At 34.5% G+C, this 59167-nt stretch overlaps 1 protein-coding gene and 1 long non-coding RNA gene across 3 annotated transcripts; both read right to left on the reverse strand.

Annotated features, from left to right (window-relative positions):
• Window positions 1-644: 644 nt before the first annotated feature.
• Window positions 645-52961, reverse strand: LOC128238673 (death-associated inhibitor of apoptosis 1-like). Of its 2 annotated transcripts, none has more exons than XM_052954811.1 (6): window positions 52890-52961; window positions 42150-43434; window positions 34224-34384; window positions 9783-9882; window positions 9261-9401; window positions 645-2758 (listed from the first exon to the last, which is right to left on the reverse strand). In XM_052954811.1, the coding sequence occupies exons 2-6, from the start codon at window positions 43162-43164 to the stop codon at window positions 2550-2552; spliced, it is 1626 nt and encodes a 541-aa protein (XP_052810771.1). In that variant the 5' UTR covers window positions 43165-43434; window positions 52890-52961; the 3' UTR covers window positions 645-2549. The 2 variants fall into 2 exon arrangements, with proteins under 2 accessions (XP_052810771.1, XP_052810770.1); XM_052954810.1 differs by having other exon boundaries at window positions 52796-52954.
• Window positions 52962-53970: 1009 nt separating this feature from the next.
• LOC128238682 (uncharacterized) lies at window positions 53971-55714 on the reverse strand. The gene is made up of 3 exons (XR_008261754.1): window positions 54475-55714; window positions 54175-54367; window positions 53971-54077 (listed from the first exon to the last, which is right to left on the reverse strand). It is a non-coding gene; the product is annotated as an uncharacterized LOC128238682 (long non-coding RNA).
• Between the last annotated feature and the right edge of the window lie 3453 nt (window positions 55715-59167).

The raw sequence follows: 59167 nt of genomic DNA on the forward strand, positions 1-59167 counted from the left end.
AATATATTTGATTGTGAGATGGACGGATATTAAATGTGAAAACAAAAACGTTGTAAAATTTATTTTTCAAAATTAGTAGATAACAATATCACAGTTTCAGGAATGTCTGTATTGCCTTATTCTGTATTTTTTGGCAAAAAAAGGAAAAAAAAAAAACACACCATAAAATCCCGAATGACTGAGAGTTCAAGGTATATACAGTGGAACCTCACTAAACCGGATCTCCACAAAACCGGAATCCTCGGGATACCGGACTTTTTCCAGAGTCCCGATTTTCCCCTTCTATTTTCATTGTAAAATAATCCCCACAATACCGGAACCTCGGAATTCCGGATACCGGACAAAAAATCGAGAAAATTTGTTAGTTGCCAACGTAATTTTACCTCGCAAAACCGGACATATATTTGTTCAAACATGTTAAAATGATTTTGTGTATTAGGAATTCGCGAATCGCGTGACACTTTGTCACTTTGTTTTGACAGCCGGTGCGTCGTTAAATATTGCACCTTTGATGTTGTGATAACTCGATAATCGATAATGATGATTGCGCTGTGGATTGACTGCCGCGCGATAATCAAACGTTAATCAAACTTGTGAAAAGAAAATTGATTGAAACATTAATTTGTTTGTTGCAGAAAATAAAGAACTAGAAACGGTTATTAAGTTATCATTTTGGAGGGTTGTTTTATCTAAAGACATCTATGAGTGAATCAAATTAGAGCGGTGCGTTAATTAAACTATTAAACATACTTAACAAGCATTAAATTACGCGAGTTGTTTTATTTTTTTTAGACTCGGAAAAAAGATGATAATAAAAACTCAGAATTATGTTTATCACTTTTGCATGTGCTTTAATCATGTTTCACCCTCCGTCTAAAACTGTATAAACTGTATATGAAATGAACATTGATATATAAATGAATATACATGTATACTCTATGCATTATTTCAAGTTACTTGAACAATCGTTGATGTAAAATAAATGTTATCTTTATGTGTTTTTATTTTATTCCAATTTCCAACTTCCCTTTAAAGGTTAACTCAGATAATATTTTGAGTAAACTTACTCCGTACATCAAATCCTCACTAAACCGGAATCCTCACTAAACCGGAAATTTTGCCCAGTCCGGACCTTGTCCGGTTTAGTGAGTTTTCACTGTATCTCTTTAAAATGTTTAAAATGACGAGAACAGAACATTTTTTTATTAACCAGACAGTCAAAGTCACCATTGCACAAAATATGAACAAATGCAAAAAATCCTACATTTTTATAAATACTTAATACATTTTATAAATATAAATTAAATATTCATAATGAATGCATTTTCAATGGAAACTACAATCATATTATGCAATCATTACAAAATATAGATTCGGTTTAGGACATACACACACATAGTATATACATTTAAAACTATTACCTTGCCTTAAGCCACATAGATTGTTTCCTCCCATTACCTTGTAAAAAAAATACACAATATTTTTAAGTCAATCTCATTAAATTATTTCAATCATAACGATGGTATAATAATCAAATCATCATATAAATGGTACATAATATTTATCGGTTTGGATCTTCTTTCACAAATAAAGTATGTCTTATAGATGCAATAGGCAATCTGACTTAAAACAATGTTTACAATATTATACTCTTTTTGGTAAATTTTGTAACCTATTACTATATATCCTTAATTTCTTTCTGTATTCCACATCTTTTAAAAATCTCATGTATAGCATTCCAGAAAGTTGTCAAAAATGGACATTTAATAAAGAAGTGTTTGTAGTCTTCTATTTCATTACAATAAATACATTAAGGGCAATCCTTCAATTTCCATGTAAATAAATTTAAAGTCGTTGCTACAAGATTACGCAATAACTTTATTTTAAATTGTTTGACTTTATTATCCACAATGGACTTATGAACAATATAGTACCAAGAGTTCCAGCAAATATGCTCGTGTAACCGTCGATCCCAATAACCATAAATGTAAGGCTTTTCATAAAATTGCTTCATATAGATTTGATATATTTGCTTATTCGTCATATCTTTAAAAGGTTTATTTTGGATAGTTTCAAACTTTCAATTATATCAATTATTTGTACTGTAACATTTGTTGTTAATTTATTGATCATAATATCATAATATTTAAGCATCTATTGTATTTATGTTACTTTCATAAAGTGAAAATAGGTACTATTTTAATTGTCATGAAGCTTAAAAGTCTTAGGTTTCATGCCCTTTCAATTTCTAACAGCTAAATAAACATCTTTAACAGTTAAGCAAAAATGTTAAGTTAAATGGGGGTCCCGTGTGACAGTGCTATACACTGGTGCACGTTAATTTACTTAAAGAACCAGGGTAGCTCTAACCTTACATTCTGTCTGTGCACTATGCTCCAAAAAAACCTAAAATGACTAACAATCTTAACAAAGCACTCGCCGAATGGGCAAGGCCCGAAAGCGAGTATAAATAAGCACACACCCCACCCCATTGGTCCTGAAATGATGGTACACTTAGGAAGGGTTCACTTGTGAAATAGTTCACTTCGTCATGCATCCAATATGCGGACCGCGCCGTTCAGGGGTTTCCAACAATGGAAACAACTCTTCTCCCACAAAGATGCGCAGCCCCAGCACGAAACCCGGTGACCACAGGGCAAGAAGACAGTGTCACATAGCTTGTTCTTACAAATCTTGCAGATCATATACTCTTTTAGTCTCTGATTCTCCCTAAGCACGAATTCCCTGTCCGAAGTTGCTGTAAAAAAAAACCTTATATAAATCTTATAATACATTTTAACGAAGGGCATAGCTAAATAATTGGTTAATTCTAGGTTTGCGATGTCTGAAGAAAATACTCATGCAGTGAACAATTTTTTGAAGAGCTTAATGTTTTTTGAAGAGGAAGATAAGGTAGTGTGATAGCCTTTGTCAATGATTTTTTGGTGCAACTTACTGCCTTTTAAAGGCTGTTTCCCTTACAAACAAAATGTCCATTTTTTTAAAAAATCACTGTTTGTGTCAGTCGTCATTGTTGGAATCGCAATGTTGTCTACCACAAATATATTTTGTATACAAGAGAATTTGAATATGATCCTTATGTATGCAAAACCGAAGAGTGTCTTGCAAACAAAAGTTGTGCTGTTGTTGCATGCAGGCACAAACTAAAAGAAGTTAAAGTGAATAAGCAGATACAAGATTATCAAATTCATCCCTTGAAGAGCATGTCACTTCTTTGTTACATGTATGCAAGTGAAAGTGACTTTGTTGTTGCATGCATGTCCGAAGTGTTGTTCATAGTACAGGCAACAATATTTCGATGCACAATTAAGGTTTTGATAAATCAGCATTGCCATACTAGACTTAATGTCAACTTTTATTTTCACATATAACATCACTAATCAAAACCCCTTCAAAATATCCAACTGAACAAAATGTGGTATATAATAATTATGTTTCCATAGACAATACAACGTGTTCTATGGCTTACGTCTTTCAAGTTATGCCCCTCAGAAATGAAAACCTAGAATTCCAGTCATCAGATGTGTTGCCTGTCAGGAGTGCACATACTTTTCCACTTAAGCTCATCATGACCTTGAACCTTGCCATAATAACATTAACATTAATCTAATAACCTTGACCGATCTGCATAATAAGTTTGAAGAATACACCAGTAATTAAAAAAGTAAGCGATTGGAAACGAAAGAGTGATGCCAAAGACAATGAGGATGGAAATCACCATTGTCAACCATGCTTTGCAGGAGACACAAAAACAAGGTGTCACAGGAAGTGAGAAAAAGCCCCCAAAAGGCCTTGTCTTAAAATGTGCTATATTTCCAAAGAGCGAAATATGTACATGAAAATAATAAAGCAGTGCAAGATGAAGTGGATGTCAACTTGTCTCTGGGTCTAAGCGTTCTTCAATTATTGATCGAAAAATGGATTTTAGCTCGATGTCACTACAACTTAAACTTCAGTTATTGATGAGAAATGGATTTTCAGCTCAAGGCCACCACAAGCTTTTACCCACTGACCTACAAATCAATAGGGTCCCTATGCTGGTCTTTGTAAACCTGCCTACTTGTTTGCAGTTTATAAGCCTTAGTCTTTCTCAGTTATCGGTTGGAAACAGGTTTTCAGTTTAAGGTCACCACAACTTTGACCTTTGACCTACTAACTTCAAAACCAATAAGGCGCATCTGCTAATCATTATCAACTTGCATACCAAGTTTGAGGTGCTTGGGCTATATCATTCTTCAGTTATTGACCAGAAACAGATTTTCAGCTTTCACCATGACCTTGACCCCTGACCTCATCTGCTGGTAATTACTGATCTGCCTACCAAGTTTGAGGACTTAGGGCGTCAGTGTTTTCAGTTATTGACTGGAAATGGATCTTCAGCTTGTATCCACAACCTTGACCTTTGGTCCACAAGCCACAATATCAATAGAATTCCTCTGCTGATCATAACCAACCTACCTTTCAAGTTTAAGGTGTCTAAGCGTTATTCAGTCATTGATAAGAAATAGTGGCGACAGATGGACTGACGGTTGATTACTATATGCCCTCCTTTAGGTGCATAAAAACAGACCATCGATAGCATTCACTACTCGCTCTCGTTTTATACACAGATTTAGCACGACTAGCTGGGGTAATTTTTTCTAATGCAGAAAATCTTTAAAAACACACACAGTTTAATGTCGTATGAATTTGGTTTTAAAAGTTGTCATGACCTCACTTGTTCAATTTCCAACAAATTTGTTTTTCTTTAATAAAAAAAAACATTTTGCCATTCACAAGTTTTAGTTGTTGTAGTGTATGAGGTATTCGAAAGATTTCACCTTTATCACAATTAAATGACAGCGTGCTCGACTATGCCGCTTTGACTTAGAATACAATAACAATGTAATAATACCAAGTTTGGTCTTTTTATGTCAAACCTAACTAAAATTATTCGATACATAAGGTGACTTTGATGCTGCCCACCCACCAGCCCACCCAAACAATGCGATCGTAGCAAAAGAAATTATATGGAACAACAGCAAAATAAAACTTCCTAATAATAAAACATTTTTTTACAAAGAATGGCATAACAGGGGTCTAAAATATGTCGAACATTTGTATGACTACAGAAACAAAACTTTTTATGACTTTAACGACTTATCGAGACTATACGATCTTGGTACACATGATTTTTTGAAATACTATGCTTTAATCAGCAGTATTCCTGATGACTGGAAAACCCGGTTGAAAAATGAAGGCATATCATATAACACACCAACTTACTTTGTAGATAAAATGGAGGAAAATGCAAAAATTAGTAAAATAGTCTAAAAGAATCTTATTATACAACTTAAACCTGAAAATAGAACTCGAGAAGAAAACTGGGAATCTCAATTTGATCTTAACTCTATACAATGGAAAAATGTGTACACCACAGGCGCTCAAACTAACAATAGATACGAAACTTCGGGAATTCCAATATAAATACATAATGAATATCCTTCCAAACAATGATAAGCTTTACACGTACAATATTGTTGCATCAAGGTTATGTGATTTTTGTGTTATGAACATCGACTCAAACATCCATATGTTTTGGGAATGTCATATTTCGCAGACGTTTTGGGGTGAATTTAGAACTTTCATAACAAATTCTTTCAATGAAGTGAGCTTTAGAGAACTATCATATAAAACCATTAGCTTTTGTGATTTAATGCCAAACAAAGAAAAATTTGGTTATCAAATAAATTTTATGATACTTCTAGGAAAATATTTCATTTTTAAATCAAAATGTGAAGGAAAAATACCAACATGTGCCATATTTGTCCAATATCTCAATAAACGACTAAAAATAGAGAAAACAATAGCAACAATGAAGAATAAAATCAACACCTATAAGGGCTATAATAGACGATGGCAACAATTAGAACAGAACAGAACAGAACAGACAGTTTATTCGACTTATACATGTGTACATCGTCGTAATACATATAGTTATACTTATTATCTTTGTAAAACAGCTCCAGTATATAGTAGTATTGTAAAGCGCATTTGAATGAAATATCCACCAAAGAACTGTACTTTATAAGATCCATTTTTTTAAAGCAAGTAGGTTTTTTAAAGTTAGTAGGTGTTTTTTTTTTTTATTTTTTAAATTTAACATTTATATTAGGAACACTATTCCGAAACATCAAATACACACCACCTCTCCCATTTTTTATTTTTTTTGTCTACCTTTTTTATTTGAAAACAAGTCCCAAACGCTAATAGGAGTTTTCAAACAAAGAGTTAGATCAATATTTATTTGTTCACATTGATATTATTTAGTATAACGGTTTGTATTAAATGGTATACATATATAATTATGTCATTTATAAATGTTTGTATGAATGAACATTTGGGCAATAAAAAAACAGAAACCAGAACAATGACGCAAGTCATTCAAATAACTTGATTTCCCATTATGAAAATGTGGTTAAGAATATACAAATATGCCTTTCAAAGGAAATTTAAAAAAAAAATAATAAAAAATAAATTCAATGGCCATCTTTGTATTTAGGCTTAAAACGGAGTTATGTTTCTTGTTGTAAGATGGTCGTAAATAATTTTGAATTTTATTAAGTGCATTAAATGAACGGTATAGAAGTTTTTTTTATTAAAATCCCAACTTGCCCTTAACTTTTACTTGCCTAAAACTTTAATCTAAGTCAATCAGGGGCCATAACTTGTATAAAGGATATGGAGTTATTTAACCTCATTGGGTGATGGTCCTGAACAATTGTGTGAAGTATTAAGTCAATTGAATAAGGGTATAGAAGTTATTAAACAATACCCCAACCTGCCCTAAACCTAAGTTCCATAGTCAATCACAGGCCATAGTTTGTATAAAAGATAATATGGAGTTATCTAACTTCATTATGTGATGGCTCTGAACATCTGTGTGAAGTATAAAGTCAATTGAATGAATGGTATTGGAGTTTTAAGAGAAAATCCCAACTTGCCCTAAAACTTTAACCTGCCCTAAAACTTTAACCTAAGTCAATCAGGGGCCATAACTTGTATTTAGGATAATATGGAGTTATGTAACCTCATTGTGTGATGTTCCTGAACAACTGTGTGAAGTATTAAGTCAATTGAACAAAGGATATAGAAGTTATTAATAAATATTCCAACTTGCCCTAAACCTTTAACCTAAGTTCCATAGTCAATCAGGGGCCATAATCTGTGTAAAGAATAATATGGAGTTGTCTAACCTCATCATGTGATGGCCCTGAGCAACTGTGTGAAGTATTAAGTCAGTTGAATGTAGGGTATTGGACTTATAAGTGAAAATCCCAACTTGCCCTAAAACTTTAACTGGACGCCGACGCCGACGCTGGGGCGAGTAGTATAGCCCACCTATTCCTGAATAGTCGAGCTATGATCCTGAAATTCAGGTTCAAGTTCGAATGAAAATATATCAATAGCTTGAACTATTAAGATAATAGACTATATGATGAACCATTTTAACACAACAATTATATGAACTAATGCCATCACAGGAGTGATAAGGGCTCAAATGATAGCATATTTGAAAGGGGTGCAATTTGAAGGCATGCTATTAAACAAGCAATTAAATCTGACCATATTTAACCATGAATTACATAACTTGTCACAAAATAGTTATTAAAATTCTAAGCAAGGATACAAAGTTTATATCTTGAATGGTTTTCATGTTCTTTACGATACCATAAAACATGACATAATTTCAAAGTAGACAAAGGACCATATATGTGACAATATTGAGGCATAAACTAAATAACGTATCACAAAAGAACATATTATTACTGTGATCAAGTAAAGAAGTTTGATCTTAAAATGTAACATAGCAAAAGAGTGTATTGTTACTATGAGGAAGTTTAGAAAGTATGAATTTGATATCTTGAACAGCTGATAAGTTATGAACGAATAAACATAAAAAATGTGGATAGACGGATGGACTGACAGGGTAATTATTAAAGGGCACCCACATTTTTTTTGTTGGGGCCCTAATAATTAAGGAAAAAGTTCATTCTGTATGAACGCAGGAGGGCAAGCTTGCATATGCATTACATATGAAAACGCCAGACAAATGCAATCAATTGTCTAATACACATTTTCAAAAATTATTCATCCTTTTTAACAGATTATTACCTAGTGATGAAACCATAATCGAGTACAATCGATAAATTGTCGCTGACAATGCTTTGTCGGCGACAATCGATAGTGGTTGACCAAAATCGATGTCGCTTATGCTACTTCCGGTAACTACGTATTTTTTTGTTTTGTGATAAATGTCGAGAAAATGTCAATTTTTCTTTCTGATAAATTCTTCTTGAGTTTATTCTAAAAATAGAGGTCACTATCTTACACAAATGCGCTGAATGTAAACACTTTTGCTTGAAAATTCTCCCATTATTACAAATTATTTTAATTGTTTATTTATTTCATAAAACCTTCTTCAATAACCTATGGTGTACTGAGTCCAATCTTACCTGCAAATACCGGGGATCCAAGCTCGATGCATTCTGTTTTTGAAACCTTACTTGGTATCGTTTGTAATTTACTAATTTACTTCTTTGTGAAAGTTTTATGAAACTAATGGTATTCTTATAAAATGTTCAATATAACAGGTTATTGAATGTTATGCTGGTTCCCAAATATTTAATGTGCTTTTACATGGATAAGTGCTAAGAAGACTTACTTGATTTTTTTTTTATTCATTAAGTTATTAACGACAGTAATAAGGTTACTTACTGTTGCCAAAAGCATGACTATAGCATTACATGTACTGATTCCAGGTTTACCATTTAAATGATCATGATGATACTATGTATAAAGAATGTTTTCCTTACTGATGTTATGAACTTTCGATTATTGTCCGATAGTAAATCGAAATGCTTGGTCCGATTCGATTATCGATAGCAAATGAAGTCAGATTTTCAAACACTATTATTACCTATACTTAAAGAAAGTTTTTCGCTAATATACAAATGATGTTTTGCAGAGGGAAGGCGAAAAGGTTCTAAGTGACATTTATAGGATCTTTTGTGTTTATCTCACATTTTGCTAATCCAATCAGAGTGCAATACCGATTTAATGATATGACATGATAACACATGTTCGAAGATAATAGATATAAAGAGCATAATATTGTTATGCATACTGCACTTCTTGCCTACTCAAAACAAAAATGATCTTATCACCAGAGCTTGTCAAGTATGTGCTTGGTACTGTACCTTCTGCATCTTGAGAAGTGGGCTCCACCTGACTTGCAGTGGCATCACTGTGGCCATTGAATTCATTCATCACATCTGGATCATCTGCCATCTCCATCAAAATGGATGCAAGATCTCCAGCTTTGAAAGGAGTATCCAGACCTAAAATGAAAAAGACAAATAAGTCACTTTGTATTTCTAGCAATTGAACAGTCCCCTACCAGTTTTGTTTCCATAGCAATATGTCTTGTCCAACAAAGACATGCATGATCTCATTATGATTGTTCTCTATCCACACAAAAAGTTTCATATTCCTTGCTTGCTTACTTGAATTACCGGTAAATCAAGGACAACATTAGTGAAATGTGCATGTATAATCTGAAACAGTAGTAAATAGTATGGTGTGTGTGTATGTACATGTAAGTGTTTGTGTGTGCATGGGCATGTGCATGCATCCATGCCTGCATGTGGAAGTATGTAACAGCATCCAAGTTTAGTACCTAATTATTTATTGACGCAATTTTGTAATATAAAATAACATACCATTTCTGTTCTTGAAGATGTTGAGGGCAATTTTGGCTTCACTTTCAGAGTAACCAAACTCTGCTAGAGCTTGGACAGTAACAGCCCATGGATGTTCTATCTGGAAAAATGGCATTTTCTTGTAAAATTGGCAATTTGTAAGATTAATACTGCTTTTATTAAATTTTAACTAGAGCTATTACAGATGAATACTCCTAGAAGCCACCTTGACACAGGAAATGGTAAATATAATGCCATGAGAATATATACTGTGAAATTGTTTATGTCAATTTAAAGGGCTATAACTATTGTCAGGCCAGGGAAATGTCACACATTTAGCAGATGCACCATTTCCCAGTTGCTGATAAACATTCCTTTTAAGTGTGTGAAGGTGCAATGTAACATTTGAAGCTAAATGTAGTACAATAGTTTGAAACGTATATCCACCTTGGGGTAAACTATCATGGCATTGTATTACATATTCTTAGAAAAGTAAACTTATCAAATGTTTGAAGCATTTATCAAGCTTCAGTTCCTTCAAAAACCAAACAAAGCAAAGCATACAACGTTTTCCTTTGTAAAATGTTCAAAAGTAGGTTGCCAGTATTTGTTTTACAAGGACATCTCAATCAAAATGACCATCCTCCCTACACGCACCAATCTTTCAAAATCCCTATTTGTAACAGAATAAATGCTTCCATATGACAATGTTTAATGTTAATGTTGTAAACTGGAATTATGCAACTAGAAATTGTCACTTGTTGGGAGCATGAATGCATATATTTTCAATACCTTCTGATAGCATTGGCTGAAATAGCAAAATATCACTGATTGCATTTATTCTTTGCATATTTTGAGAAAGACATGGAGATTTAAAAAAAATAATATTTGAAAAATAGTTAATATTGCTATCTGGCTGTTGATTGACATTATAAGAGTTAAAATTCCAATAAAGATTGTGACCAAGTTTGGTATAGACTTGATAACAAAGTTATTAATTCAAGAGTTAGAGAGCATTATTGAAAGTGGATCACGATGACACCGATGGACACCATGATATCTATATGTCTGCCATGCATTTGTTATATAAAACATTGGTTGAAATGTCATCGTCATCCATGGACAATACGGAAATTTGTTTGCACATCTGTTAAATGCTGTTGTCAATTCGATTTTAAGTTTAAGTATCGAAATTAAGTATGGTTAATGGCCATTGTCAAGATCATACAGGGATGATATTAATGTGCACTTACAATTTTTTTACAAGGTCAATATTCATTAATGAAGAAATGAAGGTAAAAAAGCCAAAGTCAAGGTTATCAAAGGAAAGACAGTTGCAAAAAAATACAATGGTCAAAGAAATACCATTTATAACATCATTTCATGACAAAAGTGATCATCCAAATAACATGAATAGCATGTACTTAAATTATGACAATTCTAGGAGAAATAATAAGTTTACAAGGCAGAGGTCAATAAAGAATGTGTAATTTGAAAATTCCAAGGGCAAAGACTAATGTATTGTATGACATTTCCAAGGGCAATAAGTTTCCAAGCCAAAGGTCGATGACTTATGTATTGTGTGACAATTCCAAGGGCAATAATAAGTCTCCAATGCCATGGTCAATGATTTATGTATTGTTTGACATTTCCAAGGGCAATAATAGGTCTCCAATGTCATGGTCAATGACTTATGTATTGTGTGACATTTCCAAAGGCAATAAATTTCCAAGTCCAAGGTCAATGACTAATGTATTGTATGACATATCCAAGGGCAATAAGTTTCCAAGGCCAAGGTCAATGACTAATGTATTGTATGACATTTCCAAGGGCAATAAGTCTCCAAGACCATGGTCAATGACTCATGTATTGTGTGACAATTCCAAGGGAAATTAGTTTCCAAGGCCATGGTCAATGACTTATGTATTGTGTGACAATTCCAAGGGCAATAAGTCTCCAAGGCCAAGGTCAATGACTAATGTATTGTATGACATTTCCAAAGGCAATAATTTTCCAAGGCCAAGGTCAATGACATATGTATTGTGTGACAATTCCAAGGGCAATAAAATGTCTCCAAGGCCAAGGTCAATAACTTATGTATTGTGTGACATTTCCAAGGGCAATAAGTTTCCAAGGCCAAGGTCAATGACATATGTATTGTATGACAATTCCAAGGGCAATAATAAGTCTCCAAGTCCATGGTCAATGACTTATGTATTGTGTGACATTTCCAAGGGCAATAAGTTTCCAAGGTCAAGGTCAATGACTAAGGTATTGTATGACTTTTCCAAGGGCAACAAGTCTCCAAGGCCATGGTCAATGACTCATGTATTGTATTACATTTCCAAGGGTAATACTAATTTTCCAAGACCATGGTCAATAACTAATGTATTGTGTGACAAATGCAAGGGCAATAATTAGTTAGCAAGGTCAAGGTCAATAAATAATGTAATGTGTGACAATTCCAAGGGCAATGATTTATTGGCAAGGTCAAGGGCAGTGAGAAGTGTCTTGCACTTCTACTCATACTGCCTAATATAAATTACAGTCATTCCTTGGAAATTTGTTGAGTAGTTTGCATCCAACACCCAAAAATGCACAGTAAACAGGTAATAGACAGAATTTCTAAGGAAATTAGTTTTTAGTTGACCTAGTCAAAGTTAATGAAAACAATTTGCGCACTAGGTTTTCGGGTTTCTTTACTGCATGGTCATTCAGCGCTTGGACAGCCGACAATGACGAAAGAAAATTTCATCACCTCTCAATGTAATTCGCTAGAGCAGCAATTGGTCAATATTGCTCAACAATTACAAAATCACAATGATGATGTAAATTCATTGCGAGAGAAAGTGCGTGGATATAGTGTTTTGGTTGAAAAAGAAGTTACACAAGAGCTCTCACAGAGAAGCGCGCTCGACTATTCCGCCGCTTTTCAGTGTAAGGATTGAAAAGTTTTGGCGAAACATGCATGGATCACTGTTAGATGAGATTCAATGCAATACATGATGTGCTGAGATATTAACATTAATGTGGTTACATGCAAAATTTTAACCAGAATTTTTAAGTGTAATAATAAAGGCCCATTATTTGCAAAATACAGTTATCTAACTTGGTTATTCAATTAGGTTGGGTGGTTGAATACCATTGTATAAAGTCTCAATGCAATACATCAAGTAATTGCTGAGATAATATCCTATGTGTGCTAACATGCAAGACCTTAACCAGAATTTCTAGGTCGCATAATAAAGGGGCAAAAATTATATAATATGAAAGATAGAGTTATCTAACTTGATTAAATAAGAAGATTAAATGGTTGGGAGCCTGTGTGTAAAGTTTCAATGTAATACATGATGTATTTGCTGAGGTATTGACTTAAATGTGGTTACATGCAAAACCTTAACCAGAATTTCTATGTCAAATAAAAAAGGGTCATTATTTGATTTTAATGCAAACTAGAGTTATCTTACATTGTTATTTAAGTAGATTGGATGGTCGAGTACCATTTTATAAGTCTCAATGCAATACATCCAGTAGTTGCTGAGATATTGACTTAAATGTGGTTACATGCAAAACCTTAACCAGAATTTCTAAGTCGAATAATAAAGGGCAATTATTTTGCATTAAATGCAAACTAGAGTTATCTAACTTGATTATTTTAGTAGGTTGGATGGTTGAGCACCATTGTATCGAGTCTCAATGCAATACCTCAAGTAGTTGCTGAGATATTAATCAATGTGTGCTTGCACGCAAAACCTTAACCAGAATTTCTAAGTCGAATAATAAAGGGCAATTATTTGCATTAAATGCAAACTAGAGTTATCTAACTTTATTAATTAAGTAGGTTGGATGGCTGAGTACCATTGTATCAAGTCTCAATGCAATACATCAAGCGGTTGCTGAGATATTAACCTATGTGTGGTTGCACGCAAAACCCTAATCAGCATTTCTAAGTCAAATAATAAAGGCCTATTATTTGCATTAAATGCAAATAAGAGTTATCTAACTTGATTAATTAAGTAGGTTGGATGGTTGAGTACCATTGTATCAAGTCTCAATGCAATACCTCACGTAGTTGCTGAGATATTAACCTATGTGTGCTTGCACGCAAAACCTTAACCAGAATTTTTAAGTCAAATAATAAAGACTTATTTTTGGCATTAAATGCAAACTAGAGTTATCTAACTTGGTTAATTAAGTAGGTTGGATGGTTGAGTACCATTGTATGAAGTTTCAATGCAATACCTCAAGTAGTTGCTGAGATATTAACCTATGTGTGCTTGCACGCAAAACCTTAACCAAGGGGTGACGCCGACGCTTGGGTGAGTAGTATAGCTCTCCTTATTCTTCGAATAGTTGAGCAAAAAACTGAAGTCTGACTTAGAGTTCGAATGGAAGAAAAAGGGATATAAAGTTAAGTACAATTTTAACTGTGAAGTGCAGGATATTTTTAAACAAATTGACTGGGCTGTGAAAAACAACAAACAAGCGTATTGCAGTGAGCTTGTTTCTGAAGCATTTGACAAGATTTCTCAACGTCAGAAGTTGATAAGAATTGCAGATTCTTCAGAGTGCGGCTGGGAGACAGTGAACTGTTATACTGCTAATCCGCTAGCCAATGATTCCGAGGATGAATCCAAGTTGTGAAAGGCAGAATATCAGGCACACAAACTATGCAAATCAAAAGCCGTCAAAGGTTTGCAGTCGACACGTAAGGTCCCTAAAGCTACTGCTACTTCCGGTTCTCTGCCTGCTTCTTTTCGATACCAAGGTGCAATACCGCTCCATTTCCGGCATTTCAACCCAGGGGCACCACGTTTTTTCGAGGCCAACCTCACCAACCAATGCCGCTCATATTTCTTGTGCGGGTCCTTTGACCATTTCCGGCGATCGTGACCCTTTACTTCCAGAGCAGCCACAATCGACAAGACAGTAATTCAACTGGTCAGGAAATGAACAAAATCCATCCCTTAACACAGAAAATGAGTACCTTTTCTGTAATTCTGATAACTCTGAATCATCAAGAATTGTCATTTTTAACCGATGATTATTATGAGTACGATCCTGGACAGAAATATATCATAGTAAGGGGTCCTTTAAGTCCTTTAAGACAGAATTTAGATTTTTGGAAACGCATACATGCAAACGATTTTGTCATAGATATTATTGCCAACGGATTTAAAATCCCGTTTTTATTCTATGCCTCAATCATGTTGTCTCCGCAACAATAAATCAGCCTTAAAAAATCAAGATTTTGTAAGTGAAGCAATTAAAGAATAGATAGAAATTTAGTTAATGTTAGCGAAGATATACCTTTTATGGTAAACCCTTTAAAGGTTTCTTTTCGTTCTAAAGGCATTTTTTTTTGTTTAATTCTTGATCTTCGAGCAGTTAACACACACTTATGGGAACAGTATTTTAAATACGATGATATCAAAGTAGCTCTCGGTTTTTGGCTGTAGGCCGCTAGGCCTGCATACTTTTATTAACCGTATCTCTGAAATCGCATCGGCAGATCGACATTACATTTTTAACGTTTGGCTTATTAATGCCCGCACGGGCGTATCAACCCAAGCGCGGTTAGAACTTCGGTGGTCACTGACCCAATTTACATTTACATTCACATCAAACATACCTCGTAGGCAATAGCTACAGACTGCGTTCTGCATACTTACATACTGTACATAATGAGTTTTCAATCTATGTTATGTGGTTAGTATAGTTCGATAAGCTGCATTTTTAGAGTATATTTTTCTATGTCTTAAATGTCTTGACATTTTTTTATTAAGATTGTTAGTTTATACTTGTGTATGTAAAATGTGTGTCGCATAAAACCATTCTCTTGTGTAAGTACTTATTCAAAACAACCTTTTAACCATTAATAAATGAATATTATACATTTTACCACTCAAATTAAATGGTGTAAAACGTTGACAGGCTAACAACCTGCTACAATTTGTATTATAGTCATGTTATGCCGAACGGAAAGTATGTGAATTTTTTCAGTTTGTCTCAGTAATTTCAGTCTAATATTTTGAGCATGTAGCACGATGCATATGCATATTATTTTTTTTTTAAAAACTGATATAAATCTGTTCATATAAATCTGTTCATTTTGTCCATGAGTGATATATGTTGAGCGTATAATTAAGATACATGTATGTACATCAAACATACAGGATATAAATAGTATGTGGGTGATTCAAGCCAGAGGTATTTGGCGTTGTAGAAAGAAGGCTTAAACATTAAACTAATTAATATGTCCAATGCATTTTGTTGGGATGCATTTGGTTGAGCTAACATACCCTGGTTGTAAATTAAATACGCCTAAGTCAAGTTTCAAGTGTAGAGTAGAATCTACTAAAATTTCCTTCATGCCTTATACGAGACTGTGCATTGTTCATGAAACCAAAGCTCCAGATAAGGGTTTAATATGGTATTGAGAATTACTCCATACCTTATTTAAGTAACTATTTGGCGTAGTCTACATTTGAAGTGACTTATACTGCATGAGAATCAACTTTAAACTCTAAAAGTGTTCGCGAAGGAAATTATGAGAAATTATGAATTATGTTTTACATTTACATGACTATACTCACAAAATGTTGCAGGCCGAAAGCCATTCAATGCTTTAAGCACTATGATTAGAAAAAAGTTTTTGGATGGTTAAGTTTTATATCCACTCGTCTTATCATTTCATAGAAATTTCCCCATTTAAATGTAGCATAAAAAAATTAGAATTGACCAAGAAACCTAGTTTCTGACTCCATGTTACCCAGTTCCAAACTAATCTAAGATGTTATCAAGGTAAACATTCTGATCAAGTTTCATGAAGATTGGTCCAGATATATTGCAAAAAAATATATTCTGATTAAGTTTCATGGCTATTAGAGCAGATCTATGTATTGCCTCTAGAGTGTTCCCAAGATTTCTGTAACATAGGACTTAGTTTTTGACCCCATGTGACCAATTTTAAAATTCTTGTAAGAATTCATGAAGGAAAACCTTATTCTGACCAAATTTGTAAATAACTGACTATCCAATACCAATGTTTGGTTTGGGACACAATTTTTCAAAGATTTCGCCTACTGACCTGGTTTCTGAACACATGTGACCCAGCTTCGAATTATTCAACAACAATCAAGGAAAACAGTTTTATTAAGTTTCATGAATAGTAGATTGCCTCAAGTGTGTTACCAATCTTTTTTATAGATTTGACCTATTTACCTTGTTTTTAACCCATATGATCCACTTTTGAAATGCAGTCGAAATTTAATATAAGAGAACATTCTGACCATGTTTGAACATAATCTGACCAATCACCACCTTAAAATAGTTTCGGACAAGATTTTTGAAAGATTTGGACTAGTGACCTAATTTTTTATTAAATGTGACCTAGTTGGAAACATGTCCAAGAGTTCATCAAGGAAAACATTCTGATCAAGTTTCATGAATATTAGATTTGACCTAGTGACCTTATTTTCGATCATTTGTGACCCAGTTTTTTTACGACCAAGATTTCATCAAGGAAAATATTCTGATTAAGTTTTATGAATATTTGACCATGTATAATGCCTCTAGTATGTTCCAAACATTTTTCTAAGATTTGAACTAGTGACCTAGTTTTTGACCCAATGTGACCCACTTTTTTAAGTAGTCCATATTTCATCAAGGGGTATACATCATGACCAATTTTGACCATAACTTGACCAATCATTACCATGATATGGTTCCAGATTTTTCTAAGATTTGACCTAGTGACCTAATTTTTGATCATATGTGACCTAGTTTTATTTAAGACCAAGAGTTCAGCAAGGAAAACATTTTGATTAAGTTTCATTTAATATTTATAATGCCTCTAGTTTGTTCCAAAGTTTTTCTAAGATTTGACCTAGTGACCTAGTTTTTGACCCCACGTGGTCAAGATTTGATCAAGGGGAACATTCTGACCGAATTTGAACATTTTCTGATCAATGCCTACCAAGATATGGTTCCGGACAGACAGACCGACGGAGGTAAAGACAGGATGACTTACGGACGAACAACGCCAAAACAATAACCCTCCTGAAACCTTCGATTCGGCGGTGGATAATTAACAAAGGGCAATAACTCTGAAAATATGGAAGCAAGAATAACAGTTCTTGTGCTCTGCACTTGCCCTCAATGAGATCAATCTACATATGAAATTTCAAGTTGATACCACTTATAGTTTATGTAATATGCCCAGGACAAGTGAAAATGGGACATGGACGCCAACAAAGGGCAATAACTCTGAAAAAATAGTAGCAAGATTTACGGTTCTTTTTCACTGCACTTGCCCTCATGACATCTATCTAGCTATGAGGTTTCAAGTTTATACCTCTTAAATTCTTTAAGATGTGCCTCAGACAAAACTTCAAGCATGAACAATAACAAAGGGCAATTCCTCTCAAACTAAGAAAGCAAGAGTAACTGTTATTATGCACTGCACTTGCCCTCCATATGATCGATCTACATATGAAGTTTCAAGTTGATAACACTTCTACAAGATATGCCCCGGACAAAACTTCACGCATGAAAAATAACAATGGGCAATTTCTCTAAAACAAGGAAAGCAAGAGTTTCTGTTATTATGCACTGCACTTGCCCTCCATGAGATCTATCTACATATGAAGTTTTAAGTTGATAACTCTTATATTTTACACAAGATATGCCCCGGACAAAACTTTAAGCATGAAAATTAACAAAGGGCAATAACTCTGAAAAACTGGAAGCAAGAGTAACAGTTTTTGTGCACTGCACTTCCCCCCAATGAGATCTATCTACATATGAAATTTAAAGTTGATACCACTAATAGTTTATGAGATATGCCCCGGACAAGTGAAAACGAGACACGACAGCCGCCGCCAACGACAAAAGTAACCCCTATTTTTCGCCTTTTCAGGCGCACACAAAAATAATGTAACAAGTTTATGAAAAATGTTATTTGAATTTTTTAACAAATCATTTTAAATGAATATTAAAACAAACATGAGTATACGGAACACACACATGCTTTGTTTTACTCAACATTATGCTCAAATAGCAAAGACAGGCCAAGAGGCGGGATATTTTTGGGGTGAATCATTTAACCGAAGTGAATGATTACTTAGCAACCCCATCCCCAATCATGTTTAGTCATTTGCTAGTGACATACTGAAAATATGTACAAAATACAACAAACATGAGTGTAATACTACACACATGCTTTGCTTTTTGTGTTACATTATGAACACATGTCTAGGGTACCAGTACACACATTTGATTGTCAGGCTAGGTGAAACGACCACTATTAAAATGGAAATATCAGATTTGACCTTGGTTTTGATGATCAACAGAAGTTATGCCTCATGGCTTGTTATTTATAGACAGAAAACTCAACACTGAATACACCGTAGAAAGATGAATGCAAAAATTCCACATTGCCGTATGTTATATTTATACAAGAACAGTTTTAGACAACAAACCCTAATTAACCTTACAGTCCTAAGCTTATGTACCAGATTTCCACTTTTCTCCAAAATTTCCTATGTGGTGGCCAGTTATGGGCATTTAATTATAATAACATGGTCTGTCATGAGCTGCTGATAGGATCATAAAATATTCCAGGATGATACTATCAAGTTATAAGATTACAGTCTTAGCTAGGGGTGAATAAAATGAACATTGCTAGAAATAACGAAGACCGAGATTTTCATTTTGGTTTAAAGGGATATTTTTATCTCAACACATTATAACATTTTTGTAACAAAGGTTACAATAATTTTGATTGAATATTAGTAATTGGTTTATATCACTTATGACTCATAATGAGAATATACACATAAGTATGTACAATAATGCAGAAATAAGTTGTTGTTTTCAAAGACCTTAAAGATTTGTCTGAAAATAGGTGTCTAGGTCCATAGTAGTGGTTTGACATTAATGGAAGATATATATAGATAAATAAATACCCTTGTCATGTGATTCCTTCAAAAATGAGAAATTACTGTTTAATCCTCGCTTTAAATTAACAACTACAACAAGTCAGTCAAGTAGTAATACTTTGTGCAATTGAACTGTCTGAGAACAGTTCATTCTGTGCTCAATGAATTTCAGAAAACTGCATTGTGAATTTTCAAGGCATAATGATCAATGCAAACTTTAAAGCTGCATTCTCACAGATTGAACGTTTTGACAACATTTTTTATTTTTTGTCTTGGAACGAGCCAATTTTTGCGAAAGTCTATGGAAACCAGTTATATAAGACTGCTGACAAAAAATATCGCAGATTTTTATATTTAAATTCAAATTTTAATGTTTTATGCATTTTCCTTAAACCATGAGTAACGGTTTAAGCCATAAAACATTAATTTCGAACGGAAATATGAAAATCTGCGATCTGATCTTTTGTCAGCAATCTTTTATTATTAGTTTGCATATATTAATGTAAAAATTTGCTCTTTCCAAGACAAAAAATAAAAAAGTCGTAAAAACGGTAAATCTGTGAGAGTGCAGCTTTAATATGTCTAAAAAAATTATCCATTACTCATGAAATTAATAAATAAATAAACAAGAAATGCCACAATGCGACAAAACCAGGTTTTTAATGATTGACAGAAGAACTTCAGCCTGTGTCTGTTTTTCTATTTTTAGTAACAGAGACCATGACCCTAGGGACCCCAAATGCAATCGATTGAAAGGTATCCATAAACTCTTCCTTTATACCATCTTGTGTCAGGATATGTCAACCCTAACTTCAGTTTCAACTGTTTTTCTATTTTTAGTAACAGTGACCTTGACCTTGAATATAGGGACCCCAAAATGCAATCCCATGAAAATATACATAAACTCTTACTATAGACCAAGTTTGGTCATGATATGTCAACCCTAACTAAAGTTATTCAGTTTCAACCGTTTTTCTATTTTTAGTAGCAGTGACCTTGACCCTAAGGACCCCGAATGCAATCCCATGAAAGGTATCTATAAACTCTTCCTGTACACCAAGTTTAGTCAAGATATGTCATTTCTTTCTGTTTTGTTCCCATAGTTACCACACAATGGAAATATAAATGAATTATCATTTGTATATAACATTATACAAGTTAACTAATAATTAAAACATATGACAATTCCATACTTCATTATTACAATCATGAAAAACACAAAAATACAAAAATTATCAATATTGGCCCTATTATTTCATTAATTTCTTTTTCATTTTTTAAAGTTTATATAACACCCAAAACGTTGAAATATTTATGCATAAACGCATCTACTCCATAATTAAGAAGTTAAAAGTATTACAATCAAATAATAAAACACAAAACAATACAGACTTTATCAAACATTGCCTTATTAATTAAAACAATTTCATTCAGTACATTAAAATAATAAAACATAAAATCTTCTTCTTTCTAGTTAAGAAATGTATTTATAAAATAAATAATATATTATGAGGAACTGCTTCTAAAGAAAATAGCTTGACACTTGAAATCAACTTCACAGCCCCAGATAGAATTAAAGAGGGCCAATTAGTGATGGCTAGGCCTTCAGCTGAAGTTAATGGGAGATTAACAGTTATAAGTAATTTATTAGCTAATAAGCCCTTACTGAATCTCAGTCGCACTCTGGTACATATGCATAGGACTACTTAGTTTCCAGGGCGATGCTCCTGCCTCTTCCACACTTTCTTATGTCACCTTCTATCAGACCCAACAAAAAAACGATACTCTCACAATCGACAATACCAACTCAGAATATCATAATCTTAAACGTTATATCAGTCATCGAAATTAGACTTTTAGATGAACAAGCCTGAATTCTTATTCCATATTTTTTTTAACAAGCCCTCCTATATAAAAGTCATAATATTAGCAAGCCTGGAAGACTTTTTCGACCACTGTTTTATAGAGTTGATCTGTCTCGAAATATCTATTCTGAATGATTGAAATGGTTTCAATCAGAATTAACAATAAAGGAGGTGCATATTGCATCTCTGAAACAGTGCCGATCGGCAATTTCGGTCGTACTACAAGAATTGTCACAGAAACCCACACGATTTGCAAAAAACTTTTTTTTCAATCCTGCTGTGTGCAATGCTGTATGCAAATAAATCTCTTGTTCAATGAAAAATCGTAAGTTTTAAGTCTGACCACTTTATTCATTGTACAGGCCAGAGTTTTTTATTTTTCGTTTTACGGGAGCACCGTACCTAAATATTGCAAAACCCAAATAAGAAAAAGATTAAAATTTCTTACTTTATTTTTATTTTTTCTGCCGCCCATTTCTTCGATCTCCGATAGAAAATAAAATTTAGTGTTACTTAACCTAATGCTAATTTCACAACAGAAAAAATTATCGTGCACAATTTTCCGGAAGCCAGCGCTTCTTGCTTAAGATGTCAACTCAAATATGTTCCATTGTTTTGTAAATCACATGCATAGTATATACCATGATGAAAATAAAACTTGAAACTTGCTTCTTATTATCATCGAAGCGCTTGTAAGGAAAATGGCCGCCTTTTACGAAATTTTAAAGTGGATTTAGTTTGAAGACTGATACTGTTGTTCATGAAATCGGTGCGTTTGTCATTTTGTGATATTTCGGAACGGAATTGTATTTTCTTTATACCAAAGCTTAAAATCACTTAAATATTCATGTGTGTAGACCTGTTTACACGGGGAAACACTGAAAATTGGAATTTGGCAAATTGCTGTACTGTTTCGGACTACAGAAAAAGACAAGAGTGTGATTTGGCTTGTTTGTCTTAAGACAATAAAGTTATATATTAACATATTGCATACCATTTTAATGGGCATTGGCTCCTCTTTTCATGTCACCCATTTTAAAATGGATTGTTTGTATGTTGATAAAGAAACTAAAAAAAAGGACTCTACTGTAAAATCTGTAAGTTTGAGTTACATACCTTGTTTCTTTTCTTGTATATCAAAGACATATACAAGAAAAGAAACAAGGTATGTAACTCAAAGACATTAAATTTCTTCAGATGTGTTGTTAATCTCAATATATGTCCCCAAAATGATATTAATCAACATTTTAGAAACAAAAAATGTGCCAGATGCAAGTATGTTTTGCCAGTGCGAGTTTCAGTGACTATTACAAGCACTACAAAATCATAGATGCTCCTATTAAAATCATGCATACATGTATATAATAATTTATGAGCAAATTTTTTTGACAGTGTAGTAATAAATACTAAGGAGTTACAGTTGAAAAATATATTTACATTGGGTGAATCAGTTGACTTGTGGCGTTTAGGGAGTAAAATGAATATCCAAATGTTAAAAAAAGTGTGCATTATGCACCAGTCAATGTTACCACGGCCCCCAGGTCCGGGGGTATATAGGGGATAATGAGAGAAATGGGCCATGTTTTAACCTTCCAGCAGTGGTTTTGTTTTCTCTGGACCTGGGGGGGGGGGGGGCATGGTAACAATTGACTGGTGCATTATTGTGGCTACTTGTGAAAATGACATCTTGTTTTGACTTTATTATACAGATCTATTATACCACAGGCAGTATGGAGTACAAAACATGTGTGAACAACTTCAAAACATGCATTCTATAAATGTTTCCGAAAAAAATACGGAAATCCATCTTATTTTTTTCTCAACGCTCATTTTTCGACATTTTTTTCTTTATCTTATTCCCTCCTCCTGGCGCTTATTTTTGAATAATTTCCCGTAAAACGAAAAATAAAAAAACTGGCCTTACGAATCAATTCACTACAACAGTTGGCAAAAGTCACCCATTAAGATATGTTTTGGTAATTTATCTTCCTTTTTGATTTCTGAGCAAAATGGTTGTGTCGAGGAATTTTGTTGGCTGATGAGCAAACACAAAAAAATGGCAAATTTTACACATCAGCAGGGCTTTTTGCAAAATCTGTGTAATGTGTGCTCTTGTTCAGAATGCAAAAGGTTGTTTTAAATGCACATACATTATGTACTCTGTTTCTTAAATGATTTACATCATGTAATATGTGTTTTGATAGAGGTACTTTAGCAATTACCATTTTTTCTTTTAACTTATGTTTTTTCATGGCAATTGTGCTATTTCATGTATCGGGTAAGTCCTTTTTAAAACAAGAGCTGTCACAGTATGTGACGAATGCCCCCGAATGTGACATTGACCTACGAACAAGGTCAGTACATGAAAAGTTGATCTTGCCTTTACGTGTCAAATACATATGGCAAATTATTTTAAATTGCCTCTGAACATAAAAAAATACCACCCATACTTGACAACCTACACTGTTATGTCCTTATATTCAGAATTCCCTTGTGAATAAACACTTAGTGTATCTTTCACCTTAGAGGTAGGGACATGGGTCCTGCACGCGACACGTCGTCTTGGTATGTGGAACACATGTGTCAAGTTATTTTAAAATCTGTCCATACAAGGGAAAGTTACAGCCCGGACACGACAACCTATACTCTATGTCCTTATATGCAGCACTCCATTGTGAATAAACACTATGTGTGACCTTGACCTTTGAGGCAGGGACACGGGTCTTGCACACGACACGTCGTCTTGGTATGTGGAACACATGTGGCAAGTTATTTTAAAATCTGTCCATACAAGAGAAAGTTACAGCCCGGACACGACAACCTATACTCTATGTCCTTATATGCAGCACTCCATTGTGAATAAACACTAAGTGTGACCTTGACCTTAGAGGTAGGGACATGGGTCTTGCAGGCGACACGTCGTCTTGGTATGTGGAACACATGTGGCAAGTTATTTTAAAATCTGTCCATACAAGGGAAAGTTACAGCCCGGACACGACAACCTATACTCTATGTCGTTATATGCAGCACTCCATTGTAAATAAACACTAAGTGTGACCTTGACCTTTGAGGTAGGGACACGGGTTTTGCACGCGACACGTCGTCTTGGTATGTGGAACACTTGTGGCAAGTTATTTTAAAATCTGTCCATACAAGGGAAAGTTACAGAGCCGGACAGACGGACGGACGGTGCGATTTTAATATGCCCACCTTCGGGGCATAAAAATTATTCAGAATTTGTGATGTGTGTTTTAAAGATATGAAAATTTCATAAAATACACAAATTCTCACATGTGAAGTTTAGCTTTAGATTGACAACATATGCATAATGACCGATTTATTAATAGCATTTGGTTTTCCCAAAAAAACATGTATCGTCAGAATAGTTACAATTTTTGTTCAACAAACTCCAAAAATTCACTTGATTGATAAGGTATAAATGCAACACCATGTCCAAATCCTGCATACAAAATTAACCATGGATTGTTATTGATTATTTCGTTTATCAAACAAGACAACTCGTACAAACACATTCTTGTCTAGTTCTTGATTGTTTTGATAAGGTTCCTAAGGGAAACAAGAGCTGTCGTAAGACAGCGCGCACGACTATGCCGCTTTTACTTAGAAGTGAATATGTAATTGCTTCAGCATGGTTGTTACGGTACTCATTTCTACGATGATAACAAAATACATAACTAGCACCTCTTCTTTGTACTTGTTCTAGTTAGTTTTTTATATTACATTGATTGGAAGGATCCCAGACAGTGGATGAGTACTCTGTAATAGGTCTGACTAGTGACACATCTCCTTAACCTTAGGTGGACAGTTAAACATAATTCTTTTGAGAAAACAAAGACTATTATTCGATTTGAGACTGGTCATGTTTATGTGTTTGTTCCAGGAAAGATCTGAAGATATATACAAAATGCTATAAAATCCCCCTGTTTAATACCTTATGTTCCAATTTATTTGAGGAGTTTTGGTTCTTAATGTAAGAATTAACAACATACCGGTAACATGCTGCTTTTTCCAAAAAAAAATGCAAATATTCAAAAAGACATCTGACATTGCCTTTCTGTTATAGACATTTTAATTTGGAATACCAGCTATAAGATTTTGAGGGAGGAGGCATTTAGCTACGACTGTACCAAGTCACCTAGACAGACAAATTATGCTCTCATGAAAATAAATGTTGTGTTCATTGTCACATCTGCTCTACATAATAGGGAGCTACAGTAAATGGGGTAAAACCTTGATTGTCATTAGCCCACAAATAAGAGCAAACACCAAACTTTATGAGACTTCTACTCAAAGATTGACTTATTATCTGCATTAAATATCTGCATTAAACCCTCAGCGTGTACATCTGTTTAATAATGGAAACTGGCAACAAATGTAAAATTAACATGCATTGTTTCCACTCTATGAACTTAAAGTTTACAATAATTTAAATCTTCATATCAGTAACAGAATTGTTTGACTTGTTTGTTGTACCAACCCTAAATTTTGGTGAAGAAACGTTGGGTTACCATGAATGATCAGATGTTGTAATTGTACACGTAAACACACACACAAAAACTAAATTATCAAGTACCGGATCAGATAAGTAACTTTAAACGAGATCTCTATAATATTTAAAACATATTCTATGCTTAAAAATAACAATCATAATGGACTAAACTATAATGGCTACAGCTGGCATCCAAAATCAAACAAATGGACAAGGGCTAGGCTTTTTTGGTTGAATCAGATTAATATGCTATTTGATTTAAGCAGACTTCCCGAAAGCCCTCGGTCCGACGGACATGACCGGCAAATTTTGATCCGGTCCAACAATTTCTGAACAAAAATCGGTCCGACTGTCCGGGTATTTTTTATTCCCGGTGAGCGAGCTTTAGCATAAAATCCCGGTAACAGGGTTTTAGCACGAGGGCCTGAGGAAAACGTTACACATGTTTTCATGGTCGGTTTTGGCACAGTGCCCATAGAATAACCAATCAGTGCGCATGTTACATATACTGTCAAGTCATTTGCGCATCCAACATGGCTTCTCTAACAATTTACGAATGTTAATTAAATAAAAAGAATATTTAAATCAATCGATGAATGTTCTGAAAGGAAAATGAAATGAAATGTCATGAAAGAATTATTTTGTGAAATGGCAAAGAAATAGGAAATGACTCGTTACTGACAAAGAAAAGCAAGTAATAACCTGCGATGATGATGGTGAAACTCAAACTTCCGGAAATATTAACATTCCATCCTCGGAAAGCTATGGACACTGTGCTGGTAGGCAATTATTACTTCTACAGTCTTCATCGTGACTGGGTTGCCCGAAGCCCAGGACAAGTACAGACTGTTTCAGACAAGTCAAAATTCCCAGGTGGTTGCCCGAACGGGCAAGTGCATTTTTTCCGAAATTGAAATCCCTCATTTTTCATACTTTCTTCAGCAACAATTCTCAAATCCTGAATGCACTTTCTAAATATTGGCTTCCGATATTGGTTTTGAGGCACAGAAATCGTAAATGACCCAAAATTGATGCATCATAACTTTGTAGTATGTGTCAGTTTTGACCTGGGAATATTTCAGTGTTAGAGTCGGTATCATCTGAAAGAAGCCTCAATGCATGATCTGAATGTTTGTTTAATACGCAAGAGCAATTAACACCCGAAGTGACAAGTGATTGTCGATCTGGAATCTGATTGGTAACCGTGTTAATGAGCAGCACTCAAACTGAATGACGTAATATTAACTCCGCCCAATATGCAAATTAACAGAGTCACCTTCCTCTTTTTCGCTAAGTATGATGGTTTTGATAAACAACAATGCTAAGATCTATTTTGTTTATTTATTTTAAGTTGTTTTATTATATCTCGGGTTAATTAAAAAATAATTTTTAATGTGTGACGACAGAAAAATCAACATTTTTTGTAGCGCATGGTCTAAAAGCGCGGGAAACAGGTGCACACTAGCTTCCTGTCAATTTTAATGAAAGTGTAAGAAGGACTGCGTAAATCGTTGTCAGTGTTAACGTTACAGTTCATTTCTATAACAAAACAGTATTGTCTAACAGTTATGGTTATGCCATTTATGAAAAATACAATGTTGCAATATTGGCAATAGGAACGTTGAATGTTTTTGTTTACGTTACTTGCGGAAAAAAGAAAAACCTTAAAGTGAAACTGAAAGTAAAAGTAAGAAAGATGTTGCTGCAAATAAACTATCGCTGGTGCATATTGGAATTTGACAAGAATGTATTGGGTTACATAACGAACATGCATTCAATAATAATAAGTTTGTCAGAGTCAGAACATATTTTTCTCACAAGTTTTGACTCTGTTTTTTTAACCACCTAAGAAAATGAAATAAGATCAGGTATTCTATTAAAAGTCATATTGATTATTTTTCGTCGTGCTTGAGATTTTTACAGAATTAACAGTGGATCTAATACAGCAGATCTTTATAAAACACTGGAAATTGTTATTATTTATTAAAGTTATGGAAACTATTTAATGAAGTATAGATTATTATGCCTGCCCGATACATGGACGCTTATTTAAGAAATACTTCTTTCGTTCGTGGTTTGGTTACTATATAATGAATTTTAAGTATTTTGATGATTCTGATGAGGTTTAGAGATGACTGAAGACCTTGTTTTCAATTTGCTGTTATCCTTGAGGGAATAAATGAACACAACAATTTGATTTTTGTAGCGTTTTTTTTTTTTTTTTTTTTTTAAATATTTTGGGCAAGTAAAACTGTTTTTGGGCAAGTGGTTTTCTCCAATTACTTGCACAAAGGAAAAGTGCTGATTTTTTTTTAGGCAAAGACTGCTTCTATTTTAAAAACAAGAGCTGTCACAGTATGTGACGAATGCCCCCGGATGTGACATTGACCTATGAACAAGGTCAGTACATGAAAAGTTGATCTTGCCTTTACGTGTCAAATACATATGGCAAGTTATTTTAAATTGCCACTGAACATAAAAAATACCACCCATACTTGACAACCTACACTCTTATGTCCTTATATTCAGCATTCCATTGTGAATAAACACTAAGTGTATCTTTAACCTCCCTTCCCTAAATTTGCCACCAACTTCCATCAAATGCCACCCAAATCCATGACAAATGGGTGGCACTTGGTGGAATATCAAGAATTCCACCAACTGCCATGAAATTTCCACCCAACTGGAGGTGGCAGTTGGTGTAAAATTTAACTCAGTTTTTTTTTTCATGTGGCACTTGGTGAAAAAGTTGGACTTAGTTAATTTTTCATATGGCGGTTGGTGAAAAAATGAACTCAGTTAATTTTTTGGGTGGCATTTGGTGAAAAAAGACTTAGAAAATCTCAAGAGTTCTGTAAAATGGAACCATTACTTATCATCATGGAATAATAATAGCATTTACGACAGTTGCTGTTCATGCTGCTGTTTTAGCATCATTACATATGCTACTATTTAAAACTAACTGGTAATGTTGCTGGTTATATTGATGATGATTACGATGTTGGTGGTTCTATTGATGATGATTATGATGTTGGTGGTTCTATTGATGATGATTATGATGTTGGTGGTTCTATTGATGATGATTATGATGGTGGTGGTAATTATGATGATTGTGGTGGTGGTGATTATGATGATTGTGGTGGTGGTGGTGGTTGATTTTGACAATTGTGGTGTTGTTGGTAGTTCATTGTGGTGTTGGTGAATATGATTGTGGTGATATTGGTGATTATGATGATTGTGGTGGTGGTGATAGTGATCATGATGATTGTGGTGGTTGTGACAACAACAACAACATGTTGTTATTGATGATGATGATAATGATGTTGATGATAACAACAACAAAAATGTGATGATGATTATCATGATCATGATAATGATGAGTTAAACTAAGTTTTCTGTGTACATGTGCTCTGTTGCTATTTCCCCAAAGGTACAGGGATCCCATTAATGTTTGATTTAAACTGGAATGACCTCTCTGCTGGAAAATCTCCTCAAAATATTTGAATCTTCTGACAGTTACTAGCATTAATTTTGTGGAACTTTGAATAGTGAGAAAAAAATTTGTGCAGTTTTGTTTAATAAAATGGATTGATTATAAGGTAACTGTTTTTTTTATCATATTAACAACCAAAAAAGATCATGACTTATCATTTTATTTTATTTTTACACATATTAGGCTCTTTGTCTTTGTTTAAAGTTTGACTAAGAGATAGGCTTTATGCATGTACTGTCAAGTATGTTTCACTTTATTCCAAAATAATTGACAAATACTCAGTCAAGCAATGTACTAAGTTTAAAAATTATCATTCAATTTGTACATTGAAGTTGAAGATGTATAAAGAAATGTTATACACATTTTTTTCCAGACAACCCCCCCCCCCCATAACGATGAAAATGTACTTGGACAAGATTCTAAGACCTTTTTGGTAAATATTTGAATATTACAATAACTTAAATGAAGACTGACCTCATAGTTTTATCATTTTTATTAGCTTATACTTATTTAAAAGTGCTAAGTGCTATGAAGGGTGAGATAAACAATATTAAATGCCAGTCAAGAAAAGATGTAGAAGATGTATATGATCTAAAGGGTGTGTGTGTTTTTAAGAAAAATCGTTGAGGTATTGACAAAGCCTTGGTGTTATTCATGTTGTTGGCTGCATGATTTTGAAAAAATAAAGATATTAAAGTGAATCTTGGTGTACACATGTTTCCAAAGACATTTGTAGAACAAATTGTAGAACAAATAACATTCTTCTGTGAGGCAAACCCTGTTATATTGAACAGATTTATTAAAATGATCGCTTTTTTCAGAAAGAAATATGAATAGAGGACTTCTATAGCAGAAGAAGTATAGCCAAACTTGCAGAAAACAACAACCGAATGACTGCATCACTAAAGAATAGAGACAGGTTATTGACATTTCAATATTCAAAATACCAAAACCGGTAATTAAATTAACTTTTTACCTGTATTGTCATTGCTAATACAACAGACGAGTGCTCTTGTAAAACATATTTGCAATGATTCAATGTATGAGGCTGAATTCTATATTTAGTTCTGGTATATCATTTTGTTGTTATACTAGGTATTAATCTGGCTAGGCCCAAAGCTGAAGAAACTTATTTAAGAGTATGTTTTAATGTTGTCATTTTATTTATGCATCTAATTTTAAAATATATTTTGAATAATGATAGCTAAAATGAAACCTCCAAAATAAATAATACTAAAACTGTTTTCAGGATTTCTCCAAATGTAGAAATGCAGACAGCTCTTCACCATCAACTGTGATCCTTTGTAATTTTGTGTACATATGAAACTAAATGACTGCAAAGTATTGTGTTTTTTTGTTGTTCTTAGGTTGTTGTATGCATAAATCCCATGATTTTATTTCCACCAAGTGCCACGTAATTTCCACCAAGTGCCACATTGGCATGGCATTTGGTGAAAAAAAGATCAAAGAAACTGAACGTGGCATTTGATGGAAAATTGTTCCAATACTCCACCAACTGCCACGTTGGGGTGGCATTTGGTGAAAAATTTGCCACCAACTGCCACGTGGCATTTGGTGGAAAACGTCCCAATACTCCACCAACTGCCACGTTGGGGTGGCATTTGGTGAAAAAATTTGCCACGTGGCATTTGGTGGAAAACATTCCAATACTCCACCAAGTGCCACGTTGGGGTGGCATTTGGTGGAAAATGGTGAAAAATTAGATCAAAGTCCCATTTTATTCTGTTTTTCATCGTTTTACACCAAGTGCCACCCGTTCCAATACTCCACCAACTGCCACCCATTTTCCATGTCCAATTCGTGGCAAATTTAGGGAAGGACTTAGAGGAAGGGACACGAGTCTTGCACGTGACACGCCGTCTTGGTATGTGGAATACATGTGGCAAGATATTTTAAAATCTGTCCTAAAAAGAGAAAGATACAGCCCTGACACAACAAGCTTACATTGATACTCTATGTCCTTATATGCAGCATTCCATTGTGAATAAACACTAAGTGTATCTTTCACCTTAGAGGTATGGACACTGGTCTTGCATGTGACACATTGTCTTGGTATGTAAAACACATGTAGCAAGTTATTTTAAAATCTGTCCATACAAGTGAAAGTTACAGCCCGGATAGACAAACTATACTCTTTGTCCTTAAATGCAGCATTCCATTGTAAGTAAACACTAAGAGTAACCTTGAACTTAGAGGTAGGGACACCGGTCTTGCACGCGACAAGTTGTCTTGGTATGTCGAACACATGTGGCAAGTTATTTTAAATTCTGTCCATACAAGGGAAAGTGACAGCCCGGACACGACAACCTATACTCTATGATCTTCTATGCAGCACTCCAATGTGAATAAACACCAAAGTGTGACCTTGACCTTAGAGGTAGGGACACAGGTCTTGCACACGACACGTCGTCTTGGTATGTGGAACACATGTTGCTAGTTATTTTAAAATCTGTCCATACAAGGGAAAGTTACAGCCCGGACACGACAACCTATATTCTATGTCCTTATATGCAGCACTCCATTGTGAACTAGAGCTATCACTGAAGATGATTAATACCCCGAAAGCCGCCCTGATATGAAATTGCAGTCAACAATTTGGAAAGCCAACCATAAATGACAACTTTATTTTATGGACTATCATCATTGTAGTTTGCTAAAATAGTGTAATGATTCATGTACACAGAGCTCCTTCTCAATGTGCTGTTCCCTTGTATTAAGTTTTATTACATTCCATCCAATAGTTTTCAAGTTATGCTCTGGACAAGAAAAAGTAACAAAGGGCAGTTACTCTGTAATTAGCTGAAACAGAATTGTGGTTCCTGAACACTGCACTTCATCTCATTATGATCTATCACTGTATGAAGTTTTATTAAATTCCATCCAATAGTTTTCAAGTTATGCTCGGGACAAGAAAAAAGGCCATAACTCTGTAATTAGCTAAAATAGAGTTATGGTTCTTGTGCACTTCACTTCCTCTCATTGTGCTTTACCATTGTATGAAGTTTTAATAAATTCCATCTAGTAGTTTGCAAGTTAATGTCTGGAAAAAAATTGACAGCAAAAACAACAAATAAAGGGCAATAACTCAGTAATTAGTTTAGGTAGAGTTATGGTTCTTGAACACTGCACTTCCTGGCTCACTGTGCTTTACCATTGTACGAAGTTCCAATGAATTCCATCAAGTACTTTTCAAGTTAAACTCCGGACAAAAAAAGTAACAAGGGGCAATAACTCAGTAATAAGCAAGAATAGAGTTATGGTTATTGTACACTGCACTTCCTCTCACTGTGCTTAACCATTGTATGAAGTTCCAATGAATTCCATCGAGTACTTTTCAAGTTATACTTCGGACATAAAAGTAACAAGGGGCAATAACTCAGCAATAAGCAAGAATAGAGTTATGGTTATTGTACACTGCACTTCCTCTCATTATGCTCTACCATTGTATGAAGTTTGATTACCATTGGATAAAAACTCTTGATTTTATTACATAAAATGAAAACTATAACGCAAAATTGTTAACACCCGCCCAACTGCCCGTCCGCCTCGTTTTCGCCATTCTATAACCCGTAATTTTTCGATGAAAAATCCGGCTAATAAAACAATATGCACATGGTAAGTTCTTACTGCTTTTTCATTTACACCTCATGGTCTTGTTAACAATCGATCACTGTTTATCTTTTTTATTTTTTTTAACTTACTGTACGTATAAATGTACAGAAAACAATACATAACATATCATAACAAATCAGAATGTTGAAATTGGTCATTTATACAATGCATGTATCTAGTCTAGCAGCTCTACTCTTGTTTTACAAACACTTGGCATTCATCTCTGGCATACTTTGTACAAGTTTATTTCTCAAGGTGTGGAAGGAATTGATTATAATAAAAAATGTGAACTCTTTCAGACACTTAATTCTTTATCAGTTTGGAATCATATTTCATATGAAAGGGTTTTGGTTAATTGATATTGGACACGAATCAAATTCTTTATAAAAGTTAAATGAACTTAACTGTACCATTACTTAGTATACAGATCATATAAAATAAATGTATATTATTTTATTTCGTGTAGTTGGGCAAATCTCAAATAAAGAAGATCAATCAAAAATTAAGTCTTCAGCATATTCATAAGTTAAAAGAGCAAACAATTTAACACACATGTGGTGAACTTGAATGATTACCTCCAAAGTTTCTACATCATTTTGTCAATTATCCTGACCTCATATTTGATTTGCAGCATATTCTTCCACCCTACATAACATTTTGAAAGTTAAAAGTACTTATTTAAAGGGGAAATATCCCTGATGTTATAAGACATTATGGCAATCTCATGGAATAGCTGTTTTTCATCCATCACTGACACAGTATTTGAGGCCCTCATACTGGAATCCAGATACATTTATATTGATCAATGGACTAATCTTATTGCCAATCCCTTTCGAACAAGTCCATCAAGAAATATATTCTATCAGGGCCTCAGAAAGTGTGCTGCTACTATGATCATGGAACTTTTGTAACTTACAGGGAAAACTATGCATAGATATAGAAACAAAAACTTATCGCAGGGATAATTCCCTTTAAGGGGAACTTCGTAAATTTAACATTAAATGCAGAATAATGACTGACCTGTACCCCTCTGACTGTGTTGATGAAGGTGACGCCCTTCTTGTTGTGGACGTAGCCACATTGCGGGAACCACTTGGCATGCTCTACCCAGGGATTATGCTCCGGTTCCCAGTCATACAGCTCTCCCCCGCACCAGTAACACTTGCATCGGTCACCTTCACCTGAATATATGAGAGGTTCAAAGTGGATTTTTTTATTCTAAACAAAGGAGCTTTACTTACTCAGTTTTATGAACACCGTCATTCTGTGCACATGGTCCAATTTAAAATGTTGTAGCTTCAGACATCAGGTAAAGAAAATCATATTAAAGATCATACAAGGATATTATTAAAATATGTTGGCAAAACTGTACAGATTTTCCAAACTTCATACAAGTGATCCCTTGGACCACAGACCCATGGCATAATTTGAAGGAATGTGGAAATAAACAACTAGAAGATGCTACATACCTGCTGATTACCGAATACAAATCCTATGGGCCTTGCAGTAAAATAGATTTAATTTTTTTGCTTATATCATTTTATATAAAAAAAAAGAACCAAGGGGCAAAATTTTGAAGGATTTTGGTAGACTGGGTCTTGTTTTTTAGAAAAGAAGATTTTAAAGTGGTTCCCAATATAAACAAGAGCTGTCACAGGAGTGACGAATACCCCCAAATGCCGCCTGGACACAGGAATGGCAAACCATTTCTTTGAAAAGAGGCCATAACTCCAAGGTTACTGCACACTGCATCTTCTTTTATCATGCATGTATTGTTTTATTTTAATCTGTTGAGTAATTTAGAAGTTACACTGCTGACAAGAAAAACTAGCTGATGCTCTAGCTGATCTCTTCTGGAATAAGACATCTAGAGCATTCACAAGCTTTTTTTCCAACACGATCATCATCAAATTTTACAAGTACATATTTGGGCTTGAATGCATCCTTATCCACCTGGGAATAAATCCCGGGACTGTTCCTGTAGCCGAATTAACAAGTCTATCTGACAGGTCAATATTTGTAGTAAGCACTACTGTGGCAAATATGCCATACTTAAGTTCTGCTGGTATTCCACTGGCATCTGGTTCAAATGAAGCATGCTGGATTTGTTTTGTTTGTTCATCTTTCCAAGTGTCAATTACTTTTAAGGTAAATATTTGCTCGTTTAGTTATTGAAGGATCTATCAAACTTGACCTGTATCTTCTGATGTTACACCTGTGTACCAAAAAATGTTCAAATCTGTCAAGCCTTTCATGAGTTATCGTCCTGAAACCATTTTTCTATTTTTAGTAACAGTGACCTTGACCCCACCAGCCCTAATATCGAACTTGATCTGTATCTTCTGATGTTACACCTGTGTACCAAAATTTTTTCAAATCTGTCCAGCATGAGTTATCGTCCGGAAACCATGAAAACCGACAGACCGACCGACCGACAGACAGACCGACCGACCGACCGACCAACCGACCGAACGACCGACAAGCTCACTCCTATATATCCCCTCAAACTTCATTTGTGGGGGTATAATTACAGGGCTTACATTAAAACATTGAAACTTAGAGCATGAAACATTCTTTCCTTAAATTTGTGAAAATTTTCTCTAGACTGTGGATATTTGTATCAAAATAATTCATTTCGCAAGAAGACTGATTGCAGTTGATTATGACCATTCAAAGGGCTTAGTTTTCTTCCAATCGACACTCAGTTTAAATAACCAGTGAAAGCATCTTGTTGCTCAAGTGCTTCGCTGCGGGATGTATAAGTCTGAGTATATTGTCATTCTAGATGCAGTTACTGACCATCACTGAACATCAAGAAAAAATCGGTATTAAACGACTTGAACTTTGTAGTTCCTCATATGATTTAAAATATTAATTATCCTTACCGAAAAGCTAAGCTTTGACATTCTGTTCAGTTAATAGAGCCTTTTTTTCAATAAATTGGTTAACGGATCCGCGCCAAATTATTTCGAAAAATAATTGGTAATTTTTTTAATTTTTTTTTTAAATATTGAAAAAATTAAATCAGTTGTGTTTTTTTGCGCACATGAAATGATGTAAAACCTGTTGCCTGTTCCTTTGCAACATACTGGTAAGGATGCAGTTTAAAAATTGTTTTCAAAATGGAGGCCTCATTGAGCTGAGATCATACAAAAAAATAATTCTCATTTTCAACATTCTATCTGCATTTAAACTTTTTTTTTGGTATAACTGACATCAAGGCTGATGTCTGTATCAATGGTAACAAATCAAATATAAACCAGAGTAATTGATAAAATATATTGTCCTGTGTTTGTCCCAGGGGGGAGGGGGCATTACTTGTTAAACAAATTATATGGAGACTACTATTCAAGTAATCAAAATCTGGGATAACTTAAATTTTGTTAAAGCTGCAGAGAAATATCTTAACCTCAAAGAATTCATTACTGAATATAAAGTCATTTTTATTATTTACATTTCCTTATTCCATTTAATAAATAATTGAGTCAGTGAACTTTGTTACATTGTGCTTTTTCTGTTGGGAAAAAGTAGTGCCCAGCAATGAGGAGACAAAGGCATATTCATTGTAAGGTTGATATGTGGAAATAGTGTTGCAAATAGGAAAACTATTGCAGTCAGGATGTGCTTCAAAAACATCAACAACAAGAGCTGTCACAGTATGTGACGAATGCCCCCAAATGTGACACTGACCTATGAACAAGGTCAGTACATGAAAAGTTGATCTTGCCTTTACGTGTCAAATACATATGGCAAGTTATTTTAAATTGCCTCTAAACTTAAAAAAATACCACCCATACTTGACAACCTACACCGTTATGTCCTTATAAGCAGCATTCTATTGTGAATAAACACTAAATGTGACCTTGAACTTAGAGGTAGGGACATGGGTCTTGCATGTGACATGTCGTCTTGGTATATCGAACACATGTGGCAACCATTTTAAAATCTATCCATACAGGAGAAAGTAACAGCTCGGACACGATCGACAATCTATACTCTATGTCCTTATATATGGAGCATTCCATTGTGAATAAACCATTCGGAACTCCTCGGCCATTTTATCGAAAACAACCTCGGATGTATTTGGATGGTTTACACACTCAAAAAGTGGTACGTTTAAGTCCGCTGCAAGTAGATCGCGTAGTAATTTTATTTAGCAGTTAAACTTTGTGACTTAACTCTTGGGATTCTTCATTATGTTTGCTATAATACAATTCAATGACAATAAATTTAAACTTAGATCAATAAATACAACTCTAAAACACTACATTTAACTAATGATATAATTCAAAATTTTACGAACTACTTCAACAGATGTACCGGCATACATCCGAGGTTGTTTTCGATAAAATGGCCGAGGAGTTCCGAATGTGAATAAACACCTAAGTGTGACCTTGACCTTAGAAGTAGGGACACAGGTCTTTCATACGACACGTCGTCTTGGTATTTGGAACACATGTGGCAAGTAATTTTAAAATCTGTCCATACAAGGGAAAGTTACAGCCCGGACACGACAACCTATACTCTATGTCCTTATATGCAGCACTCCATCGTGAATAAACACTAAGTGTGACCTTGACCTTAGAGGTAGGGACACGGGTCTTGCACGCGACACGTCGTCTTGGTATGTGGAACACATGTGGCAAGATATTTTAAAATCTGTCCATACAAGGGAAAGTTACAGCCCAGACACGACAATCTATACTCTATGTCCTTATATGCAGCACTTCATTGTGAAGAAACACTAAGTGTGACCTTGACCTTAGAGGTAGGAACACGGGTCTTGCACGTGACATGTCGCTTTGGTATGTGGAACACATGTGGCAAGTTATTTTAAAATCTGTCAATAAAAGGGAAAGTTACAGCCCGGACACGACAACCTATACTCTATGTCCTTATATGCAGTACTCCATTGTGAATAAACACTAAGTGTGACCTTGACCTTAGAGGTAGGGACACGGGTCTTGCACGCAACACGTCGTCTTGGTATGTGGAACACATGTGGCAAGTTATTTTAAAATCTGTCCATACAAGGGAAAGTTACAGCCCGGACACGACAACCTATACTCTATGTCCTTATATGCAGTACTCCATTGTGAATAAACACTAAGTGTGACCTTGACCTTAGAGGTAGGGACACGGGTCTTGCACGCGACACGTTGCCTTGGTATGTGGAACAAATGTGGAAAGTTATTTTAAAATCTGTCAATACAAGGGAAAGTAACAGCCTGGACACGAGTTATTGAGCCGGACACACGGATGGACGGACGGTGCAATTTTAATATGCCCACCTTCGGGGGCATAAAAAGTGACAGTAAAACTGAAAGTTTGTAATAATATTGACTTAAAATGTGACATTATTTTAAGGTAAAAGTGTATAAAATGCTTATATAATGATTACATTAATTTGAATTTGAAATTGGTAGGAGAGAAAATTGGGCTGTTAAGCCAAACATATGTGTATGACAAAGTGAGCATTTGAACATATCAATATTCATTACAATATTGAGGCATTGAAGACTTTGTGTTGCATAGTCTATTAGAAATCAAAACATACTTAAGCATTCCAAATGTCATTCATATATATCTATGAAAATGTCTTTTCTGTTTGTTGTTATGTTGATTTTGGGTTTCGCAACAAACGCCATGAAAAATACATGTACATGTAAAAAAATTAGTATGAGTATGAAATCCTTTTTTTTTTTTTCGCACCACCCGTCAAACATTTTTTCCAAAAAATCTGTTAACCAATTAATAAAAAAAAAATGGCCTAGCTGACGAGTGGACCGGATTGTCATTGAGAAAATAATAGTTCATTTAAGCCTACCCTTCTATGCTCTTGCTGGAAAGCTCAGATATCCTGTGATACTTCTGTTTGAGATATTATTCATAATTATATATAAAGGAGAACATATTAAATAATTGTTATTTAATGTGCAATATTTAAGCAAGATTTAACTTAAACAAGTTTTATAATGCAAATTAGAATTCATTATAATTATAACAGTTTTCTTTTGCATGAACTACATGTAGGAGTCTGGTTCAATTCCAAGCATGGGTCCTTAGTAGCTAAACTTTATAAGATTGTTGAACCCTGAATATAGTTTCAAAACATAAAATTACAATAATTGAAAATGGCCGACTGTTTTAGGAAATTCTTGAAGCACTTTTCACCCATGGACAATGGCTTACATGAGCAGCTATTGTCTGGAATGTAACAAGATATTTAACTTGTAAAACTATATACATGTGCAAGCCCTCAACACTATCTCATTGATTTTGGTTTCCCAGCTTAGTTATCCCACATTTTGTAGATTTGAGCTTTAAAATGATCATACAAGTGTAAACCACTCCTGCAGGGTTTGATATGAAATATCTTGTTGACATTGCTGTATTACAGATGCACCTTTAACTTGAGAACATCATAGTATCTATTACCTCGACAAAAGTATATACCATTATATGTTACATATGGTGTAAAATGAGCATTTTAATGCATTATCAGGTTTTACTCATTTGCCTTTAATGATCAAAACAAACAAAAAAGCCCATAATTTTTATACAAATAAAAAAATATTTTTGCCCTTTTTTAACTGGGGAAATTGTGGCCACATAGCTATCATGCATTGAAATAACAAGAGGCCTAAAATGAGTACCGTAATAGGCAATAAATTATAGTTCACTTTTTGAGTTTTGGTTAGCTGAAAACGCTGCACGTTCAACATCTGAGGACAGAAAGTGTTGTAAGCCGCTTAGTTGCATGAACTATTTTAATATGTGCCAAGTAAATCTGAGGGTAAAAATTTTTGCTTTCAAAACTGTACTCATGGTCAAAATTCTTTTCTGTAGCTTAAAAAAAAAATGGTCAAAAGGTCCAAGTCAAAGACATCCAAGGACAACGTTGATGCTCGTTTTCATAACAGTACACATGGTCAAAATTTCATTGCTGTAGCTTTAAAAATTAAAAAGTAAGTAAAAAGGGGTGGGGCCAGCTTTTTCCCAAGGAGCATAATTTCAAATGTTTTGCTAGACGGTCATCATATGATGCTCCACAACAAATATCAAAGGTATGGGCCTTGTAGTTTGAAACAAGAAGATTTTGAAAATATTACTTAAATAAGTCTCTAGGAAACTTGTGACCCCCGGGGCAGTGCTAGTTTTGACCCAAGGGGCATAATTTGAACAACCATGGTAGTGGATCACTAAATTAAGACTTGTTCAAAATAGCAGGATATGCATAGCTGTTTCAGAGAAAAAGGTTTTTAACATTTCCCAATTTAAGTATACCAAACCTGTGAACCCGGGGGCATGGCCAGAAATAACCCCAGGGGCATACTTTGAACAAACATTCACAAGCAATTGTGACTTTACATGTAAATTTGGCTAAAATAGACTTCGTTCATGAAGACTTGGCTAGAATTAGCATTTTTTTTATACTTTCAAGACCCATAAAAATAGGCATGCATGGGCTGATCTGGCTGGTTTTCAAAAGGAACTTTAATGGACATCTAAATACTGTACAAGTTTCATCAAGATACAATCAAAACTAAAGACTGTATCGTGTTCACAAGCAAATGTTTACACAATAACATTTTTTATACTATAAAGGCCCATAATCTAGGCATGCATGGACAGATCTTGCTGGTTTTCAAATGCCGAGCTCTAATGGATATCTACATACTGTACAAGTTTCATCGAGATACAATCAAAACTGAAGACTGTATCATGTTCACAAGCAATTGTTTACGAAGCACTGATTTTTTATACTTTCAAGGCCCATAATCTAGGCAAGCATGAGTGGATCTGGCTGGTTTTCGAAAGGAACCAATCTCTAGTGGATATCTAAATACTGTACAAGTTTCATTGAGATACAATCAAAACTGAAGTCTGTATTGTGTTCACAAGCAATTGTTTACATACACACAGACGCACGAATGCATATACTACGTACACATTATAATTGCATAAGCTCTTCTAGCCTTTGGCCAGTAGAGCTAAAAATCACAACTTTTTGCATCAACCTATATTATTCCCCTTTGAACAAACTATATTTATTCTTATCCAGGCTCCGCACTACATGATTCCAAGAACATTACATGAAGACATTAAGTGCTAAACTTGTGCTTAGGCGAGCAAAAATGTATGTCACATGGTTGTCTAAATGCATGATTTTATGGCTACTTATAAGAGCTAGCACTGTTGCTCCAGCTACAAGTGCAAGGTTATAGACAACGGATATCAACAAACAAGAAAGTGACATTAATTTCTTAATAATTTTTTTGACAGAAAGGATATGAAAATATATCTTAGCTTATAAGAGACTCTGCGTTTTTCTACTTCTACGTGTGGGAAATATTGAAGATTTGCTTGTATTTTAATGATGCAATCCTTGGCCAAAATTTCAGCGTTGCACCGTTCTACAAAATTCCGTCAAATTGAAATTTTGGCAAAAGAATTTCTTTTTCTGTCAAGTCATGTGATTCCTCACCTTGAATACATTAATTTAGTATTATCATATATGATTAAGTTATACTGCATGAATTCAAAACTCCCTTTTGTCAGCAAAATTCCCCTTTGGATTGGCCCTGGCCACATTCCCTGACAGTGGAACGACAGCCCTGATATGTTATCTGGATTCAAGTGAGAGCATAGTAAAATAATATACCTCTACATTTATCTTGGTTTTTTTTGGCCAGATTTGGTCAATCTGTTTCTTCATTTACCTGGAGAGAAATTTTGGTACCATAATTAAAAAATAATGATAGAGTAATGAATTGGGCTAAATTTTGGCCTAAAATACACAACAACAGAAAGATAGCTCTGGTAGACGAGTGTAAGTATGGAGCTGTTAAGCTTTTGTTAGCATGACAAAATAAATAAACCTTTGGTAAACAACATTTGCAGCATATGATTATTCAATAATACATATAATTAATGTCTACCTACCCATATAGAGCAGCCCTGCATCAACTAGCTGTCTTGGAATTTGTGACATCTGTGCCGGCCAACCACGGAAAGACATCAGTCTTGTGTTTTCATTTTCCCAGTCACGGTACTTGGGCTCTGTAATCACCCCTCCTGATCCCAATAGGCTGGAAGGGGAATTGGCCACACTTTGGTCGATTGGCATAGATTGAGGACCAGAAAAGGCAAAGCCACCTGCTGAAGTGGGAGATTCTCTAATTCCATGAGAATTGAAGTGATTTGCCAGACGAGCAACGTCATCTGTTGTCACGGGAACCTTCACGGCAACATGGCGCTGCACATGAGAACCACTGCCACCTGGCCGTCTGTTCTCATTCTTGGTCGAACGTCTTACAATGGGTACATTCCTAATATCATACCCGAATGCAAATGTACATTCAGGACAAAGCTTCCTGTGTTCATTCTCTACAACATCACCGCACTCCCAGTTTGACAAACATGCTCTACAGAATACACACTGCACTCTGTCGGCAGTATGCTGATATATGAAGCCATTCTTGGCTAATTCTTGTTTTGTTACAGCTGCATTTGGTGGCCAGTCGTAAAAAGTTTTTAATCGAACATCCTCCCAGTAAAACTGTGAGTAAAAATCATGCGGATCCGGGGCAATATCCTCAGGGGGTTCTTCTTCTTCCGAATGAATGGTGACGTTTGGTTGGGGATTATCTATAAAGGGTGGAACGATAATGGGTTGACTTGTTCTTTGTATAGATGTCGGGGCTGGTATAGATGAAGTCTGTGCTGATACAACTGGAGGAGTGCTTGTGTATCTTGATACCTCCTGGTTCCTGCTTTTATTAATAGAAACACCTGGTCCAGATACTGCTGAATGATTTCTTTGAGAGTAAATATTTGGATTTTTTCCAGTACTTCGTTCACCACAGGGGGTGGACTCTAGGTCTCTTAAACTAAGGTTTGAATTTGTTTTTGATAAAATGCTACTGGATGAACTACTTAAGGTAAGACTTTCTGCCATTATGATTATATATTCTCAAAGCAATAAATCCTACATTTCCCCCGAACACTTCACATCAATATATCACACTAAACTAACTTAAGTACCAAATAAATCACACAATATCTTAAACAAAACACATTCCTTCTCTGAAATTTCAATACAACTTCATCCCTTTTCCCTTCAAGTGTCCAGTTCCCTTACTATCTGCTAGTTTCAATCTTCCTTTCTATTAATAGAATATCAGACATACATTCCAGTCAAACCGTATGCTGCTGTAGACTTATCTCACTATAAAAGAAAGTAATGTTATTTTAAGTTTAGAGAACAGGTTAGCATTAGTCGCAGATTTTAAATAGATTTTTTTTTTAAAAAGATCGCCTATTAGGTCAGGTGCACAGGGGCAGGTTGCGTTGTTTTGACACACCACGCCCCTGTCGGTTTTTTTTTATCAATTTTTAAATTCTAGTAAGAATATGATGTGGGAACTGTTTCTTGTGATAATTGTCAAAAATATAAAAAAATTTTTTTTTATTTTATTATCTTTGTAAAGGGTGACGACTTGACCTTGAATTTCCATATATTTGCCGACATGACCCTGTTTAAGCCATAACTTTATCAAATCTTAACCAAACTCTACATTTTTGGACTTTCCTTGTAGAATTTAATAGTGTCAAAGGTGCTCGTCACATTGCCGGGATACAGTAATACATTTTTTTTATTATTATTTATTTTGGTCAAAACAGTGAATACCGGTATACCAGTATGTTATTTTCACTATCTTGACCGAAATAATTAAATATAAAAAAAGAGTATGAAAATAGTACAGTGTACTGTATCCAGGCAATGTGACGAGCACCTGTGGTTAGTGTCAATCTTTAAGAAAATGTAGTTTTAACCAAAACAAATGCAATTTCAAACCCGAATTTCCGTAAACATGTTACTCGACGAACCAGCTACCCGCTGATTTCACCGAAATTTTCCAGACTAAAATGCATTATCAATTCAACACATGTACCCAAGAGAAACAATATATCTTATTATCTATCACGATACAGGTGAAATGGAAGTCAAATGTCGTCCCATAGAGCCGTGCACTCAAATAACAATTGTCAGACTTTGTTTAAAATAAATATATACTAGTCTAAAATAATAGACGTGTTATACGGGATTCTTCCAATCCCTAACTACGTGAAGGATTTGCCATATCAAAAATCTAAAAAAAATCCGTCAACGTACAATTATTCAATCGTAACAACTCGGCCATCTCCGGCAAGCTTCGAGATAGACCTCGTAAATAGTAGTAAGGATATACGAAAGTGCGATGCGGCTGCAGGCGATTAACACCGTTTTCAATCCGCGTAAAGAAGGCCCATTGTAACAACAAGGAAATGGATTGTGTTAAATTAAATGTGCTTGTTTAAGAGAAAATATTTATTGTAACCTCAAAAAATGTTCGTTTTATGAATATTTAGATGTTTTCTTATAGTTGAAGCACTCTATTTCCTCTAGAAAAATCGTGAGCACACAGAAAATGTACTTGACAGTCATTGAAATAATCATACGGTTCATGGCATGCATGAATCATTACATCGGATTAAATGCATGCATGGACTAAATGTCAACATTTTCTCAACAGTTATAGGAATACCCTATGAAATGTAAGTTTTAAGTCATACTTTGCCGTGTTATTTTTCACACCATGCCTTGCCATTAAAACAATATTATTATTCTGTAAAATCATTGATTGCATTGTGCAGACTTTTGTGAATTGTGGTAGGATGGGTGTTAGCTTGGCACCCAGTCAGCTTTACCAGCTGAAATCTATGCATGCTTTTACTTCAGCATTATTGGGTTTGGGCTGCAGATTTTTTTTGTGTAAACAGTTCTGTGGGGTTCAGTTGAGGTGGGGCGGTGACTATCCACGCAGTAAGCTCAATTGTTAGAGTACCAATACAACGTTCATGTGGATATGCACCAGATAATTGTAACCACGGCCTCCCCAGGTCTGGGGAATAGTGGGGACTTTGACTTTCAGTACAGCCAACCCCGGCTAAAATCCCAACCCTGCGCGGACGATCCAATGGCAAAATCCCTGCCGAATGCCCCCACACCCCAGGGACTCTAGGTAAGGTCCATTCCCCTCTATATTTTAAGCGAAGATAAAACCACCGCATTCAACCAGCACTGCAGGGCCACCTGATAGGTAAAAACACGGCCCAATTCCCCTGGTTAACCCCAGTATTCCCCGGACCTGGGGTGGCGGGGTTTACAATTGACTGGTGGACTAAGTTGACAGATCTTGTCTTAAAATTGTATTTGTTCAAGGCAGATCATGCTTCACTTTACTTCCTAGGCTGTGGATAAAACCCACTCATTAGAAGTTTCCTTACACATTATACTTGTCTAAATCTATAATTATTAGTCTTAATATCTTTGAGTAAATTGTCATTTTTTTATTAAAAACAACAACACCAAAAGAGTAACTGATAAGATACTCAACTGATTTATTTTTTTGTAAATAAAAGCCTTAAACAAATATTTAGCCAGGTTACTTAGCTTTTCATCAATGTATACCAGACTTTTTTCAATAATACTTAATCTATTTTGAATAATTAGTCTTTAGGTCACTCTTCACCAAATGACTCTTTAATGTCCAACTCCATAAAATGCATACAAGAATAATTACAGTTTGGATCAACATGTCTCTTAATTTTATTTTTAATATTAGTCAAGTAATAACAGAGCCATGTGTATGCAATCCAATGTAAAACTAATGATAAATTAGGTTTTGCTCCCATTTTTACTTTCATTTCTGTGCCAAGCCCTTTTAAGTGCATTGAGTCTTTTGGGAGACTTCACAATATTTCTGGCGCTTAATCCCCATATATGGCTTTAAGTTGCCATACAAATTTAAGTCTTCATTACAAAATATACTGTATGTCTCCACTTTAACCATAAACACACAATGAGACTATTTAAAGCATTACCATGTGTCAGAATTATAGATCTTTCTTTACATTTTATTTGTCTAATTGTATTACCGGTCTCTTTAGCAATATCCTTATGCCTCTTTGAGTACTTGGCTTGACAGTTTGGTTTTTAATACATTGTTTTGAATGTTTTATTTGTACACAACAATGATAATGATGATGATGACACTATGCTATGCCAAAACCTCAACACATTTTCTTCAAACAAAAAAGGACAGTCATTCAGAATAACTTTTATTACATCATTTGAGAAAATAAACTCATACAATCAACGAAATAAACATGCATCTGTAAAATCACAAGTCATGTTATGTGTTCGTTAAATTCAACTTAATAAAGAAAATAAATATTGGTTGCAGTAAGCAATGCGCATCACTTCTAATAAACATTCCAACAGACTGAAAAATAAATCAACACAAATGGAAAAACTGTTTGCAAGTCAGCTAGTATCTTATTTTATGCCTTATCAGATTGCTATGCATGCTGGAAGCTTACAAAATCACTCTAAGTCTGTTGCCTAAGAAGAAACAAGTATAGACATCCTTTTCCTGAGGTCAAGAGAAAGTATCTTGGAGGTCTTGAACTCACAACCTTGAATTTGGGGCTTATCTTCTAGACCACTTTCACCTTTTCACATTTTAAAGAGCCCAGTTTACAATATGGCATTTGCTCTATTAACAGATTTTCTGAAGTCTTAAAAATTGAACTGAACAAAATAGTTCTCCTTTATTTGGTCTGCCGATGCCATCTGTTTCTGTTTTTGTAGTTATCTTCCCTCCATAATATAGGAAAACCACTTAAAGCGTATATAAATCCTTTACCATTTTACCCTTTTAAAATATATGTTCGGATTTATTTAATAATCACGGACCAACAGATGACTTTTATCTTCAACTTCACATCAGTATGTAAGTCATCAAATATTTGAGATGACAAGATGTTCCACTGAACGCTTTGTTTCCATCTTGCACTCATTTTTCCAAGGAAGGCGTTGCAGTTGTGTTAAGATGATTGCCATGCATTGCAGGTCAATCCTCATACAATGGCATTTTTGATTACATTCGGATTCCAGTGCCTGAAATAGAAAACAGATAATACAACAATAATAGGAATTATATTTTCAGATCAATTATTTTAAAAGCCTGTACAACAACAGAAAAGTATTCACAAAACATTAAGTGCAACACCAATTTAAAGCTGCATCCTCACAGTTTTACTGTTCTGACACCTTTTTTATTTTTGTCTTTAACTTAGACAATTGGCAATTATTGTGCAAATGTATGGAAACCAGTGATATTAGACTGCTGACATAATATCAGATCACAGTCTTTCATATACAAGTTTGAAAATACGGTAAAAATTCCTCCAACTAGTCATATAAGGTCACACATAATAGAACAGATTTTAATTGTTTGGAAAATATTTTTTTGTTATTGCTTTAAGCCGTAATAATTAATTATATATGTGTAAATTTAATTTAATTACTCCTTTGGGCTTTTGAAGAATGACCAAGAAGAACTGTCAATCTGTGAGAGAGCAGCTTTTAGCTCTGGACTGCTGGTTAATTAAAAAATATAAAAAGAAATTGTTATCATGTTTAAATTCATCTACAATGTTGATATTTTAATACTGTCCATCCTTGTTGGTTAATTGTACAAACATGCAGTTACTTTTGGGCTTAAACCAATAGGATACTTGACTGTTAAATTATTGTCCGAATTTCGAAAATAGCACAACCATTACCTCATCAGCCTTTTTTCATTAGAACAAGCCGGGAATCAGAGTCAGCTGCACCCCTGGTACCATACTCTTCTCTGAAAATGACAATAAGATTAAAATTTAATTGTCTGCATTTCATTGGCACAGTAAAAATGTCAGCATTTTTCAATGTTTCTGCATCACCACCACTGGTGGATATCAAAGAATTTAGTCTTGAAAGAAATGTGTGCTGGTTTATGCGTTCAAACTCATTTTGTTAAACCAATAGAATGAAGATCTAATTTATTTAGAGAACTATATTAGTGAACAGGGCCGAGGTATTCAATTGTGCCATTACATTAAGTTGTTTGCTACCAACACTCACGGACATATAAACCATACATCCTTAGTTAAAAGCATGTAAATTTTAATTATAAAAAATTAAAGTTAATGATATGAAATGTATGAGATAAATACACTGAGAGAAAGAAAGTCTAACCTATTATCGATCTAAGTAAAGTCAGATTCAGACTTATTTGTTATTAAAAAAAATACAAATAGAGTATTTGTTTTCTTAATTTTTGCCACTGATCACTGGAGCTTCAAAATTGTTATTTACTAAATTAGAATCTGTCAAATGAAAGAAGACTTTACCCCACCCACTAAGAATTAATGACATTTCCAATTAGTTTCTCATTAGGGCTCTTTTAAAACTATTTTTATATTTTATTAAAATACAATAAGTGTAAAAATAACACTTACACACAAATAAGTGGTAAAAGTTCGCTCCTCATTCTGTCTTTGGACTAACATATCTCTTGGTTGTTTGAACATCTTCTTGGTCGGCCATGATGGACTATTTTCTTCCGACCCGTATTATATCCGAGGCCATATCTTGATACTAGCCGAGGAGTTCCGATTGACAATTATTTGGACTATAAATATACATGCCTGCTAGTTAGTTCTGGCTTCCATAACTTTATTGTTGATATTTATTTTTTTGATGTTTACAACACATTAACACATAAAAAAGATGGTAATATCCATGGCCTAGTGGTCTCCGTGGCCTAGTGGATAAGCGTCCGCCTACGGAGCGGGAGGTCGTGGGTTCGATCCCTGGCCGCGTCATACCAAAAGACGTTAAAAGTTGGTACAAGTAGCTCCCTTGCCTGGCGCTTGGCATTTAAAGGGTAGTGCTTGGAAAAGTGGTGTACTCAGTACTGGTTTAACCCAGGAAAGTTGTACCCCGTGTATCGGTGCTTTACACCGAGCACGTAAAAGAACCAAGGGGTCTCTTCGAAAAAGAGCTAGGGTCTCGCACCCACACTTCCTTGTATCCCACCACTGTCTCTTCAGCGTGCTGTCCCTTCAGCAAAAACAAAGGACCCCGTTGGAAATAAGTGCTTGCACTTTCACGGGTTATCCTTGATCGCAAGGTCTAAAGAAATACATACATACATAACGTATTCGCTGAAGTTCTTAAGCTAGCCAGCTAGTATGTGTATACACGAACAAATTGGGAGCAGGACTTTTCAAACCCAAGAGTTTTCAACCCCTTCTAAAAACGAAGATTTTTCAAACCCAAGAGTTTTCAACCCCTTCTAAAAACGAAGACTTTTCAACCCTTAGACTTTTAAACCCCTATTTCAAAGACTTTTCAACCCGTACCTGTTTGGACTTTATAACCCCTAAATCAAAGAATTTTCAACCCCTAGTTGAATTATTTTAATCGCCATATTGAAGACTTTTCAACCCCTAAATCAAAGACTTTTCGACCCCTATTATTTGTTGTTTTTTGCCATTGATTTTTTGCTTAAAACTTAACACATTAATTGCAAATAAATTTGTCTGTTATTTTTACGCTCTTAGAGCACACGTCAATTATACCAATTAACACATTGTTATTGAAATAGAATTAAAGATGTGTTTGACCACACTTTTGTTGTCTAGATAACAAAATAATTGTATGATTATAAAAGAAACTAATTGCACAGAAGGTGTCATTTTAATATATTTTAATAATAATTTATCGTAGTGTAATAAGTTAAAATTAAAATAATTAAGTATTAAATAACATTAAATTTAATTTCCTGGGTTGGCTTATGAAACTCAGAAAACTATACACCTATTTTGTTGTAGTGTAATACTTTAACATTAATTTCCTAAGTTGGGTTATGATACTCCCGTAAAACCCGTACACATTATTTATTGTAGTCAAAAACAAAGACATAAGTTATCTTAGTTTAACAAGTTAAAGTAAAGTCAGATTTTTTTGCCTGGTTACCCCGAAAATTTGTTGTATTATTCTAAAGTGTATTAAATATTTGAACGAATTAACATATATATAATGGACAACGTTATGACCATACTTTTGTTCTTTAATTAACAAAAATTGATAATTGCAAACGCATAGAAGGATTTACAGAACAAACTCAATATGTTGCTTGTAGAACACCGATAAAAACTTTCACTTAAACAATTATCGAACTTTCATTGATTTTAAAAAGGCCAGCGGTCAAAACATTTTGTTTTTAATAGTACCATATTGCTATTTCAGTACAGTTCGATTTTTGTTGTTAATGTAAACAATTACGTATTATCTAATACTTCTGAGTAGGGAATTGGGTGTAGGGTAATAAGTTAAAATTAAGCTTATTTTTGTTTTGTTTTTAAACCCCGAAACCATACACAATATTTATCAAGCTGCTCATGTTTTGAAATGATGGCCATCAGGGTATTACAACCTTAATTAACTGTCACTTTCAAGTCCCTTTAACCTAAATTAAAGGTGTTATGAAGCCCCTTACTCCCTTTAGGAATTTAGCACCATGTCACATGTGTGATCTTCATTCCATTCTTTAATTGCATAAAACAATACATCGATTATAGATTTTTTTACATATATACCATTTCATAATAAAATGATGTCTTTTAACCTAAGAAAAATAAACATTTATTATTATATATGTTACCCCGAGTTATGTTTATCATTTTATCAACACATTTGAAAAGCATAATGTGGATTATTCACTCTTTAAAAATGTTTCATCCTGGCTTGACATAATTATTATTCTATGTTATTCTTTTTGTAATTTGATAGCAATTGAAACTCAGTGTATAATACATGTTGAACAACTTTAAAGGCATTGTATACTTTCATATTTCTTAAACTTTCTCTGCTAAATATGGATATTTTGAAATATTATGAAGAATTTTATTTGAAGTTCAACCCATTTTGGTGTTTTAAAAATGTTTTTGGACAATCATAAAGAAAAGATATTCTGTTTCAACTAATTTTGGGAGCAGTACAATGCACATGATATATTGTGTGAGAATTTCCTCATGGAGAAAAGGGAGGTTTATTTCTAGGTTTCTCCAGGCGACTGAACAGCTAAATGAACAGTCATGCATTTTTTATTATTTATTTCCATGTAAATATTTAATATGGATGATTGTATTATCATGTGTTTCAAGAATGTATATTTTTTTTTCTTAATATATTCTTGATTTTTAAAATAAATTTCAAAATCTATTGCTTAATGGTGTACTTATTATCAAATAAAAAGTGAGATATTAAGGAGTTTAAAAGTCTTTGTTTATTAGAGGTTGAAAAGTCTTTGTTTTAAGGGGGGTTGAAAAGTCTTAGCACTTTTAGGGGTTGAAATGACAAAGGGGTTGAAAAGTTTTTTAATTTCATAAATAACAAAGGGGTTGAAAAAACTTGGGGTTGAAAAGTCTGACAGCCAACAAATTTACCCACGCAACGCAACTATATCGTAGATGCAAGCAGGGCACCAACGCATGCGCCGTGAATATTTTCCGGTTGCGCAATGTCCATGTCGGCATATGCGTAAAGAAATAAACAATGATTGTAAATCGTGTTAGTTGGTTCGTCGAGTAACATGTTTTAGGAAATTCGGGTTTGAAATTGCATTTGTTTTCGTTAAAACTGTACATTTTCTTAAAGATTCACACTAACTCTACAAGGAAAGTCCCAAATGTAGAGTTTGGTTAAGATTTGATAAAGTTATGGCTTCTTAAACAGGGTCATGTCGGCAAATATATGGAAATTCAGGGTCAATTCGTCACCCTTTACAAAGATAATAAAATAAAAAATAATTATTTTTGGTTTTGCCAATTATCACAAGTTACAGTTACCACATCATGTTCTTACTAAAAAATGATAAAAAAGGAAATTGATACCGGACAGGGGCGAGGTGTGTCAAAACAACGCAACATGCCCCTGTGGTCAGGTGCACCTAAATGGAGATCTTTTGCCCTATTCTGGCACCCTGCTGTCTTTTTACTATGCCCTGCTATGCCATTTTGTTTGAGAAAGCTGCCTTTGATTATTATAAAGTTTGAACTATATTTGATAGTATCATGTGCAGAATATTAGGTGGAATTTATGATTCAGGCCGAAAATGGTCCACAAACAACAATATGATAATAATAAATAAAGGCTACGAAACAAATACAGTTGTTTCGAGTTTTCCAGATCTTGGTTGGTTCTGGATTAAAGCAATTGAAAAAAAAAAAATCAAATATATCTGAATGGTACAAAGTGACCGAAATTGGAGTCAGTGGAGAGTACTGTACGATAAACCTTTTATGTTCTCCATCCACGTTATTAAAAAATCAATAAAAACACATGTATTACAAACATCAATTTGACAGATAAACCTTTAGCAGCATACTAAAAATGCATTTATGGAAAATATTAATTTCCTATAACAAGTTTGAAGCCGTGTATTTAAAAGCAGAAAGCGCAAAAATATTAAATGATTGGTGAATGCTAAAAGATTTACTGTGATTTTCTATAGTCTCATAAGGTAGAAATACTGTATTTAAAATTATTTCCTTCAAAATAAACTCGGTATCCTTCATAAGAACCATTGTTTTAGAGATATTTTCTTCATATAATATTATAATAAACAAATGTTAAATATGGTAAATCTTACTTGGGAGTAAGAGTGCATCTTTAACGACATAATTACATCCCAATTTGAAAATAACTTCCGTTCTACTTATGGTATAATAAAAGCAAATACAGACTATTAATTGTAGGTTATCATCAGGAACTTTCAAACAATTTATTTCGAAATCCGCAAGTTATTTTGGTCGACGTTTTATTACTTCCTTTTCGCTGTAATCTTACTTCCAGCTTTTCGACATTACTTCCCTTATCAGCCCAATCGTAACAACTCGGCCATCTCCGGCAAGCTTAGAGATATGCACACCTTGATACTAGCCTAGGAGTTCCGATTGTATTTACGAGGTCTATCTCGAAGCTTGCCGGAGATGGCCGAGTTGTTACGATTGTCTCGAAGCTTGCCGGAGATGGCCGAGTTGTTACGATTGCGTGAGCGTGTATAGAAAAAGAAGTCGACCAAGTTATTTACTACCAGTCGGAATACTAGACTTACCGAAAATCGCTAAATTACCGAAATCACGGATACTGGACTTACCGAAATACGATTATTTACCGAAAGACGGATAAAATTACCGAAATAAGCATGAAAGTTACCGAAAGACGCCTTCTAATGAATTTCTTTTATTGTTTTTATATTAAAATAATCAAATTCATTACCAAACCAGATTTTAGAAAAAAAAGATTAAAATATAATGATGTTATCAATGTAACGGACATTACCACGGACCAGATTTAGGGATATTACGGACCATCTTGAGACACTTACGGACCATGATTTATAATGTTATTAACATTATTATTTTTTTTAATTTATTCACTCCATCGTCTTCATTCTTTAATAAATACTTGTATATGAGTGCTCAGTATGATATGACACATGACAATTGTCTTCCATCTAACTGTGAAAAATCCCGTGAAATTCGAATATATGGTTAGAATCTAATTTCCTGTGAAATTCCAGGTGTATAAGACCAATGTACCCACAGTAAATAAGTGTATAGTAAATATATTTTTTTATAAAATAATATGCAATATAATAATGAAAATAATGAACGAAATTTAAAAGATCGGCAGTTAAAACAGACAGAAGAAACAAAACAAATAATTTCCAAACAGTTTATTTCCCAAAACGAATCGAGCACATATAAATATACACATGATTGACGAATGTAATACAACAATAACAATGTTGGAGTAGGTCTAGTTGTTTCTTTGTGGCGAATACGACGTGGCGCCTTGCACTAGCCGGGACCATTACTCGGTAGAACTCCTCTCTTAGCCCAGCGAGGAAGTCCATGTCGATCTATAAACTATCATTAAATATAGTTTAATAACCAACATAAGTACAAACCTCGCAATCGGGACACGTGTATGTTTAATCTCGTATAAAATGAAATGAATACGAACCTCAAAATCGGCGCAATCAGGTTCATGTGGACGTATCCTCTTCCTCGTCCTATTGATTGCACATCTTGTGCAGGGCTTCAAGACTCGGTCTGGCTGCCTCGGGCTGCTCTGGGCCCTGGTGTTTGACAGTTATGTCCCGCACTAACACGTTCGCCGTCTCAAACACCTATTGTCTGGCCACCGCTTTTACCTTCTAATACAAAAAAATACAATATAGTAACCACTGCATATTTTTAATTCAAATCGTTTTTTTACTTTACTCTTTAGATATTTAAGTACCATCTTGCAATCGAAACTAACCTCGGTCTTTATTTTGATGGCGGTCAAGAGCCCCCGGGCTTAGGCTCATGGTTGTGGGCTCCCCGGCGACTCGATATTCAGACCCACGCTGTTTCACCGTAGCTGGACAGCCACTGTCTTTCCCTCTGACGCTCCAACGCCAGTCAACCGTCCCGTCCTTTTCTTTACGTAGGCGTAACCGTCCGACGACACCAGCTTCAAACAGCCACGATCCGAACCGCCCTCGACCATCTCGTAAGTGATTGGTGCGTTCTCTGGACTGGCAAGTCAACCACCGTCTCGTCTTGCAGTGATATGCCGTGATAAATATATTTATTTTCATTTTCCGTCGATAATATATTTTCAATGTCCGTGAATATTTAATTTGAATGGTAGTGTCTTATGGCTATTCTTTCTACAGATATTACATAGATAAAAAAAGATAATCAACTTACTTTTCGTGGTTTTCAGGGAGTAGTTCACTGTCGGGCCGAGTCACATCAAAATCGGACTTATCCATGTCGTACTCGTCTCTGAAGAAGAACATTATGAAAAATATTTTTTGAATTTTTGCATTACCTTACTATCACTTTTTATTTAAATGTTTTCCTGGGTATGCTTAACTAAGCGTATAGATATTGATTTTACAATGGAAGCTTGATTGATTTCGCATTTTATAAAAGATACGGACACTCTTTTAATTATTTATTTTAAAAGCTTTGCCGTTGCTCACTGTATGTTGTTTATAACATTCGTTAGTACAATTGAGCCCAATTGGCTCGAACGCATACGGACCAGCGAAAATACCTCGAGCCTCGGAAAATTCGAGCCAAGTGGGAATGCTTACCTTCAGCATAATGAAACAATTTCGGGCCAACGAGGATTTCAAGCCAAACGAGTTAAAACCAACGGGATTCTACTGTTTACCTACATATACACCATGAAAAATAGAATCGAAACTTGAAAATATATCATATTGGTGAAATTGAACTCCGCATGTCAAATCTACTTCAAATGTGTTAACATCATCATGAACACATTCTAGGGCACTGTGCATTGTCTTCATACCTTGATCGGTGAAAGAACATATTTTGGCCGACATACAATCATTATCATTGAGTGACTCATTTTCTGTATAATATTGACACCCCCCCCATCCGGAACCTCTAATAAATAACAAATTTCCCCACGATCGTGTCTGTAAATCTTAGTAATACAGCTGGTAATGGTTCAGTTTTTGCTGTTCATACTACCAATACTGTTTCTGCTATTGCCACTGTCATCACCACCGCAACAACACCACCGACGCCACCACCACCACATTTGTGATGACGTTGCTTCCCCTAAAACCACTGACGCTGCTGTTGATACAGTTGTTGTTGCCACTTCTACAGCTTCAGATATGACTCCAACTACTAACTATCAAGTAACTACTTGTACTGCTGTTAATCTCGCGATAATCAACTATAAGTAGTTGTCAATGCGAAGGACCTTCATTTATTTACTCATAATAATGAAGGCACGAAGTAAAAATGACATTTTTTCGCAGAGTTTCAACATCAATCGAAAAAAAAACCTCGGTATCATTTTATTTTGTGCACATGAGTCAAAATATTAGTTTAAACATTTATACCTTACAACGATTGTGAAAATCATTATATCACTTGCTCTTGTTCAGGCACGATTTTTACGCGGGAGTGTGATCTTGTTTAGTGGTGGAAATCGGAGAATGTGGTGATAAACCAAATGTCCGACCCTATACCAAACTCACATGCGCCCACGCCAGGAATCGAACGTTGGATCCTTTTGATGAGAAGCGAGCGCGCTTACCAGTGCGCTAACCGGACAACCAACCCGGTAGTCGATAAAGTGTGACCCATGGGCCATTTTTGAATAATGACTGGGTCGTAGTTCCATTTGGGTTTATATACATCCTTACACAGGCTAAATCCTAGAAGCCTCTTGTACAACAATTCAGTAATGCATTTGATAAATTAATCGACATCATCTAAGCTGGAGGCGCTATTTTAATACATTTAGATATTGCAGAGATACGGAATATAGTAAGATATATATATGTACTTGATGTTTTCAATTTTTAAACATAACTCAAATGCTTGGTTTAGAGATTAAATCCGTTGTCAAGGAGATTTTTAAATTACATCAACGTTTTAATACTTAGATAATCATAGTTCAGAAAATCACGTCTATATTCAGTAACAAACCATTATTGAAATGTTTGTGTTATGTCCGACAAGTATTGAAATATAAAAATTGAGATGAAGCGTAAAACCTCAGAATCATGCACTATTCCAAAAACTGACTAGAGTCATTTCTCCAATGCAATTCATTCTGGGCGTTATGACCATTAAAATTTCGATGATTTAGCTATTAGCAGATAACTGATAAAAGTTGCCTGGAGAATCACAAAACCATTGACTGGACCATCCTGCATATGCCAGGTATATGTAGGCATGGCCTCTGAAAATAAGGGTTTCCTTTTTAATCGAAAATTGGATAAGATTTCTTGGCATGATTTTCTCCTCTTTTTTTTGCTGTTTTATCATACGGAGTACATTCCCTTTAATGAACTTTACACTAACAATCAACTTTAATGATGGAAGCAATGTTCATATACGCTAGTCATATAGGTTTATCAGTGACAGGACAAGTAAATTATATTAAAATTATCATCAATTTACATAACCTTGTCTTAAGTAATGACAGGCACTTTCAGTTTGGGGGCATTCTTAAGGTTATTTTTATTTATTTATTTATTTCATGTGAACAGAAATGAAAACAACACTTATGTGAAAAACAAAGTCAGGCTTCTCGCGCCTACAGCCTTTGTACGCTTTCAATGCGTTCCTTTATATATGAAAAACATTTCTTATTAGTATGATTACCTTAATAACCATCGCGAGATGCTCATGCGCGGATGATGCGGTTTTAATTCTAAGCTGCATTGCCCCGAATTCATTGATTTAGTAAACAATTAACATTATTGGGCTCCAAAAACGCACATGGATGATTTTGATTTCATAGAAATGAATGGGTATGATATATTCACTAAAATAGAAAATCTATAGTTACTAATTCACGCAAGTCAGGCGGTGTTGCGCTTTTAGTTAAAAGTAATATATCTAAATATCTAACGATTGTTAACACTGATAGGTAAGTTAGTTTTATGGTTCTCCATAAGTAAAGAATTAGTAAAAACAGATACAGATATTTTATGCGGTGTAGTATATTTAGCACCTGAAAATTCTTTATTTTTAACAGAGGACCCTTTTTCAAATATAAAGAGCGATCTTGAGAAGCTTTCTCACCAATACAATTATTCTTGCATGTTCGGAGATTTTAATGCCAGAACTACGTGTTTTGATGATTTAACTTTTGTAGATAAAGAATTTGCTAAAAGGCAATGCTTTGAAGCAGTTAACGATGAGTTTCTATGTGAACTTAGTAAGTTTGAAAACTCGGAAAATGTATTTATTAAACGCAATAATAGTGACAAATCCAGTAATAACTATGGAAGTAGGCTTATCGAATTCCTTCAGCTAAATATTTTTTATATATTGAATGGACGAACACATGGTGATATGACAGGAAACCCCACCTGTAAAGGCCTTTGTACAGTTGATTATTTTATGTATACAACAAGCTTATTTAAGTATATAAACTGTCTTAAAGTAAATGATTTTTGCCCAATTTTATCCGATGCACACAACTCTGTTAGTTTGCCATACAACTTCGAAATGCAGAATAACATGCAAAACATTTTCAACAAGGGAGATAAACTGATCTTATGGAATAATGCAAAAATTAATAGATTAATTGGAAGCATTGATCAACAAAAAGTATCTATCCACGAACGTCTCAAAACATGCTCCGAATAAAATATTTTTACTCAAGAAATAGCAGATAACATTGTCGACTCATTAAATAATGTATTCAAAAATTCGTGCGAAAGTGCATTTTTCTTACAAATTCCAATAGTTGTAATAAATTGAAAGATCATGAACATAATATCATGCCAAAATGGTTCGGAACAAAATGTAAACAAGCACGCAGAGACTTTCACCGGGCTAAAATATGTACAAACTTCGTAAAAATCTACAGAATAAGAAAAATCTAAACACTAAAAGCAAATTATATAGATTAACGATGAATAAATTCAAAAATAAAGGTAAAATCAAAAATATTGATAACTTACGAAACTTAAAAATCAAAGACCCACGTAAATACTGGAAGTGTTAAAGTAATAAGGTTAGACGATTTGCACAATTTCTTTAAAGAAGTAATTTTTTCTCCAGATGTAGAAATAGCAGATATAGACGAACACAATTATGACATTAACAAAGAAATTAATGCAAGAATAACCGTCGAGATTGAAAAAGCAGTAAAAACACTCAAAAACAATAAGGCGCGTGGCATCGATCATGTAAAAAATGAGCATATAAAAAGTACGTTTAATATATTCAAAGATCTATATGTAATTTTATTCAATTTAACCTTAGACAAAGGAGTTTCCCCGCAGTGTTGGACAACCGGTGTTATTAACCCTATCTATAAAAATAAAGGTGATCCTAGCCGTCCGGAAAATTATAGACCAATTACATTATTTAGTTGCCTTGGTAAATTGTTTACTTGTATGATAAATAATCGCCTCGATAAATACGTTGAATCCAATAACCTTATTGATGACAGTCAA

The sequence above is a fragment of the Mya arenaria genome, chromosome 6, assembly GCF_026914265.1.
Source record: "Mya arenaria isolate MELC-2E11 chromosome 6, ASM2691426v1".
Lineage (NCBI taxonomy): Eukaryota > Metazoa > Mollusca > Bivalvia > Myida > Myidae > Mya > Mya arenaria.

Excerpts from the sequence above, each read along its gene's own strand:
- LOC128238673 (XM_052954811.1), bottom strand. The coding sequence starts at position 43,164 with ATGGCAGAAAGTCTTACCTTAAGTAGTTCATCCAGTAGCATTTTATCA. Across the intron at positions 34,385-42,149 it reads TGCAGGGCTGCTCTATATGG|GTGAAGGTGACCGATGCAAG; the intron begins GTAGGTAGACAT and ends TCATATATTCAG. Across the intron at positions 9,402-9,782 it reads CATCTTCAAGAACAGAAATG|GTCTGGATACTCCTTTCAAA; the intron begins GTATGTTATTTT and ends TTTTCATTTTAG.